A 72,089-nucleotide genomic window follows, 5' to 3' on the forward strand; every position below is an offset into this window, starting at 1 on the left:
GCCTCATTGCATGATCATAAGTTATGTTCTTGCATCATATGTTTGCATTTTGCCCCAGAACTATGCTGGTTTGATTCCTTGCAAAGGGATACGTAGGCAGCCAACGGGCGCAACCATTTATTTTCTATCTTGTTTGTTTGTTTGTCCAAGTCTTGCGGCTTCGTTAAAATGGGTCATCTCTGGGCTTTGACGTTAACTCATGTCATTTCATGACTATGGGCTCTGTCAAAGAGGGGCAACTGTAGACACTCTATTTTTGACAGCCCCCAAGACTTAGGAGCTTGGTTCGATACACTCAATGATGAAAGTTGAATTGTGAATTCGCAGCGATTCAAATTTAATCAAGCCCTTGAAATAACCTCAAATCTTCAACATTTATCTTGTTTAAGCTTGTGAGTTTCATTTTTGGGCCTTTTCCCACCCTGAGCTGAGTTTAAACCAGAAAAACAGGGAAGGCCATCAAGGCCCGGCCGTGGCTATGAATGGTCGGCCGGCCCTCGATAGTGATAAACATTGTTCTGCATGGGAGGCCCCCAGCTGTCCATTTTTGAAGATATTTATCACCTTTTGAGCTCAAATTCTATAAAAACGAAGCTCTGGGATTGTTTTAAAGGTTGAACAAAAATCTAGAAATCATATATACACCTTGAGAGCTCTTGCCTCCTCCTTCTTCCGTTACAAGTCACCTTTGAGCTAACCTAGCTTGTTTATACCATCTCTATACTCCATACACAACCTTGTCTTACCACTCTAGAGCCTTAGTTGATCTTGGAGAAGCATAATTCAAGCTTGAGGGTGAATTGAAACCAAGTTTGGATCATCAACAATAAGCTTACTCCTTAAAAGATATAGGCTTGTTATCTTTTATCTTATTTTCATTTCTATCACTTGCTTCATAGTTCTTGCTGTTTTGAATTGTTTTGAGCTTATTTGAAGTGTTTGGGGTTGGGTTTGAACAGTTACCAAAAGGGTAGAGAGAGCTTGCTCTTTCTATACCTTTACTTATAACTCAAGCCTTCCATTTTCCATTCTTTTCCTTTGATATTTACACTGTTTTTCAAAGTTTTAAAAGGGCTAAAAATCATGTTTTGAAGCTTCAAAAGTGGAGGGGTTAGCCACCTCTCCTTATTCTTGCTTACTATCCTTAATTCTCTTTTTTATTATTTAGCTTTTCAAGCTCTTTTCATGCATGTTCTACCTCTGTTTTCCATGTATTAAGGGCTATTTTGAGGCTTTCCAAGCCTTTTCAATTAGTTCATGTCTTGTTTAGTACATTTGTGATCTCATAAGTTAGAATATGTAACTTGTTGCTTGTCATATAGCTTTCTTTTACTCATTTTCATGTTTGAGAGTCTAAGTTTAATAATCAATCCATCAATCATATCTTTCATGCTTGAGAATGATTTCAGCCAATTGAGGTTGTTTGAAACATATAAGAAAGGTTCCCACTTAATGGCTTAATCTTTTCGAAGATTCATTGCCAACGGTGTGGTCCTTCTCTCATGCTTTAGAAGAACCTCTTGTTTGATAATACTTCTTATTTAGAGGACTTTCACATCACCATGGACAAATGGGCTTAAGAATGGCAAGGCCTAATAAAAATTGCTTTAAAACTCGAATCAACACACATAAAGAAAGTGGCTTAAATTACTTCAACTTGGCCAGACGTTTTGCCAAGTTACTTGTGACAAGAGTCATCACATGCTAATTCATGGCATTTTGATGAGTCTTGAAGCGTTGTAACCTTCCTTTTTGAGTTCATACTATGACAAGAGGAAGGGGTGGTCCTACTCTTTGCATTTTATTAACTTTTGTCCAAAATTGAATCTGAGATCATCAAGTAATCATATTGCTCATTGATGACTTTGGAATCAATTTCAACCTAGTCTCGAGGATTTCCCACGACAAAGAAGGAAAGAAGGACAAACAGAGCTTGGGAATGCTCTATCTACACTGATTTCACCTCAGAAGACAAAAACAGAGCTTTGCACCAAATTGATGCACGGCCGGTCATCTATAGACCCGGCCGGCTGTCAGTGATGCACAGCTGGCCCTTGGTGTGTGGCTAGCAATGCAATTTTACAGAAACAAAAGTAGTGGCTGAAGGTGAAACAAAGACGGCCTGGGCAGACAGAGTAGCTTTCAGGTGCTGCGCATGTAACTTTTCATCCATCTTCCATTATGCTCTTATCAAATGCGATTAATTGTTCAATTGTTTCATTAGTATTTTGTCATAGTTGTGAATAAATTTTGTTGTAATTAGCGATAGCTAGTCGATTTTTATTCAAATGTTGTACTTATTTTAATTAATTAGTTATAGCTAATTGATTAAATCAAGTGTTGTAATAGTTAGTTAAGTAGTTGGCTAATTTTATTTGTGTCGTAATAATTAGCTTAGCTTAGCTAGTTAGCTTAATTCATTTGGACTCTCCTTCGTGAAAGTGTGTTGTAATAATGTGTATGCCTTCTAACCCCACGTCTTTCTCCCTTTTACTTAATTGCTTTTGATGGTTAGTTTAGGAGCATCACGTTTCAATTAGCATACCTTATGCTTACATCCATTTTATTTGTCTTACATGCACCGAGGCTCGGCATAGCATTCTAACTGCATAGTCGTTCAATTACTTCGTTGAATACGTGTTTAATCGCATGTTATCAAAATCGATCCATATGCCATATTAGTAGCTAAGGCTATTAACTGCATATTGCATGTGTTGCATTAGACAATTGGCATAGTTAGGAATCATGCATATTTTTCTAACTCATATCTTCTTAGCTTGGAGTACTAAATGAGTTTTTAGTGCTTTAGCATACTTACATGTAGGGCTATTCACGGGTCAGACCGGATCGGTTTTCCTAGCAATCCGTCAACCGACCCAACCATGGCGGGTTGAAGATATAATCAACCGCTTCCGACAGATGTGCTGTTCGAAATTGACTGTGAGTGACATTTGGTTTGGCGGTCGGTCTCGGTCAAGTTGCATGAGTCACCGAAAATCGTAAACACAAAAATAAACAAAAGAGAAAGGGGTTTCAATGTCAATTGGAGAAGAAGATAACACATAACACTAAAAAATAAGTGAGGTATTAGAGAATGATTCTTGAAGGAGAAAGAAATGACAAAACAACAAAGGGAATAAGAAATTAACACTCACCAAGAATCAATGAGTGTTCATCTATTTTGCTAAGTGCTTTTGAGTGTTCATGGCTGCTGTTTAACATCAATTTACTAGGAATAACGTAGTTTAGGGTTTGGCTCTTCATCATCAAGTCACAGTCACAAATAGGTTCTAGAAATCAGTACAATGGAAGTAGATGAAGGATTTTGGGGGAAGAGGGAGAGAGAAAGAGTGTGAGAAAAACTGAAGAGACGTGAGGCAGATATAGAAAAATAGGGAGAGCGAAGCAAGTGTGAAAGACAAAGGAGAGAAGAGAGAGAGAGAGATGGGTGAAAGCATGTAAGTGAGAGTGAGAGAGCTGAAGAGGCGTGTGAGGGAGGAAGATAAAAATAAAAAATAAAAGAGAGAGAGAGAGAGTCAAAGAACACGTGAAGGGAAAAGACACAAAGAGAAAAAGGGGAGAGAAAAGGACATCAATGTCAGGCCCAACTTCTATGAACCCTATCACTTGTAACCTACTCCCTAGACTTAGTCTATTGCAATCAAGTGTTAAAAGTCATTATTACTTTTTCAGGTTATAATGTTTACAGATAAAACATGATATGAAGAGCTAATAGCACACGTACACAAGTAAAATTATATAATATAATAAATATCGGTCGGATCGATTTTTCGGTTATCACGTGTAGGAAACCGTGGCCCATCCGAGAAAATTGATTTTTTCACTGAAAACACCCGCCACCGACCGTTGGTGATGGAAAAACCGTTCGGGGGTTGATTTTTCGATTCGGATTGGTCAGTTTCGTCGGATGGTTTGGATTTTTGTACAGCCCTACTTACATGAGTGTGAGTGATTTCCATGACTAGCATGCTTGCCATGAGACTAAATGCTTACTTGTTAAACTGCTTAAGTGCCCGTGGATGAATGCTTGTTGTTTGAATCAAAACGATTCAACGAATGTACGTTTAAGCCCACTGTGTCTAGTGGCAAATTCACAGCTTTAAGCCCACTTTGTTGAGTGGCAAAATCAAACCCTTTTCACAAAACAAACATGAAATTTAGTTGTTCCAATTTAAGCAAACTAGTCTATACTTATATGCACACATCACATAGTAATGCTAGCCTAATAATTGGAATAAGAGCCTATAATGTTGATAACAATCAAATCATGATTAGTAGAGGCCGATCTTTGATCAGGCGAGTGGGGGTGCTCAATTCATGACCTTCCCTTCTCGTACCTAAGTTCCCGAGCTGAGGCAACTTTAGTGATGATGGACACGTGGCCTTTGGCAAGAGTCATGGGTTTTCTAAATTTACCAAAAATAAATATTTAGGTAGCGACTCTATATCTGGCAAAGCAGTCCAATTTTGGCATTTTTTATTCAAAATTGATTTTCCAAAAGATTTGCCGGATTTGGACTCTGTGTTTATCAATTTCACATTACACTTCTAAGATTAGATTCAGAACCGCAGGAGTTCAAACTGTAGAGCTTCTTTCAAACTTCCGAAAAGGGGCGTGAAAGGCAAGCTACACACCGACAAAACAGATGGCCAATCTGAACGGACCATTCAAACTTTGAAATATATGTTGAGAATGTGTGTGTTAGATTTCCAAGGAAATTGGTAGACGTACTTGCCTCTAACTGAGTTTGTGTATAATAATAGCTATCATTTGAGTATTGGGATGGCTCCTTACGAAGCTTTCTATGGTAGAAAATGCCAATCTCCAATTTGTTGGACCAAAGTAGGTGATAAACTGTTATTACGACCGGAACTTGTATAAGAGACGTCTGAGAAAGTAAAACTGATTCAGCAACGATTGAAAACCGCACAGAGTCGTCAAAAGAGTTATGCGAATGTTCAAAGAAGAGACAAAGAACATGAATTCAGTGACCATGTGTTTATCAAAGTGCTACTATGAAAGAGCAGACAGGGTTTGGGATTAAAGGCAAACTAGCACCACGATACATTGGCTAGTATGAAATCATTGAGAAAATTAATCTGGTGACGTATCAAGTGGCTTTACCTCCTATCATGGAGAATATGCACAATGTCTTTCATGCGTCAATTCTCCGAGATTATCTTAGAGATCCATTACATGTGATAGAACCAACTCATACGCTTCTGAAAGATGATTATACTTATGAAGAACAGCCAATCCAAATTATGAACCGCCGAATCAAAAGATTAAGAAACAAAGAAATCCCATTGGTGAAAGTAGATTGACAAAATCACGGAGAGATGTATGCAACTTGGGAGACCGAAGAAGACTTGATGAAAAGATATCTGGATTTGTTCCCTCTAGACTCGGCATTCTTCCGAAATGTAGGTAATTCGAGTTTAGAGGACCAAACTCTTTAAGGGGGAAGGCTGTAACAACCCCGATTGTAATTAGCTAATAATCCTTAATTAAGAATGCCTAACAAGTAATTAAGGTGAAATTATGAGTTAATTGTGCATTATGTGCATGTTTTGTGTTTATATCTGTCTGTTGTAGGAACATCTGTTTAGAATTCTGATTTACCCTGTTAATTGAAGGCCTTATTAGCATCTGAACATGAAATTGACTACGTATATGTGTTATTTAGAATTTTAGAATTTTATTGTAAGTTTAATTGAAATTCAATTCGAAATCAAATAATTAGAATAAATAATTAAAATTTGATTAAGCTAAGCTAGATGGATTAGTGAAGCCTATATAAGGTCCTTTATTACTCACCAAACTTATTCTACACTCCTTTTTTTTTAGCAAACATGAGAGAGGGAGAGAGAAATAAGGGGAGATTGTATTCAAGCTTGGGGGAGGAGAATTGGGGAGAAATTGTAGGGAATTGACTTGGAAGCTCAAAGACAAAGTAATCTAGAACTTAATTAAAAGATTAGGGAAGAAAACAAACTCTTAAATTATGAGTTTGAGCTACTTAGTACAAGAAATCAAGAGAATTAGAAGAATAAGCAAGAGAATGGAGCTTAGGAAGTAGAAAAGAGGATCATTCCACGCATGCATGCATAATTCATGGATCATAAGTTTCATTTTCACCCAATTCTTATATGCAACTACATATATTTGCCATCTCTTGGGAGCTCACTATGCTTTTACCTAAAAACACTTCATTTATGTATGTTTTGGAAGTTTTGAATTTAACTCATTACATGTATGTTATATATATACATATATATTTCAAGTTTGGTTTTGGGCAATTCATATGCTTTGGGGCTTTAATTTTACTAAATAGCTTTCAATTCATGAAGTTCTATGAGTTTACAAGTGCTTTCCTAAGTTTTGGCCCACAAGAATATAATTTTGTGCATTGGAAATGGATTTTGAATTTCGAACTGAAATTTGGAAATTCCAGATTCTGCATCTTCGCTCGAGTGACCAAAGTTTCACTCAAGCGACCACCCTTTGTTTTGAACCTTGGCTCAAGCGACCAAAAGTTGGCTCAAGCGTAAAATGCAAGCTCCTAGTACTTTTGCACACATGAGCCTTGGCTCGAGCGATAGAACATGCGCTTGAGTGACCAACCTTTATTCTCAATACTTGGTTCGATACACTGTCGAGCGACCATCGAGCATGAAAATTGAGCATCCAGTACTTTTGCAGACTTTGCAGACCGCTCGAGCAACAGAAGTTGCGCTCGAGCGAACTGCCCTGTTTTTCAAATTTTGGCTAAGTGTTTTAAAGTACAATTTTGCATCCACATTGCATTCTAGACATTTCTAGACCATGTTTAAGTTATAATAATGAGGATAAGAGTTAGAAACACATGCTAAGAAAGAAAAATGATAAGTTAAACACCTTTGAGACGTGTGTCCAATGTGTACCTGTCACATGTTTGTATAGGTCACATGTTACTGCCCGCCTGATCAGTCTGTTCTGTTCAAGTGATCTGCTCTGCTCCTGGTGCTATCTATGAGTAACAATTCTATAAAGATATGTTTGATTATAAATATTTTCTAACTAAAATGATATGATCTGTTTTCTAAAATGCTATTTTAGGAATCATGAATGAATGTCCATTTTTCTGAAATCTATTCGTGGCATCCTTGGTTCACATGGCCCTCTCCTGGGGGAAACAATACCGTGGCTTATGTTCATGTGGCCCTCGCATGAGGGAAACAACACCGTAGCCTATATTCACGTGGCCCTTGCTCGAGGGTAACAATACCGAGGCCTATGTTCACGTAGCCCTTGCTTGGGGGATATAATACCATGGCTATATGTGCACAACGATGTTGACCTTATGGTTGTCGGTACCGACTATGCATGTGGGTCTTATGACCAATCTGATCTGTTAGCTAATGGATGTACCACATATAACTCCTTATGAATTTTATATAAGTATGTAAATCTAAATTTGTTTCTGATATGAACTCTAATTTCTAAATCTATGATAGATATCATTCATAAACCCTTTACTCTGTTGTTATTCACTGGGCTCTAGCTCACTGTATTATATATATATATAGGTGATCAAGCACGTGACCAAGCCTAAGCTATTGCCTGGATTTCTATTTTGGTCAGCCAACCACCGTGCCTCCCGAGGAGGTTCCCGAATTAAGAGGTGGTCAAGTTTGGTGAACCATGTTTAAGACTTCTGTTTTCTTTTGTTTTGTCTGAACAAGTCTGTGTACTATCTGTGTATTGGGCTAAGACCCATTTTGGTTTATCTGTATATAAGTCGACGACATATATGTAAATATAAGTTAGAAATTTTCTATCTCATGTATGTCTACACAGCTCTATAGACAATGTATTTTGATATTTGCTTCCGCTAGCCCCTTTAATTTTGTTAATTTGCTTCAGAGGCCTTCGGTAATTCCAGGATTACTGGCCAGTTATGATGTTAAACCCATAGGGGTGGGTTTGGGTCGTGACATTTTACTAACCTCTCTAGATTTGCACCAGAACTTGTGGTGACGGAAGAACACCACTATATTAAGTTCGAGATGTGGTTGAGGACCGAGTTCCTTTTCAAGGTGGCCGAGTCTATGATTGGGGATTACAGTCGCCTCGTGGAGGAGGCAGCTCACCTAGAGACCGTGATCTAGACGGAGGAGGAGCAGATGAGGGGCTCCAAGCGGAGGAGTCAGGAGGTTTAGAGGGAGACTTGGGACAACAAAAGGCATATGGGTTCCACCCCACAGTAGTCATAGGCAGCACAGTTCAGATCTGCTTTTCCTATACCAAGTTATGGTTTGGGGAGAGGTAGTCAAGATGGGATCGCTTGTTTCAAGTGTAGCCAGCTGGGCCACAAACTTCAATTTGCTAGCAGCGAGGGAGAGGGCAACAGTCTGCACCATTTATGGCTCATCCTCAAAGTCAGAGTTAGGGTAGAGGGTAGCCGCCTATCTATTATCAATGTGGGCAGTCGTGGTACTTGAAGAGGTTTTTCCCTCAGGCAAGTGGCACATCTAGTGTGTCTGGTTCAAGGCAGATATAGAGCCATCAGCCTACCCATTTAGCACAAGCCTCGAGGGCCACTCAAGGAGCCTTTTCGACTCAATTAGTGTTTCAATCCTATGCTCCGAGGGGTGAGAAAGTAGAGCAAAAACCCACAGAACATGTGTATGTTATTAACACACTAGATCAGTTGCCAACACCCTTTATTTTGTGAGGTAACTTTTTGTTGTTCAATTCTATTTCCAATGTGTTGATGGATACTAATGCATCTCATTCCTTCATTTCGTCTGTATTCGCATCAGTTTTAGGGTTAAAAGTGCCTCAATTAGCATCTCCGCTCAGGATAGAGTCACCAGTAGGGGGTAAGGTTGTCTTAGACCAGTGATGTCGCGGTTGTGAGATAGAGATTGCTAGTCGCCGACTTCCTTTTGTTTTCGTATTGTTAAACATGTCGGGTTTCAATGTCATCTTGGGCATGGATTGGTTGTCTTCGTACCGTGCTATTATAGATTGTTACCGTCAAAGAGTTACAATGTGCATCTCGAGTGGTGACTGTTTTCATTTTCTGGAGGACTGAATGGATAGAGTTTTGTCACTAGTATATGACTCTCGTGGTCGGGGTGAGCTTAGTTATCTTCTTGCAACTTTCTTGGGTAGTGAGAATGATGTGGTCCAAGTTAATTTTGCTAAGGGTAGTTTGTGAATACCCGGACGTTTTTTTCCGAAGATCTTACTAGTTTGCTACCCCACCGAGAGATTGAGTTCTCAATTGACTTAGTGCCCAACACGACACCAATTTCTATGGGACCATATAGATTTGCACCACTGAGTTGTGTAAGTTGAAGATTCAGCTCCAAAAGCTATTAGATAAGGGCTTCATTCGCCCTAGTACATTGCCTTAAGGAGTACCAACTCTCTTTACTAAGAAAAAAGATGGCACTTTGCAACTGTGCATCAATTACTGGAAGTTGAACTGGATAACTATTAAGAACAAGTACCTATTACCTCGTATAGATGATCTGCTTGACTAGTTGAAAGAGTCTTGTTACTTTTTAAAGATTGACTTGAGATCAGGTTATCACCAGTTGAAGGTGAAAGATGAGGATATTCAGAAGACGACATTCTATATACGGTATGGTCACCATGAGTTCTTAGTGATGCCTTTTGAGCTAAACAATACACCGGCTTTGTTTATGGATTTGATTTATCAAATCTTCCGTGAATTCTTAAATCATTTCGTGGTTGTCTTTGTTGATAATATCTTAATCTACTCACCCTCCGATGAGGAACACTTGCGGATTGTACTTGAGTTTCTTAGAGCACACTGTCTATATGCTAAGTTCGGGAAGTGCAATTTCTAGTTAAAAGAAGTTAATTTCTTAGGCCATGCGATATCTAGGAAATGAGTGACTGTAGACTCTTCTAAGATAGAGGCAGTGCAAGATTTGGAACAACCTAAGAATACCTTTAAGATTCGGAGTTTCTTGGGCTTAATCGAGTATTACCGACATTTTATGAAAGACTTCTCTAGATTGGCCTTACCTTTGGATAGATTGACGAGGAAGGGGGTTAAATTTGTGTGGAGTGAGACTTGTGAAAAGTCGTTTCAAGAGCTTAAGGTTCGATTCACCATTGTTCCAGTATTGATTATTCCAAAGAGGAGTTTAGGTTACTCAGTTTATTGTGATGTGTCTCAAGAAGGTTTGGGTTGTGTGTTGATGCAAGAGGGGAAAGTGGTAACATACAGTTCACAGTAGTTGAAAACACATGAGAGAAATTATCCTACTCATGACCTAGAGCTAGCAACGGTGATTTGTGCCTTAAAAATCTAGAGGCATTATTTATATAGCAAGAGATTTGAAGTGTTTTTTGATCACAAGAGTTTGAAATATCTATTTTCATAGAAGGATTTGAATTTAAGACAGAGAAGGTGAATGGATTTTATGGAGGATTATAATTTCAAGTTGCACAATCATCCGGGGAAGGCCAATGTAGTGGCCGACCCCTTGAGTAGGAAATCTGTAAGCAGTATAGCTAGTATTGCCATCGGGGAATGGGAAATGTTGGATGTCATTGGCAAGTTTGACTTGCATCTTAATAAGTCCGTTGAGTCGGCTATTTTATTCACTATAGATGCACAACCTACATTAGTGACCTGAGTTATAGAAGCACAATGGGGTGATCACGAAGTAGAGGCTATCCGAGGAAATATATCTAGCGGAAAGGTAGAAAAGGGCTTAAACGTGTATTCTGACTCTAGTGTGAGGTATTTGGATAATTTTTTTGTGCCAAAATCTTGTAGGGAGAAGGTACTCTTAGAGTTTCATCATTCACGCCTTGCGGTACACCCGGGAGGCACAAAGATGTACCATGACCTTAGCCGCCAGTTTTGGTGGAGGGGAATGAAGAGAAACGTAACCTTGTTTGTTTCGAGGTGCCTTACTTGTCAACAAGTGAAGGTTGAGCATCAATGACCAGTGAGTTTGTTGCAACCCTTACCTATAGCTGAGTGAAAATGGGCGTATGTCACGCTAGATTTTGTTGTGGGTCTTCCGAGAACTCAATGAGATAATGATGTTGTGTGGGTGATAGTCGACCGATTAACTAAATCAGCACACTTTGTACTTATGCGCACAAGTAACTCAGTAGACTATCTTGCCGACCTTTATATTAGGGACACAATTCGACTTCATGAGGTCCCTGTGACTATTGTTTTGGATAGAGATCCACGTTTCACAGCTCGGTTGTGGCAGAGCCTACAGAATGCCCAGGGCACTAGATTGATGTTTAGCACTGCTTATCATCCTTAGACTGACGGTCAATCCAAGCGAACTATTCAGATTTTAGAAGACATGCTTCAGGGTTATGTTTTGGATTTTAAGGGGTCGTTGGAAAGGCATTTACCTTTGGTGAAGTTTGCCTATAATAACAATTTTCAGGCAAATATTGGTATGGCGCTGTTTGAGGCCTTGTATGGTCCACCGTGTAGATCTCCAGTGTGTTGGGCCAAAGTGGCTGACGCATCCTATGCTAGGTCCTGAATTAATCTAGGAAATGATGGAAAAGGTTGCGCTTATTCATAAGAGGTTGGTTTCAGCTCAAAGTCACCAGAAAAGCTATGCCGGCCATAAGAGGAGACCTTTATCTTTTAAAGTAGGAAATCATATATTCCTGAAAATATCACCGAGATGGAGTTTAATGAGATTTGGGAAGAGCGAGAAGTTGTCTCCTAGATTTATTAGGCCTTTTGAGATTCTAGAGCAGATCGGGGAAGTAACTTATCGTTTGGCCTTGCCACCCCAACTTTTCAAGATTTGTGACATGTTTCATATTTGTATGCTCTGGAAGTATGAGCCTGATCCTTCATATGTGTTGGATTTGACCGAGTTAGAGGTAGATGAGGATATCTCGTGTGAGGAGAGACCGGTACGGGTTTTAGACTCTCGACCAAGTTTTGCAAGGCCAGACTATTCCATTGGTTAAGGTATTGTGGCGAAACTATGGGGTTAAGAAGGCTACTTGGGAGTGTGAAACGGAAGTCTGTGAGAAGTATCCGAACCTATTTGTTGATATTTGAGAATTGTGTTGGAAATCTTATTTATGTTGTAATATATATACATTGTATATGTTTTAGAGAATTGAACTATAATAGTTGATATTAAGAAACTCTATTTATCCTCTTTACAGGTCTGGATGATATATGAATTGATTTACTTTTCAGTGATTGTTGGTTGGTTTTAAATTTCGAAGACAAAATTCCTTAAGGGGGAAGATTATAACGTTTCTAGTTTAGACTTGATCCATTTCTTACTTTTGAATCCGAGAATCCATATCCTTAATTGTTGTTCATCTCATTTTCATCTTGGTACTAGTTGAGTTTGGCTGTTTGGGAGTTGTGATTGCGTTTGAAACTAGTTGGGAAGTTAATTTTTCAAAGAATTGTTGCCCAGATTTTTGCATGTTCACTCGAGCGGTCTTTCTTGTGCTCAAGCTGTCTTTTACAGTCTGCAAAACTACTAAAAGTGTGGTATCTTAGCTCAAGCGGTCTTTTTTGCGCTCGAGTAATCTTTTTCAAGTCTAAACTTCTAGGAGGGGGTTGTGCGCTCGAGTGGTGATTTTGGTCGCTCAAGCGATTTGCGCGTATATTAGTCTGAAGAAAAACCATTTTGAGTCACTTTTTCACTTCTCTCTCTCTCTCTCTCTAAAAACCCTAAATCTTCACTCCCTCTCTCTAGTTCTTACATTCCAGCTCTAAATATTCTCAATTCTTTGATTTCTTCACTCTAGCCCTTTTGAGAAAAGGGTAGAGCACATCGAGGGTTTCGTTTTAATCGGAAGAGTTGTTGTTTTTGGCTCCGCCAAGCTTTTACCTTTGCTCTCTCTTGTCTTTTACTTTGAGGTAGGGATTTCTTCAACCCTTAATATGGTTCTTAGGTTAGTTATTTGCTCCTTCAAAAGAGTTAGTGATTTGGGGGTTTTTGGTTAAAACTAGGTTTTGATTTTGAAAAGTAAATGAGAGGTTTTCAAATAAATGCTTCAGAAAGGTTGTGGGAGCATATATATTCTTGGGTTGTGTTGGAATTTTGAAAACTTACTCCGTAAATGAGATTTTGTTTGAGAATCATTGTTATTTGGTTTATGGAAGTAAAGGAAAAGATGTTGGGTTTTGTAAGATTGGAACAATGTTATGTTGATGACGATGGTGGAGTTGGTTATGTAATATCACTCTTATTTTAAAATAATGGAATTATATCTTTTGATTGGAAATTATCTGTCAAGTAGAAATATCTATTTGAGCTATCGATAGAGGATATTTTTTATTGTTGTAGAAATTGCATGAGAATTAGGTTAAATTGAAACTAATTTCTCAGACATCTTGCATCAAGCATCGTTTAATATTGAACATTGAAAATGTATTGATTTTGAGAAAAATTAGGTGAATAACTTGGTTAATCTGATTATGGGGTGTAATTGTGGTTATTATGTTGGCATGTGTGTCCTTTGTAAAAGTCGAGAAACCAATGCGATTAGGTGTCAATTGTATTCATTACCATGTTTTTTATTATAAAAGGGTTATTTTCACGAATTGATTTATAATCTAATATTGCATAGTTTTGAGATGGAAAATGTAAAAAGTTTGACAAATACATGTGCATTCACCTTATGACTTCATCAAGATTCATATATTGTATTAAAATATCTCTACTGAGTTTTGGCTCACCCCATATGGAAAACAACTTTCAGATGCTGATGATATGCCTCCACTAGGGACATAACTTGGGAGGACTTAGAGCCAAGGGCTTCATTTTGTTATTTTAATGTAATTATTTTTGTATAAGCCTTGAGTTTTAGTTGTATTGAGTTGCATTCATTTTGCTGTACCCAAGCATCGACTTGAAAAGATATATCTATGAGAGCATATAATTACTTGACTTTATTCTTATTATTAACTTCATGTATCCATCTCATATGCTATAAATTCAGAATTTAGGATTTATGAATGTATATCACATATGTCATCTTTTGTATTGATCAAAGTTATAAATGAAATAGAAGATATGATGTTATTGATCACTTGTAAAGAATAAAATGAAATGGGTTATTGTTATATTTTCGGGGCGTTACAATTTCATACTTTTTTAGTTATAAGTTCATAATTAAAAAAATATATGTCATACGTAATTAAATTTAAATTCCACCACACATGAAACATAACCAATCATTTCATTAATCTTAACTAAAATACTCTAGTATAATTTTTCTTTTATTTATCACTCATAAATAATGTATATACATAATGTATTTATTGTTCATTTTTCACTAAAAAAGAAAAAGAAAGGTCGCGGCCCTAGGCCTTATTTAGAGTGGTCTTGAGCCCCACTTTTCAACTCGCGGGTTGGCCCCGGCTTGCCAAAAAGTGAGACCCTGCGAGGCTCATCACAGGCTGGGCTGAGTCCGGGTGAATTGGGTCGGACTATTATTACATCCCTAACCACACACAATCTCAACTTTGTCAATCAATAATTAAGGAGGATTGTGTTTTCATTCTTATCATTTTTCGCTGAACATAAAACTGTAAACAACAAATACATTGGGTCTGTTTGGTAACGTTTACGTTTTCAGTTTATATTTACAAAAATTTTATAAACTAGTTTTTGTTTATTTTTAAAAAAACATAAACTACAAACGCGTTTGGTAATTGACAAAATGTTTAAAAAAATTTAAAAATATAAAAAAAGTGAGAAATGACAAGTGGCGGCAAGTGACGGCGGAAGACGGTGGTGGAAAGTGGTGATGGTGGGTGGTGGATGGCGGGTGGTGGTGGGTGGTGGCGGGTGGTGATGGTGGGTGGGTGGGTGACGGTGGCGGGTGGTGGGTGGTAGCGAGTGGGTGGTGGTTGCAAGTGGGTGGCGGATGGTGGGTGGTGGGTGGTGGCGGGTAGTGGTGGTAGTGGGTGGATGGGTGACGGTGGCGGGTGGCGGGTGGTAGCAAGTGGGTGGTGGGTGGTGGGTAGTGGTGACAGGTGGGCGGCGGGTGGGTGATGATGGTGGTGGTGGTGGGTAGTGGGTGGTGGCGGCGGGTGGGTGACAGGTGGCTGGTGGTGGCGGGTGGTGGATGGTGGTGGCAGGTGGGTAGTGAGTGGTGGTGGCAAGTAGGTGGCGAGTGGTGGTGGCGGGCGGTGGATGGTAGTAGCGGATAGTGGGTGGTAGCGGGTGGATGACAGGTGGGTGGTGGTAGCGAAAAGTGGGTGGTGGTAGCAAGTGGGTGGCGAGTGGGTGGTGGCTGGTGGGTGGCTGGCGAGTCGTGGTGGCAGGTGGTGGTGGGTGGTGGTGGAGGAAGACAGTGGTGGAAAATGGTAGCGGGTGGTGGCTAGTGTTGGGTGGTAAAAAAAAAACTGAAAACTCAAAACGGAAACACCTTTTTTGAGTTTATTTTTTTTGGCTAAATTTATAAACTGAGACTACTGATTTATAAATCAAAAATTTTACCAAACAAGTTTTTATTTTAATTTTTTTATTTTTTATAAATATAAATTAAAAATTAAAAACGTAAGTGTTAACGAACGGCACCAATAAAATTTATGTCAGGTGGAGGGTGGATTGTAAGTGGTCCAAGTGATATATCTGTACCACTGGCGATAATTATCACGTTGTAACACATCCATGTGCGAGCTATGATTGATGCAAGAGATGCATGGGATCGAATTTTACTGACATTTTTTGGAATTAAAGTCCAATTAGTTTAAAAATAAAATAGCAAACAAATTGAAGTAAAAAGGGGCACCCACCGAAAGGTCCTATTTTAATACTATAGTTAAAAATCTATATGGTCTGAAAATAAAATATTTTAACTAATTAGTTTTACATACTTTTAATTATTATCATAGAATATGTATTTTAAATTTAAAGATATTGTTAAGTCTCGTTTGTTAACTACATATTTTCGTCAAAAAGTCAAAAAATTACTATAATTACGTTACTCCTCTCTCTCTTCTTTTCTGCACATCTTTTCCTAAAAAACTAAAAAGTTATTAAAATAACATATTTCCAAATGAGGCCTTACATGCTATCACCACTGGACCCTCGCCAGACTCTCGTCTGATAGTCACTGGAGACTCACCGAAATATTCAACAATGCCGGAAAGTCACCAGAGCATCGTTCGAAATTCGCTGAAGTGTTATGGACGTCACCAAAAGCCATCAGAACGTGAAGAACATCATTGGACATAAAGAATATCGCCGAAAACTTATCAGAATGTCCATAACATCACCCCCTCCCCCCAAAAAAATAAATAAATAAAAGAGAAAAAAGAAAAATAAAGAGAGAAATTAGAGGGAAAACATAACAAAATTTAACCACATCCTTGTAAAAATTTAGAATTTGAATTTATTGATCATTAAACTGTATGAATTTTGTAATTTCAAAATTTCAAAAATTATCAATTTGCTCATTTGTAATTTATCAAAGCACAATTTCACATCATCGCAATGGTAGAGATCTCATATCAATAGTTTTCAAGGGTTTGTAACTTTTCAATTTATTAATATTTATTTTTTTTAATACAGAGAAAAAAAAAAGAAAAAAAAAAGAAGCTTGAGTCATAGAGAAAAGCATAAATGTATCTTTATAACTGTAAAATTTTACAATTTTCACCACTGTAATTAAAACTTAAAAAAAATTGTTAGAATTTAAAATTTTTCTCTACTAAAACAGGAAAAAAGTAGTGTCCACTAGAGAAAAAGAAGAAAAGGTGAGAGATTAAAGAAAAAACGGACATAGAGAAAATTATATTGTGGCAATAAGTTTTTTTATTTAAATTTGGCTCAAATCTATTATAAATATGAATATTCAAGTAATTAGTTTTGTGATTTTGGTCAAATTTGAATAGATTTGAGTCAAAAATATCGTTAAAACTTTATCTATTTCACTATCGGTGATAGTAAAACAAAAACTCAATAATTAATAATTGTCGATAAAACCTAATCGATGATAATTGATTGTTGCTAGTTGCCTATCACAAATAAATAAATAATTGACGCACCTCAAGAGTTTTAGGTCTACACAAAAGGTTAAAGTAGTGATCTTTCAAAGAGGATACGTGCTAGGATACGTGCTAATTCGTCGAAGTAAAAGGATACGTGCTAATTCGTCGAAGTAAAAAAATATCTGGATTCTAATTGTGACAATTTTTTCAAATTAAAGTCAATCATTTGAAAAATAAAATAAATAAATTTGTGGAAAAAGAAAAATCTGCAAAATTGTCAAAATATGATTGGTCGGTAGCAGCACAAGCACGCAACTACTAACTGGTCCGTTTGTCAACTTCTGCCCACTACTTTTGTCCTCGTATCGTATCAATCCTTTCTTCTTATATTCTCCTTCTTTTATTTCTTTTGGTAAATATTCTTCTTATATTCTTCTTCTTTTATTTCTTTTGGTAAATATATTCTTTGGAACCAAACAAAAAATAGTAAACAAAGACAAAACACATACAAATTTTCCAGGAATTCCGACCGAGAAAAAAAGCCAGACAGCTTGGCCTTGCTTTTTTTTTTTTTTTCTCGCCTGCCAAACAAGCTTTCCTTTTCTCTGCTGTTAGGCTTGAGCTTAGAATTCCCTATTCTCTCTCTTCGATTCTGAGGAGACAAACACGAATTTGCTTACTTCTTCCGAGAGAGAGAGAGAGAGAGAGAGATGGTGGTGAGAAAGGTTGGGAAGTACGAAGTGGGGAGGACGATCGGCGAAGGTAACTTCGCAAAGGTGAAGTTCGCTCAGAACACGGAGAGTGGTGAGAGTGTCGCCATGAAAGTCCTCGATCGCAGCACCATCCTCAAGCACAAGATGGTTGATCAGGTCTCTCTCTCTCTCTCTCTCTCTCTCTCTCTCTCTACATTCATATATATTTAACATTGAATTTCATAAATTTGTTTGGGAGGAATCAATTTCAGAATCGAAGATAGTGAAAGTTTGTTTTGAGTTAATCAATTTGCTAATCTGGACATATTAATTGTCTTTGTGTTTTGAATTATGTGTTCTGTTTCCAATCAATCTGATTATTTCCAAGTATCTTCGTTTTGGAATGTGCAAATTGGGCTAAAGCCCTATTAATACTCTGCTTCAGCACAACTTATTTCTTCAAATGCATCGTGAAATTAACACATATATGTACACACATGAACGAATACTCTCATTATTGATATTTTGCTGGACTTGTAGGACTTGACTAGTTCAAGGTGTAATTGTAGGCTTACTTCTAATCAAAGCACTGCTGTATTTCTTGCCACAACGAAGGCGACTACAACAATTTCCTAAGTGTGTGTGAGAATTGAAATGAAAAGGAAACATTGGGCCTGAAATTAAAGGTGAAATACTGCATTAAGAACAAAACTAACAAGCTTATCGTTGATGAAATGGAAATGCAATGATTGAATAAAACTAAAGAAAACAGATTGAACAATACTGATACTACACTGAATGGAACTCTGTCCAAGTAAGATTGAGAATTGAATTTGACAGCATGATGATTTTTTAATTTGTGTAGAACCTCTTTTCCATCTTCAAATGCCCTATTTATAGATGCTTGAAATGGCAGTTATCTCCTGATTCTGCCACTAACCCATGATTGCTAATTGTTGGATAATGGCTGATCCCTTGAATGACGCGCTGCCATGTGTCCCACTACTTGTAACCTCCCTAAAACCCAGTTAAAAACTCGACTAGCCATATGTGTCAATTGATATACAAATAAATAAACTAACGGATGATATGACATAATTTTAGAGGTTTTGGGTCATTGTAAATTGTATAATGGGTGAGGTCCATAGTTTTGAAGTGGTAATGTCATAGCATATATTAGTATACTAATTAGTATATCAATTGGTGCGTGTAGCACCATTATAAAAACTCACCCTTTGTTCCACCCTATGCCATGTGGAAGCAATCCATTGGCTTGTCATTTTTTAGTGTAAATAGCAAGTAACGAGGGATAAGAAAGCTATAGAATTTGTAGATAAAAATATGTTTCTTTTGTTGTTAATAATTTTTCAACAAATTAATTGAACTTCAATTAGACGCAATCTAGGAAGCATGGACACGGACACGGACACGGACACACAAATATGCTCACATGACAATTTTGAAAAATTGCTGAACATGACACATGAGACATAGAAATTATATAGTTTTATATGTCGTATGTATGAATATTACATTCATTCAAGTATAATAAAAAAATACATCATAAGATTCATTCATAAAGTTTGAAGGGGGAGGGATTAATAAGCGTAAATATACATTATTTTCTTTTCATTGGATCCTAAATTATTTTTTCATACTTGTAAGTTATAATGTGTTTTATGCGTGTTTAAGTGTATCCCAAGTGTTCAAAGAGTGTCTGGTATTAAAAATAAAAAAATAATAGGACTTGTGTTTGAGACTTGTTGTAATGTGTCTGACAATCGTTCAATACAAACATGCTACCTTTTTAAAAGTGTTTGTGTTTGGTACAATCCTCAAAGTTTACTTTTTAGTAGGCATAAATTCTTATCAAGTCTTAGAAGACCAAAGAGCTAGCTTGGCTGTTTAGGTTTGATGTTGTACCAGAGTTTGGCACTAAATATGTACTGGAGTTTGAAACAAAAACTACATGGTACCATTGGTGCCTCCTTAAGCAATTAAATGTAGATTTTCATTGTATATTTACATTACAGCCTTTTCAATTCTGATAAATAAAGATGCTGGCTCTTATGTCCAGGTCTTGTCAATCGCTAGACTTGGCTCAACTTTATATGGTACCAGCAGTGAATTCCCGGAAATAATAGAGGGTTGATTTTATTTGTAGAGCAGTGGGCACACTTACTGAAATAGAAGCAGGTGTAGCAAATATGTACCACAGTATACCACTCCTGGTTTATCAAACTCATCTTTTTCTTTTTTTCCCTCTTGAATAGAAGCATGTTTTAAGGATGTGGTTTCAAAGCTTTTTACAAACTTTAGTACTTGATTTAAGATCACCCTTAACACAACAACACAAGCATAATCTATCATCACCAACTTTATGCTTCTGCATTTATCTAAAAAGAACTTATTAAGAGTAATTGAAATCCAAGCAATTTGTTCTCTTCCAATACGAATGTCCGTGGAGTGGAGAATTTCTCCTTAAGATTTGCCTCTCTCATGCATATTTGTGGGTGTGTATGTGAATTTTCAACTTGCGGTCCCAGAGATGTTCAACTCTTCAACAAGTGTTTTTTCCCTATCTTGCAGATCAAAAGGGAGATATCTATAATGAAGCTTGTCAGACATCCAAATGTTGTTCGTCTGTACGAGGCATGGGCTTAAAATTTTGAGTATAAGCTTTTTATTTTAGTATTAATTTCCTAGTCACTTTCAGGCCCCAAAAGTCTGGGTAGGATCTATTCTAGTTGACTTGTGTTCCTACTAATGTAGAATATTGTTTTGTTAGGTTTTGGCAAGTCGCACAAAGATCTATATAATCTTGGAATTTATTACAGGTGGCGAATTATTTGATAAAATAGTAAGTCTCTAATTTGTGGCCTGGCTGCAAGGTGGACAAGATATATGCATTTTCTATTCTTTGGCATACAATAAATTGGTGATGTTTCGCATTTTTGTTCAGGTTCACCATGGACGACTCAGTGAAAATGAATCCAGGAGATACTTCCAGCAGCTCATTGATGGTGTGGATTATTGCCACAGTAAGGGAGTCTACCATAGAGATCTAAAGGTGTTCCTCGTCTACCATTTGTAATGTTGTTGTGTGATTACTGTTTTGTGAAATACTTACCATTGTTTTTATTCTATTTACAGCCTGAAAATCTTTTACTAGATTCTGAAGGAAATCTAAAAATTTCAGATTTTGGACTTAGTGCCTTGCCAGGAGAAGTAAGATACTTGATAATATTTATTCTCTTCTCAATTTTAACACCATCACAATCAAGGGACATAATCTGAAAATCTTTCTACTTGGTGGTGATTGTGCTTAGGGAGTCAGCCTCCTTCGAACGACTTGTGGGACTCCTAACTATGTTGCTCCTGAGGTGATTACAAGTATTTCTTTTTCCAAATTAATATGATTTAATGTGCATGGTAGATGTTTTATGCATATTTATGTATTTTTTGTATGCTATTTTTTCTCATTATCTGCTTTAGGTACTCAGTCACAAGGGTTATGATGGTGCTGTTGCTGATGTTTGGTCCTGTGGGGTCATTCTGTATGTTCTGATGGCAGGATATCTCCCATTTGATGAAATTGATCTCACCACATTGTATAGTAAGGCATGGACTATTTTCTTTTTGATTGTAATATCATGTGCAAGAAAAAGAGCTTTCTAATTTATTTTTAACTTGTTCTATTTATTTACGTATTTTCCCTAACGAACGTGAAGCTTCAAACTAATGTTATTCTTATGCCTCGTATTATTGGTATGATAGTAGGTTTTTGAAATGCTGTTTAGTTTTGTCATCGAGCTGTAATTTGACATTATGTATAACTATTACATTTATTGTCAACTCAACTCTACTCAACTTAGGAAGCCTTTGTCCCAATTATTTGGTGCGGTCTATATCAATCCCTTTCCCCCAGTTGATTCTATTAGAGTCCGTACCCTTAGTTAATTCTAAGGCAATCATCATGTCCTTTCTTATTACCTCACACATGTCCTCCTTGGTCTTCCTCTATTCTTTATAGCACCCTCAATGTAAATCAAAGCACTCCTTATTTGCACGTTAGTCAGTCTACAGTGCACATGTCCTACCATCTCAGTTGATTTTCCCTCATTTTATCTTCAATTGGTGCTACTTCTAACTTCTCCCGAATGCATTAATTTCTTATTTATTTTCTTGTAACTCCACTCATCTATTTCAACGTTCTCATTTTAACTACCCCCATTTTCTTTAAATGTTTTTCCAATGTTTTGGACCATATTGTAGAGGCAAAGTGAAGTTGTTTGCACCAGAAAGAAAAAACAACAATTTGATGTCCTTGTTCACTCTGTATTCTGTTAATTACACATATTCTCTGTATGCTGCTTTTAATCACTAGCTGACAAGTATTAATCTGCATAGGCAAGATTCTTCTACTTATGTATTTTGTTAGCCTGCTGCTCATATTAATGTATTATTTCTTGTGACTATTTTCTGCAGATAGATAAAGCAGAGTTTTCGTGTCCTTCATTTTTTCCAGTAGGAGCAAAATCTTTAATCCATCGAATTTTAGATCCTAATCCTGAAACTGTAAGTATTAGCTGTTTCATAAAATTAGTCATTGGATGATTTTGCACACTATCCTGGCTGCTTGAGTAAAAATCATATGAAGCATGATCGCAAAAAGAAATGTGTGGTTATTAGTATCTGATTTTAGCACGAGTCATTTGCCTTTCAAATACCATTGAAGTTAGATTTATCAAAAAGAAGAGAGGAAGAGCCGGTATATGCTGAAGGAAGAGAGAATGATTTAGTGTTCTCTCCCTCTAGGGGTGTAAATTCAGCCCGGCCCATGTCAGGCCCTGCGGCTCCCTCCAAAATTCGGGCCAGCCTACAGGCCATAAAACTAGGCCCAAACCCATGTGGTATTCGAACCTTGGGCGGGTTGGTGGGCCGGGCCGCAGACTTAGGCCTGAGCTCGGGCTTGGAGCAGGCTTGGGCTAGGCATAACCATTTTTTTATTTATTTATATTTTTTTTACCAAAATTTTATGTTTTTTCACCTAAAATGACACTAAGCCTCAGGCCAGGCCTTGAGTGGCCCTAGAGAGGGCCGATGGGCCGGGCTCTAGAACACATGGCCTAAGCCCAAGGTCTTGGGTTGGGCCTGGGCCCTCCTAGGCCGCAGGCTCACGGGCCAGATTTACACCCCCATCTCCCTCGTATTTATATAACTTGGTTCAAACTACAAAACTACCCTTCTACGAAATGAAGGAAAACTCTACTAGTCACAACTATGATTTTCCAGAAAACAAACCCCTTCGTAACCATAGACTTACGTAACACTCTCCCTCAGTTGGTGCATAGATATCTCTTATGTCCATGTTTGCACCATAAATTAATGGGCTGGAAAACCTTACTGCTAAGCCCTTTAATGAATAAATCAATCAACTAACCATCAAATCTGACAAAGGGCATGCCATCAAACCCTTGCTCAACTTTTCCTTGATGAAATGCATGTCAACCTCAATATGTTTATCTATCATACTGAACTATATTATGAGCGATGTTGATAACAAGCCTACTGTCACAATATAATTTCATAGGTCCGATAGATGCTTCAGCATTATGCTTCTGAGTTTTGCTGTTTTATTTCACCATTAATGAGTTTTCTATAGTACTGTTTGAATGCTCCATGTAATTGCTACTGTGAATGAGTAGGAATATGCTTAATTGTCATAAAATTTAATTCTCTAGTATTACCTATAAAAGTGAAAAGAGTTGATTCTCTATTATTGCCTATAAAATTTAATTCTGGCATTATACCTATCAATATTGCTATTAATGTCTCTTGGAAGATGTGGACCTAAGTTCTCTATGACATGGGTAGTCTGATATATGCTGACCAAGTATGAACCGGCCAGCGAAGGAAGAATATAGGGCTTTTATTTTTTCCAATAATAAAGATGTGTTTGAATCTTGGAAGCATTGAACTCTTCCTTGTTTGTGGTGCCTCCTTTTTTCCATGATCATTCTTCATTATTGAAAATATAGTTCATTTTCTTTGGCTGTTGTTGTAAATGAGAACTCTCTCTATGCAGCGTATTCGAATTGAGGAGATTCGGAATGATGAGTGGTTTAATAGGGATTATGTTCCCGTCAAACTTATTGAATATGAAGATGTTAACCTGGACGATGTGAATGCTGTTTTTGATGATACCGAGGTTTGTATCACTTTCAATTTCTGTTTCATTTCATATCATTTGGAATTATTCTAAAATGTTCCATAATTTATGCTTTTGGGTAAGATTTGCGGTAGCAGCTCCAGCAGTAATTTTCTCTTAGTAAATGAATCTTTCTACTCTGGGTTGCTTCTACTATTCGTCCACAAATTGGCAGATTAGGCATTAACTGTTCTCATAGATATATGCTCATATGAGATGTCAAAAACATACAAACATGAACATTATATGTAACACCAAAATGTAAAATATTACCTTCTTGGCTGCTTGCATGCATACATAGATGGGTTTTAGAACTCTTATGAGTGTTCTAGAGAATGATGGTTTCATGTTCTCTTCACCATGCTCTTCACACTGGTCATTTTGTTTTACATATTCTACATTTCATATTCTTTGGGTCTGGTGATTTTATGCCCTCTCGAATTAGATAGAGAGGATATCTGCTCTACAGTAGGTGTATTTAAAAATGAGAAAGTACATCATTTTTTAAAACCATATTTTCTATGCAATATAGGGTAATTTGGTCTTGCCTAGCTGATATTAAAGTAGGCTCTCTTTTATTCAAAACTAATCGTGTCTGTCAGGTTTTGTTGTTGAAAGTCACTGAGTTTTTATTATTGCCTCACATTTGTCACACGCTTGTGGTGTTTTTAGGAGAAACAGGCTGATGAGCAATATGGGACTGAGCATGCAGGTCCTCTGACTCTTAATGCATTCGACCTAATTATTCTTTCTCAAGGCTTAAACCTTTCAGCACTGTTTGATCGTCGGAAGGTATGAGTAATGAGTTAGTATTTGATTACCAAAGAATCTTCATCTCAAACATGGTCATGCTTGTGATATGTTATTTTCCACATCTCGTGTATCACTTGCTGTCGATATTTTTCAAATTTTCCCACTATTGGTATTGCCATTAGGAGCATGTTGCCTTGTCACCTTTGTCACCCTGCACAGTGATGAACCCAAGTTTTTCAATGTCATGTCATGTATTCATTTCAGAATTTTAGTTGATCAAGCTTCATAATTTGTTTCATATATTTGAATCTTGTCATTCTTGACAGGATTCCATGAACCATCAAACACGCTTTGTTTCCCATAAACCAGCAAAGGTGGTTTTATCGAGCATGGAAGTTGTTGCACAATCAATGGGTTTTAAGACACACATTCGTAATTATAAGGTAGACCAGTTGGTAATCTTATTCGAAACCTTGGTATATTTTGACATCTCTAATAATTGGAGTCCATGCTTTATTTTTTTTTTCAGTGTCTTTCCTGTTGATTCCATGGAAAGCAATCTCACCAATAGTCCTCAAAAAATAAAACTGAATTTTTTTTTTTTAAATATTAATTTTCAGATGAGGGTGGAAGGACTTTCAGCCAATAAGATGTCACATTTTTCTGTCATTCTGGAAGTATGCTGTCAGCCTGAACCTCTAAAATCACTTTAGGCTTCTTGTAAAATTTTTATAGTTTAACTAATTCATTTTTTAAGTAGGTATTTCAAGTTGCTCCTACATTTGTCATGGTTGACATTCAGAAAGTTGCCGGAGATGCTAGTGAATACCTCAAGGTCAGTTGCTTTGTTCACTGCCAACAACTGAATATATTTGCATATAAAGCTCCATTTGTTTGGGAAATGTTTTCCACATTTCTGGCATTTGATATAACAGAAAACATTTTCTATGGCCAACAAAAAACAAGCCTAGTTGGGTGGAAAATATTTTCCATCTTTAAAAGGCGGAAAACGTTTTCTAAACCAAAGTTTTATTACTGCCACCACATTACCACCAATGCCATCACCTCCGCACCACCGCCACCACCACTGCCACCTCAACAACATTACTGCAGCCGCTGCCACCACCTCCACCTCCACCTCCACCCCACTGCCACTGCTATCACCACCACTAACACAATCAAAAAGCTTTCTATAAAAATGTTTTCCATTGAAAAATATTTTTTGTTGAAACAACCAGAGCGTAAATGTTAGTAAATTTACATACACACAAACACCATGGAAAAGTAACAAGAATGTACATGTCGGCACAATGGGCCCACTAGAGGTATTCTCATTATTTTCATTATTTTCACATTATTTTCACTAATATTCTCATTATTCACTAATATTGTCATTATTTTCACTTAAGGTGGGCGTGCCTCATCATGCTAACACGTACCATTTTTTATTCTTTTGTGTGGTTTAATCTTTAGCTTGTCCCTCTTGCTCAGCATGTTTAATCTTTGAAAAAAGAAAGAATAGGCTACTTTGGTTTCTGGGATTCTTTTTTTTTCTTTTTTCTTTGAACCAGTTGGTTTCTGGGATTCTGATAACCGAGTTTTACACTTTTCCGTGTACCAGTTTTACAAGAATTTTTGTGACAATCTTGAGGATATCATCTGGAAACCGCCTAATGAAATGTGCAAATCAAGGATTACCAAGAATAAGAACAAAAAGCATTGAGTTATTTTCCTGCAACATTATCAACTAAATTACATGTGTTCTTAAATGGGGCGATCTCTTGACACCAGCAGGTGGTAACAACAATTAGGGTCCCACTATTTGCAATCTCCATCATATATATATATATATATAGAGAGAGAGAGAGATAATTAGTTTCCATCATTTTGCATACTAGTGTTGTAAATCTCTAATTAGGTGGGTTTTAAAATTCTTATTTTTTTACCAATGTAATGCCATTTTGTAGTTAGAAATGTATGAGCAGACAACCAAGGCTATTTTTCCAAATGACTACGATCATATTCTATTTTGTATTCTGAAATGTTTGAGCTGACAATCCTGACAAGGGTTATAGTGAAATGAATATTTTATTTTAATTCTTCTTCTTCTCGAGGTTGCAACCTGTGCGCATTCAAAATAATGGAGTTTTTTCTTTGATAAAAGAGTGGGGTACGATATCATATGCAAAATTCAAATCCATACAAATTTGTAATCACCGAAGAGTTCATTTTAAGCTTTTAAGAGGAAAACAATTTTTCCCAATAGCAAAATTCATTTGAAAGTTATTACCAATGTTTTAAAAAATGGATCGGTTAGCGAATCAGAAAATAAATTGGATGGGTGGGTTATTGGTTCAGCTGCTAGGTCAAATTGTGATGTCATATATCTATTATTTGTAAAATATATTAATTGTACATGATGTTTAAAAAAAAATGTAATAAAGATATAAATAATTAATACAATAAATAAAATATATGATACGTTTATCAACAAGGAGCATTGTATTTTAGTGGAAATTATTTAAACATCTTGCTTGAGGTCTGAAACTTGGAGCTTCTTTTTTTTTTAGAAGCAAGCACTTTTTTTTTTGCTGGGTCATCTGGTTTTGATCGGTTCAATTAAAGGAGGCAAGTTTCGAAGTAAAATGGTTTGGTTTGGTTTGTTTGGATTGTCTCCTTAGGTGGTTTTTATTGAAAAGAGGTTGCTCTAGGAGAAGCATGCCTTGTTTCTCAAGTGGCTTTAAGAAAGTCTGATGATTGTGTAACCTATATAAAGTAGCAAGAGCATTCTTCTGATAGAGTTCATCAATAGTAGAGCATTGAGAAGTGGAAGATTTTTGTATTGAAGTAGTCTCTCATAGTCTCATTCTCGAGAAGGATTCAAGGAAGAGAATTAAGAAGCTTGTTTAGCTATGAAGTTATGAAAGCAGATTATGTTGCACCTAAACCACCTTTCTACAACTAGAGTGTGTTTTGAGTCTCTCGTGTTGACGTGAGGGAAGTTTAACCTGTGACTTTTGTGGGGGATGGTTTTGGAATACTCCTTTATTCCAAACAAGCCCTTGAAAGGTCCTTGAGTTTTCACCTAAAATAAAAGAACAACTCAAGTTAGTTTTTTTTTTATGAAGAAGTCTTTTATTTCTTTAAGTGCAAGCTTTGTGGAACATACCTCTCTCTCTAACCTCTTCTTCTTTTTATAGAGTCCTCTCCATTGATATTTCCACCTATAGCGTATGCCCTCATCATCCCTTTGTTAGGGCCCATTTTCGTACCATATTTGTTAGAAAGGGACAGCCCGGGTTCACCTAATAACATGGTCGTGCCGACTTACCCGATGTACTCGCTCAGATGTGCAGCCCAGGTACCCTTAACTCGGCATGCCCTTCATCTTATTTTTTGTATCTACTCAGCGATGACTTTTGAGTCCAGTGGGCTTTGGTCGAATTTGGCCCATCAAAGATGGGCTTGGATATACTCTATTTGTCAATTTTAGGTTTATTTCTACTTGACTCCCACAATTATCCCCCAAGCACCTGGTTAATTACCCCAAGTAGCATGCGTGCTTGGCTTTTATGGGACCGACTACATTCAACTTAATTGTCACATGGGTTACACCTAGTATGCCTTGAAATTTGGGCAAGTGATGGACACACTATTAATACTTCTGACACGATAGGTGTGACCCGATGGAGAATGTGTAAGGCTTCTCGCCTCTTCGAACTCTCTTCACTCATTAAATGCGATTTCAAAGTCACTTCTGTTGCCGCTTCATTTTCAAAAAGACTTCGTTCCTATAGCTCTACATTTCTACCCCTTTAATTACAGTCATTCCACAATCCTCAACGCTCGATCAGCCTTCATTCTCCTCCATAAGTCTTCTTTTCTCTCTTGCTTTGTTTTTGTTAATTCACCATCGTTAACCTCCCCTTCTGTAGTTCATATATCTACCACGCCACTGCCTTCTTTTCACCCATTGCGAGCCACTTGAAAGCCCTACTTTCTGAGAGTAAAGTCGTCTTGTTTCGTTGTCATTTCGTAATTCTAGACGACATCCAACTAGAACTAGTTAGGGATGCGGTGGTGGCCTTAGAAATGGCTGATACTAGCAGCATCATTTTTCCATTGTTGGTGATCGCCGAGGGTGGAGTTCACTTTCCTCTCCATCCCTTCCTTATATCCGTCATTCGCTATTGGGGTTTAATTCCATCTCAGCCAAATGCCAATTTATATCGGAATATTATGGAAATTGTGGAACTCAGCCGCCGATTGGATGTAAACCTAGGCATCCCAATTATTTGGCATTGTTATGCCCTTGCCAAGTCATCTAGTCAGCTGGGACGATTTTTCTTGAAGGCCAGAGATGTTGACCATTAACTGGTGACCATGCTTGCCAGTTCAGGAAAAAGGGTAGACGATGTCATGTTCCTCGTTTGTGGTAACTAGGAGTTCGGCGCTAGAGAGGATTGCTCGGACCCCATTCCTAGACAGAAGAGTGAACCAGGTAGCCGAGTAGATATCAACTTCTGTATTGTTTAGTTTTGTATTTATGAATGCTAACCATTTACTTTTGCTCTGTTTTTGCAAGTAGCGATCTTAAAAAGGCAATTACTTCAGTGGACAAGACTATTCTCACCCAAGTTAAAACCGTCCTCGAATACACAGGCTGAAAGAACCTTCAAGAACAAGGTTGTGCTGCCCATATTCTCCTCAAATACGATCCGTCCTATGCTTCCTTCGTTGCTACCGACCATATTCCGATTCCTCAAAGAGAGCAGCTCACTGCTTTGGTTTTTGAAAGCTATGTCAACTTGAGGGACATAAGAGTAGTTGAAGTAGCGGATAGTGGGAGTAGCGAAGAGAACGCCGAAGAAGCGAATCAGGGCACCAAGCAAGTACAGCAGGGCGACGATTCGGCTATTGAGATTGCCAGAAGTGAAGAATCCAACCCTCAAGATCTGGAACTAGTGTCGTCTTCTACTCAAGTTGATTATGAAGGCGCTCAGGAAGAGGTCGATATCTTTTTTGACTTAGACGATCTGCCGGGATCCAGAGCCGATACATGGTAGGTGAGTCCCTTTCATTCGCCCAATTTGCTAAGAAAAGAAACGTCAAAAGAGTGGCGGCGACGAAGAAAACGGGTGCTGCTAGTGGTAGTCAGGTCTCCCTGCTGGTGTTGACCTAGTCGAAAGAGATCAACGCTCACTTCGTCCCTACTGAAATGACACAACCAACTCGCGTGCCTGTGATTAAAGAAACGATGGCCGAGTAGAGGGATGAGAAGCGCCCCGTCGAGTCTACTTAGCCGGTCGAGCTGTCGATTGAAAAAAGACCACGAGTTTCACTTGTCTTGGATCTAGTAGCGCCGTTTTCCATCCAGCCAAAGATAAAGGATTCGCTCATCCCAACGGGCGCGTCGGCAGTGAAAGAGCCTGAGGTTGCTCTGAGTATGGCTACCGTCATTACTCTTCCTTTGGATAAGGCAATGTCCCGTGCCGAGCCAGACGTTGTTTCAATTACTATGGTCGTGCAATTGGCTATTCTGGTGAGTTGATTTCAACGAATGTGTAATTCAGTAAAACCTCAAATTGTTTGCTCAATCTTTCATTTCTACAGGCTGTTAAGCGAATTGTTGAGATCGGCCGCCGCCATCATGATACTGTGGAGTTGATCAATCAGTTCAAAGTACAAATGGAGGCTGAACAAGGTAAGGCCAAGTCGGCAACTGCCGAATGGGCCATAGCAATGCAAAGAACTGAAGACGAAGCGAAGAGGGGCAACGAGGAATATTAAAGGGCCGCCGTCAAAGAAAAAAAGACAAAACACATTGACCTGCTTCGTTGCGCTACTGAAGAAAGGGCAAATCTGTCCAATGCAGCTTTAAAAACGGCAAAAGAAGACCTGGAGAAGCTTAGAGCCAAGCTTCTAAAGGCAAAGAAGGCGACGGAAGAGATGTAGTCGGCAGCATCTAAGGCCTTTGATGAGGGGGAGAGATCGGCAATGGGAAACTATGTCGACGAGGCCTAGAAGTTTGAGAACCGAGGCTTCAAACAAGACTGGACCAAGGCACTGGCAACCGCACAAGTGGCGCTTAATGTGCCGATTCCATTTGAGTAGGAAGACATGGAGCCATTGGCGTCAGATCTAGAGTAATTTGACCAACTAGTTAGATTTAGTACTCTAGTTGTAATGCAACCTAGTTGTTTTTGGTTGTTTGTTTGTTTGTTTGTTTCTTTTTATTTTTTATTTTTTTTGGTGTGTGTTTTGTTTAAAATCGATGTGCTTGGGCCATTTTCATATGTAAAGTAACCAACTCATGTAACAAGTCAGTTTATAAATGGAAATATTCTATTGAGCATTAAAATTGTCTTAATGAATGAATGTGAGTGAAGTGCAACTAACATGCTGGCCCAACTTGATGTTTGCATAGTCGGCAAAATGCAAATATTGAACGTTAACAAACATATGTAATACTAACTCGACACCTCACTGGGGTTTCGTGAACAGGGTATATTTAGCCGAATACAGTCAAATATTTGCCCCTGCCCTGAGTAGGAAACCAAGCGTGAAAACATGGGCTGACTTAACTGTGCGTCAACAATGAATCAATCCAAAGGCAAACTAGAAGTCGATGAATTGTGTTACTGTCTCAAACAGGGTGTATCACATGCCAGATATATTCATATATCTGCTCCTTTCCCGGTTGGGAACGAATGCACTAAGATCAACAATATGAATGATGTTGAGTTCCAAGCGAGGCAATGTGTGCGCCGAGTAAATTCATATATCTGCCCTTACCTCGGTTGGAATGAAGGCATGGAGATGTGGCAAACATGAATCGAGTACGGAGGATGCGATTAGTGGCATGTTTTCTGCATTGATGGGACAACGGACACGTGGAATCATTAGGTGGCATCGAAAGTGATGTCTTCGTGATACTTAAATTTGCTCGCACGGTCCACCTATAAATAGTGCAATTGCTCTAAGTAGATTGCCACTGCAAAGAGACGTCTGGTTTGCCAACAGTCCATCGCGCCTCAAATCCCGTCATCGCGAAGCTTAGAAAATCGTGTATATTAGGTAGACTATTCTTCAACAGCAGAGGGAGGAGGAAGAGTTTAGCAGAACTAGACGTAGAAATGAGTCAATAAGCACCCAGCAATTCTGTTCGCAAAAACATCGTGGAACCAGAGAAGCAAAACAGGCATCGCTCGCCCAAGTAACATGGGACAAAAATGAGGGACAAGCAAAGCGGATCCCCTAGAAGTGGGATTCAAAAGAAATGAAGCACTAGAGCTGCTAGTGCCCAGGCCCCAGTTTGAGGCAAGCCAAGTAAATCGCTACGTCCGTTAAGCTTCTCCGTATTTATTGGGAACAAACCTATGACTGAAGCCGATTCAATTGTCCACGACCCGAATGTGGCAGTTGAGTTTACATGGAAAGTCTTCCTCCTTGAAGTGCACCAATCTCTGACCAATTGGGGCAACTATAAGGTTTTCAGAGAAGAAGTTCACGGGGCTATCAAAGGTCTGTACAGTTCATATGAAGTTGGCATGCACCTTCGCGCCGCCCAAAAGGAAATCGATCACCAAGATGGGTGGATTCAAAATTTGGAACGCCAACTTGAAAAGGCCAACGAGAGGGCGGAGATCGAGGCTCGGAAAACCAGAGTGGTTGAGTTCAAGGCAGCAGAGGTGGTAGATTTGGCGACATCAAAAGACAAAATAACGCAACGCCTGATGGACCAAGCGATAGTTGATCAAGACACTGCCATCATTTTTGCGAGAGAAGCCCTAGAGAGCTGAGCCTACAACAAAGGCTTCTTCGAAGGAAAAAAGATTAGTATAAACAACACAAGGGAGAAGTTGGCGGATGACGTATGCCGATGTGAAAATCGTGGCTTCAAGCACGGATGGACAAAGGCACTTTAAGTGACGGGTGTTGATTCGGCTTCACCGTTATACCAGAGCTACGTAATGTCGTTTGAAGCCTACGATGCCGATAAAATGGATAATGAGACGGAGGCCACAAACCCTTAGAAAAGTTAATCGGCCGAGTAAACTCCGGTTTGATTCTTGGGTTCAACTCCTGCAACTAGGAAGCCGATCGGCCTTAGGATCAATGTACCCGTAATGTAATTTGAATTTGTCATGATGTTATCTCAATAAAAATTCAGTTACGTTGTGTGCATTCATCAAACTAATTATGCTTGTACATTACATAATTGTCATTAAAAATGATGCATTGTAGAGTGCTCCGAATTTGGAGGCTTTTATTAATGGCGCTTCGTGTCGAGCATGAAGAGTACTCCAAATTCGGAGGCTTTAATTGATCTAAATTGACGCAAAACATTCAATATATAACGAACAACTTCTCGTATCATTGATTGTACATATGTAAAATAATATATTCATTAGAAATCAAAAAAGAAAAGAATTGACACTTTACGAAGATAGGTCGAATTCCAGGACTGGGGTAACCATTTGTTGTTCATATCTAACAGGCGATATGCCCCTGCCTCGACGATGGAATCAATCTAATAAGGGTCATCCCAGTTAGGACCGAGCTTGCCGTCGACAGGATTTTTACTTGCAAAAAGTACCTTTTTAAGGACCAACTTGTTGGGAGTGTATTGGCGGAGTTGCACTTGTTGGTTGTAGGACTTGGCCAGCTGCTGCTTGTATCGTGCCATCTTTACCGGGGCTTGATCTCGGCGTTCCTCGATTAAATCCGTATCAAGAGCAAACATCATGTTATTTCGGCCAGTATCGAACGCCCTTGATCAAAAAGTCGGCAAACTAATTTCTAGCGGTATGATTACCTCGTTACCAAAGCATAAGGCGAACAGAGTTTCTCTGGTGGATTGTCTCGGCATACTTCAATGTGCCCATAGGGTGAGCATCATTTGCCCTTTTCTTTCTCGAGCCATTTCTTAATGTCATCCAGGACCACTTTATTAGAAGCCTCTATCTGTCCATTGCTCTGTGGATAAGTCGGGGAGGAAAAGTATGGCTGAATTCCATACATGTCGCACAATTCCCGATAAAGATCACAATCAAACTGAGTGCCATTGTTCGAAATGAGAGCTCTGGGAATGCCAAATCGAGTTATGATGTTTCGCCAGACAAAGCGTTTGATATCAGCGTCCCGTATATAAGCCAAAGGTTCTGCCTCAACCCACTTGGTGAAATAATCTGTAGCAACAATTAAAAAACGCGTATTGCCTGCGACTCTCAACAATGGTCCAAAAATATCCAGACCCTACTGAGCAAAAGGCCAGGAGCTAGTCAAGAAGTTCAGTTCTTTGGCTGGCAAATGTGTTAATGGTGAGAATCTCTAGCATCACTCACATTTCTTAACATAGTCTTCTACATCTATATGCATAGTCGACCACCAGTAGCCTTGAGTGACGGCTCGATGAGCCAGTGATTGTCCTCCCGAATGAGCGCCACAACTTCCCTCATCTATTTTGGCTAGGAAGTCTTCAACCTTGTTAGGATGGACACACTCTAAATATGGCCCAGATAGAGACTTTTTGTAAAGTTTCCCCTCAGGGGCCAAATAATACCTCAGGGCTTTGTTTCGAAGCTTATAGGCTTCCTTCTTATCCTCCGGTAATTGTTCAGAACTCAAGAATGCAACGATGGGGTCCATTCAACTCGGTTCTCTATGAATAATATGCACAATGGGGGCAACTTCAGAGATACTGATACTCGGCTTAGAGATGAAACCTATTTCGATGGTTCATTTGAATTCCAAATTAATGGTTGAGGCTAAACAAGCTAGGTGTTAGCGTGAGTGTTTTAATCGCGAGCGATTTGATTAAGGTCATGGCTGTGAAATTTGTCCAATAGAGACTTGGTTACTCTCACATAAGCAATAATACGATTGTCCTTAGCTGTGTATTCCCCTTTCAACTAGTTAATCACCAACTTTGAGTTGCAAAAGACATGCAGTCGTTTGGCTCCCATCTGAAGCGAGCTGCGTAGTCCAACAAGAATGGATTCATATTCAGCCTTATTGTTAGATGCGTCGAAGCTAAGTTTGACAGATTGTTCGACTATGGCCCCCTAGGGAGTCATGATGACAACTCCTGCCCCAGTACCTCGTTAGTTGGGCGATCCATCACAATATAGTTTCCAGATGTCTCCTACATACATTCGCTACTCCGGGTGAGGTTAGAGGGCTAATTGGTCAAGCGAGATGATCTTTGCGTTGCCTACTAGCTTTGCGAATTCGGCAATGAAATCAACCAGAACTTGTCCTCTAATGACCATTCGTGGTAAGAATTGGATATCATATTGTCTAAGTTCCAGTGCCCACTTGGAGACCCTACCAATAGATTCTGCTCAGCGCAGTACTGCCCGAAGGGGGTAATCTGTTAATACCTTAATGGTGTAGGCTTGAAAATAGTGCATTAGCTTTCTGGCGGCCACCACAAGCGCCAAAATCAATTTCTCCAAGGATAAATACCAGGTCTTTGTATTGACCATGGATTTGTTTACATAAAAAATGGGCTTCTGCTTGTTAAGTTCATCATGAAGAATCACGGCGCATACAGCATGGTCAGATTCTGCCAGATTCAAGATGAGAATGTCGCCCGGCATAAGAGTCGACAGAAGAGGGAAAGTGCCGAGGTATGTTTTCAGACCTTCTAAGGCCAGCTAACATTCCGGAGTCCATTTGAATGACTTTCCATGCCGAAACGTCTGTAAAAATGGTCTACATCGATCAAAAGATTAGCTGATGAATTTGTTAAGTACCGTAGCCATACCCATTAACTTTTGAACCTCTTTGATGGATCTGGGAGAGTCGAGTTTTGTATTAGCTTTGATCTGTTTGGGATTTAACTTCTATCCCACGATGACTGACAATGTAACCGAGGAATTTTCCCGATCCAATGTCGAAGGCACGCTTTGACGCGTTGAGCTTCATTTTGTACTTCCAAAGGACATCGAAGGTTGTGGCGAGGTCGGCCAAATGGGTTTGTTTTTCTTTGGATTTTACCACCATGTCGTCAATGTAGACTTCCATGGTCTTGCCGATCTAATTTTTAAACATGATTGTGACCAACCTCTGATAAGTTACTCAAGCATTCTTTAGTCCAAAGGGCATAACCTTGTAGCAAAAGGTTTCTCTTGGAGTGAGAAATGTTGTTTTGTCCTGATCAGTAGGATCCATGGCAATTTGATGGTAGCCCTAATATGCATCCAGGAAACTTATGCGTTGATGATGAGCTGTGGCATCTACTAGTTGATCAATTCGAGGTAAGGGGAAGCAATCTTTAGGACAGGCCTTGCTCAAATCTGTGAAGTCAACGCATACACACCATGTTCCCGTCTTCTTCTTTACCACAATAGTATTGGACAACCAACTGGGGTAGGTAACTTTCTGAATTGCCCCAGCCTCCAATAGTTTGTCTACCTCTTCAATTACGGTCGATGCATATTCGACAGCCGAACGGCAACTCCTCTACACAACTGGTTTGGGCTTGGGATCTACATTTAGGCGGTGCACAACTACTTCTGGATCTACCCCAAGCATATCATACAGCGTCCATGCAAAGACATCGATGTTGCCCAGTAAGAATGTCACCAGCTCCTGTCGTTCGGCTACATTGAGGCTAACGTCAATCATGAAAAACTTCTCAGGATCGCTGGGTACGACAACTCAATCCAGATCTTCCATCGCCTTTTCGGTTGGAATTTTCCCCACGTTATCCAATCCTTGTTGGTCCAGAACTTCGATTGAATTGACCTTGAGATCTTTTGGTCTTTTTCCTAAGGCCATCATATAACAACTCTTCGCCGACGTTTGGGATCCTCGAATTTGTTCAATGCCATACTAAGTCGAAAAGCGAAGAAGTTGATGGTACGTACTTAGGATGGCTTTCATGGCATAGAGCCATGTTCGGTCCATAATCAGGTTATAGGGGGAGGGAAACTTGACTACTGGGAATTCTACCTCTAGTGTTCGAGTGCCAGCTTGCACTAGTAGTACAATCTTCTCCAAGAAGTACTTCGGGTTGGCGTTAAAGCCAAAAATAGGGTATTCGACTGCCGTAAAATCTTCATCTTTAAGGTCGAGCTTAAGAAAGTCTTGAAGTACATAATTTCAGATGTACTACCCTGTTCGATATTCAACGGCAAACTTATTCACCTACAGCTCAATTACCAGAGCATCGTCATTGAGTAGGATCAAACCCTCTAGATCGGCATTAGAAAAACTGATCACATTGATCTTTGCTAACTGTTGCCGCTTCGGCTGCCCAATAGATTGTAAGGTGGACTGGGATGATTCCGGAGTCGATTGCAGTTGAACCATATTTCCCTTATTCAGATGTGGGAGGTTGTAAATCATGTGGATCAATCCGAGTAAAGGAGACCTAGGCCATATGGTTTTAGTTAAGGCAGCCTTTTTTGGGAGGTAGTTGTTCAGGTGTTCTCGCACCAATTCTTCCAAATGATCCTTTAATACGCAGCACTTGTTGATTGTATGGCCATGGTCTTTGTGGTATTTGCATCTCTGGTCTCTTCTCCTCATGTCCAGTGATCCAAACATCTTATTCGGCCATTTGAAGAATGTTCTGTGCTGAACTTTTGACAAGATCTGGCCAATCGACTCAATTAGCTCTGTATATTTCTTGTCTGACCTCCGTGGACATTTGTTGTCCACTTGGTATTGCTAGCAACGTTGGTGTGAATCTTGACGACTATCTCTCCTGGGCCTTCTCCGCAGCTCCGGGCTTCTTCTCGGCGGTGTTGTTCCATTCGGAGGCACAGTAGCCAGCGGCTATGCTGAAACCAACGTTGCCGAGGCAGTGATTTGAAGCCCTCCTTGAACTTAGAGTACATCATCTGCCACCTTGCAATATTCTTTCCCTTTCTTCATCAAAATCTAAACCTTTTTGGTGGTTTGCGAGTCCAAATGCTTTGAAGTGAGCTGTCCAGCTTCAATTCCATTTTGAAGGCCGTGATTGCCATGGAATCGTTACAATCATCATATACAACCGAGTACTTATACAAAGTCTCATTGCGTCCAATCTTCATTGACCATAAAAAATTGGCCTGTTGGGGTTATATCTCATTGGTGATGAATCTAGCACAGAAAGACTTTTGGAGTTGATGGAAACTTGACGACTCGAGCTTATAATACCACCTAACGGCCAAAGGTCCCAAGTTACTGAGAAAGATTTGGCACATGCGAGCCTCATTATCTGCATGCAAAGTCATAGCTTGCTTGTGTAGACGTCCCCGAACGTCCCGGGAGGGAATCCCGTTTTGTTCGTTGGGCTCACTACAGTTCAGGACTCAAATGTCACAGTCCTGTATCTAATCTCGCAGAGTGCAGTGCAAGACCGATGAATCATCAAAGAGTCCAAATCCGACAAATCATTTTTTTGAAAACAAATTTTTTTGAAAGAAGTGCCAAGCATGGACTGCTTTGCCAGATACAGAGTCGCCACCTAAATATTTTATTTTGGAAAATTTAAGAAATCCTGACTCGTTTGCCTAAAGCCACGTGTCCGTCATCACCAAAGTTGTCTCGGCTCGGGAACTTGGGTACGATTGGGGAAGGTCACTTCGTGAGCACTCCCGCTCGCCCGATCAAAGATCGGCCTCTACTAACCATGATATCGAGCTTTGAAAACATTATGTGCTCTTATTCCGGTTATTAGCCTAAATTTTACTATGTGATGCACACAGCATACAAGTACAGACTGGATTGCCTAAGTTGGAACAAAGCATCGCACATCCGTTTATTTTGAAAATGGATTGAAGTTTACTACTCGCAAGTAGGCTAAAACACAGATTTCGAAGAATTATTCCAACTCAAGCAATCCAACCTTCACCCACAAGCATTCAGGCAGGTATATCACATAAGCACATAGCCTCATGGTAAGCATGCTATCATGGCAGTTACTTACACACATGCAAGGATGCTAAAGCATAAACACTTACCGAGTACTCCAAGCCAAAACAGAAGCTATGTTAGAAATCCATGAATGATCCTAACTATGCTGAAATGCCTAATGCAACACATGCAGGAATGCAACTACAATAGGCTCGGCTATTCTAAAGATGACATGCGAAATACTACAACTAACAAATATTCAACTCGGAATTGAAATACAATGTAGTTAGTATGATGCGCCAAGCCCGGTGCATGCAATACAGATGAATGATGCAAACATGCGAGCATAAATATGCTAATTGAAACATGTCCTAATCTAACCATCATAAGCTGATAAATAAAAGGGAGAAAGACGTGGGGTTGGAAGACATACATCACACGCACGCACACTTATTACACCATTGCCCCCCCTCGAGAGGTCCGAATAAATAATACAGTCCGAAAAAATAACAGCTACAGCTAATTATTACACAATGTTAACTAATTAACAAACTAGCTAAGTAAGCATGTAAACTACATGAATGTGACTGCCTCGGCTCTGTTTTAGGTGACGATGGATGCATGCATGCTCGAGTCGCCTCTTCGGGAAATTCCATCGCGATGCCTCGTCTCGCCGTTGTTTGCAACTGATTTTAGAAATTTGCACAAGGCTCCAAGAGGCTGAAACTCCACCCTGGGAAGGCTGCCGACCAGATATTGGCTTGGGAGACACCTGCCGACCACCCTTTGTGGTGGGAACCAAAAAAGGTGGTCGGCCTGCCAGAAAACCTGGTCGGCCGACCACTTTCTGCCCTTGTATTCTGATTTTTTTGCAACAAAAGCAAGAGAGAGAGAAGGTAATGTATTTTCAACAAATGTGTGCACGACCACTCTCCCCATCATTGCATGAGCTCTAGGGAGTGTAGCCCTCGATCCTCGGGCCACCAATCACGCATCCCGATGCATGATGGCCGAGAAGTCGAATTGCACTACTTAGTATGGAATGAATGCACATATAAGCAAGTAAAGCCAGCAACTCTATCATGGACAGTCAAGAGTGTCGGTGACCAAGAATCGAGGCACGTTTCGTCACTTGGAGTACGAAACGTCCTTCGTTTCCCACGTTTGGACTAAACCCTACTCCAAACACAATGCAACAAATAAGGATGGCATGATATGCCCAAATGCAACTAGCATGCAATCCTAATGCAATGCGACCTAATCATGCAAACATGCAAGGATGAGATGCAAACATGCTACTAACATACACAATGCTATGAACCATATGGTATACACAATGCGACTAATAACCTAGCATACGCAATGCAAGGAAATGAGATGGCATACACAATGCCTAAAACAACAAAACATGCACAACATATTGTAACATGGCATACACAATGCACGATGGACTTATACAAAAATGGAGAGGCCTTAGCCGCGCCCAAATCAGTGGCCATATCTTGAAAATGAAACAACTGAAATACATGCAAACATGCACGAATGCAAAGGATCGATCATAAGGCACAACACGCAATTCTAACTAAGCATGGCAAATGATGAAATATGGTATGAGATAGCACATGATACAGCTCTGAAATGGCATAAAATATGGTCCCGAAACATGCAAGTATGTCACACAATGCAAGCTAGATGGCCCGAATACCGAAACTAGTGAAGTGCGTTACACTAGAGGTACACAAAGCAATGCACCAGTGGAAAAACCAACCCCAAATAGACCCTAGGAAGGTCTGAAACAATGGGAAAATAGTCTAAAATGATGGCTCAACATGCAAAGAAATGAAACTCATTCAATGGTCTGAAAACAAGGCATTCATGGATAACTCTCAAGCACACTTAAGGAGTAGAAAACATGGCAATATGGCATTCATGCAAGCTTTGAAATATGATGTATAATGGGCCCAAAACATGAACACACCTCAGTATATGCATGGAATGGACCTCAAAACTCAAAGTTAAGCGTGGGTATTGAACTACAAGCATGCAAAACAAACATCATTCAATCATGAGACCCAAAAATAGAGCTAGGGCAGTCCAAAATACGCACAATATCAGTTTAAGGCATGGCCAAAAGGTGCTAAAATCAAGGGTCAACAAAGCATGCAAAGAAAGCTAGTGAACCATGAGTTGTACTACAACTATATGAAGCATATGAGAGCTCACCAAACCAGCCAAAGACAGAAGTATGCCATGCCAAAATATGCCCAAAAACCCATTGAAACTTAGTCAACACATGTTAGAATGAGGTGCTCCTTTGGAAGATCATGCAAGGGGTTATTCTACACATGTATGATGGACACACAAAATGAAAAAATCACCTCTGGACAGGAGTTATGAGGGTCCTAAAACTCACCAAAAAGGTCCTGAAATTAGTATAGGAAACATGCAAATAAAAGTCCCTTTGAAAGGCCTTGAATAGGATTGCTCTACACATGCATAATAGACACTTTAAATGGCAAAAGGGGCTCTGGACAGAGCCTATGCAGACCTGAAAACTCACCAAATAGGGCCTGAAATATGGCTTTGAAACATGCAAGTAGGAGCCCCTTTGGAAGACCAACAAAGCTAGTAAACAAATCAAGGGATGAGAGGGTCACCCCTCTCTGATTTTAAGACAGAAAAATGACCTTGAACAAACTTGAAGAGAAGCTCAAAACAAGTCTTTTTTCAGTTTATGTCGAAGTCCAAAAATGCTTGCAAATAGAGCTAAACTATGGAGCAAAACAATGTCAAAATGGGAGAAATAGAGACTTACCCTTGTAGCACAGCAATGCAGCAAGCACTGGACCAAGAAAGTGAGCCTTCAACCTCTGAAAAACAGCTCCAAGTTACTTAGGATGGTAGTGGAGGTGTTGTGCTATGAGTGGTAGTGTAATGGGGCAAGAACAATGGAGTTTTTGGAGGCAAAAGAGAGAGATATAGAGAGAGAAGTGTATAAGCTTGAGGCCAAAAATTCTGACCCTTGAAAAAGGAGAGGAGACCCTCTCTTATAGAAGACAAAGGGCCAAGGCTTCTCTAAGAAGCTTCAACAAAGGGTCAAAGCTTCTAAAAGAAGCTTAACCAAAAGGGTCAAGCTTCTCCTAGAAGCTAAGCAAAAGGACCAAAGCTTCCTTAAGAAGACAAGCAAAGGGGCTAAATCCCGGAGGATGGGTCAAATGCTTCCTAGCTGGCACAACTGTGTTGCACTCAGGAAGGGCAATGTAACAACTCTCATCACTGATCACTGATTGACCATTGATTACTGATACTGTCACTGATTACTGCTAAACTGAGACTGACTGAATTCTGAAACTGATCGATCGACGGTATCTGTTTAATTGCATGTCTATCTGTTTGACTGTTGAACTATCTGTTCATGTTTTAATGTTTAAAGTGCGAATTGAAGGCCTTATCGGCGGCCGAACCAGAAACCGATTAGTGTTTCATGATCATCATAATTTATGTGATCTTATAGTGTAATTATCTGAAAACTGATTAAGTATGATTAAATTAGATTAAAATGAGTTAAATTACAATAGTTGCCTTATTTACCTTATTGCCATTGTTAGTGGGCCTTTTATTTATGACATGTTAGAGCCTTTGTATGCTTGAAACAAACATTTTGCTCAGCTCATTCCTTGCTCTTGCCGACTAGAGAGAGAGATAAGGGAGAGAGTTGGATTTCATCTCATTTTGCTTGGTCTTGCTTGGAAATTAAGGGGATTGAAGTATAGATTTCATATTTAAGCTTCTACACTTAATGTACAAGACTTAGGTAAGAATTTCATCTTTTCATTCTTGTATTCAAACTAGTTCTTGCATGCTCCATGTTAATTGAAGAGTTGAGTCAAGAATTGGCCTCTTAATGTTGAATTGAAGCTTAAGGCTTGCATGCATGTATGTATTTTGAAGTTTAGAGGTTGTAGTTCATAATTCCTCACATGCATGTTCATGTCTTGAGAGTAGATCATGAATTCATCATGTTTTTGGAAGTTTAGACTCATTTGAACTTACTTTGGAGCTTTGAAGTTGATTAAAGCCATGCATGTCACATTTGAGTTGTTGTTCTTGAACCTTGGTTTGAAATCATGTTTAATTGAACTACCTTTGGGCTTTGATTTCTCAAATTGATCTTTGAAACATGTTGTATTATGAGTTTTGAAGTGTTTTCCAGAAAATTAGCCCAAAAGGATCGAATTTGATGCATTGGAACTTGATTTGAGCATTGGAGTTCAAATCTGGATTTTCCAGATTTTGGTCTCCCGCTCGAGCGGGGAAAGTGGCGCTCGAGCGGGGAATTCGAGCTCCCAGCATCTTGCACTGTTTTACAGTCCGCTCGAGCGGAGTAATGTACGCTCGAGCGTAGACCTTTGTCAGCATTTCCGCTCGAGCGGAGAAACCCACGCTCGAGCGGGACTCTGATTTTCTGAAAATGTTTTCTGAGTACATCTTTGCATCCTCATCCCATTCTAGGCATTCTTAGGCCTAGTTTAAGACATCTTAATGAGGATATAGATGTAGAACACACCGAGGCATTAGGGGTTAAGTTATTATCTTTCCCAACTGTGTAGCTTAGTGTGTGTTCGATCTGTTGACTGTGTAGGGTTGACTTCCGAGGAGACGCTCTAGCTTACTATAGCCCAGAACTCTGTGAGTAACATTTGTGTAAAGATATGTTCAAAATGATTATCTTCTGAACAATTAAACTGAACTGTTTCTGAACTGTTATTGTTAACTGAATGAATGAATGTATGACCTATATTCTGAACTGTATTGTGGCATCCTTAGCAACTACTGCTTACTGTTACTGTTACAGAGATCTCTGTCGGTTCCCATGTTGGAACCACTACTGTTTACTGATATGATGGCCATCATTCACTGTTTGGTCTATTAAGACCTGGTCTATTAAGACCTACTGTACTGTTTAGCTACTGGATGTACCACATATGACTGTTATAATCTGTGAAACTTGGAGCAAAGTGCTGTACAGAACTAAGTGCTACAGAGTGAGTCACCTCTAGAGTCTGTGCGAGACACCTCTTGAATCCATAAGAACTGTACTGTTTTCTGAAATGCTACTGTACTGTTACTGTTACTGTACCGCTACTGTACTGTTACTGTTACTGTACCGCTACTGTACTGTTACTGTTACTGTTACTGTACTGCTACTGCACTGTTACTGTTACTGTACCGCTACTGTACTGTTACTGTTACTGTACTGCTACTGCACTGTTACTGTTACTGTACCGCTACTGTACTGTTACTGTTACTGTACCGCTACTGTACTGTTACTGTTACTGTTACTGTACTGCTACTGCACTGTTACTGTTACTGTACCGCTACTGTACTGTTACTGTTACTGTACTGCTACTGTACTGTTACTGTTACTGTACTGCTACTGCACTGTTACTGTTACTGTACCGCTACTGTACTGTTACTGTTACTGTACTGCTACTGTACTGTTACTGTTACTGTACTGCTTGTACTGTTATTGTTACTGTTACTGCTACTGTACTGACACTGCTACTAGTACTGGTAACGGATGTGCCACGTACGATTACTATGATTTCTAAATGACTGTTACGGCATCAATATGAGCCACAAACCGACTGACCGATATACTGAATCAATGAACTGTTTAAATATTGAAAAGACATTCATCCTAAACCTCTTTACGTATTATGTTATTCACTGGGCTTTAGCTCACTGCTCATATATATATATGTAGGTGTTCAGGCACTGGACCGCTGCTAGGAGCGTCAGGCAAGCTTTTGTTTTATCAGCCAACCACTGTGCCTCACTGTGAGCTTCTAAGCCGTTCAAGCTTCGGCTTTGGGGTGTTCTAATATTCCCCGTCTGTCCCTGTAACTGTTTTGTTTACTGTATAGACTGTATAGACTATTACTGTACCGTTTATTAGGGATTAGATCCCTGTTCTGAATGATTGTACTTGTATGTGTAGACTGTCACAGCTCATTGGACATTGTTTATTTACTGTATTGGCTTCCGCCAGGCCCTGTACTCTGTTTTACTGTGTTACTGTTCTGCAGGCCTTTGGTAATCTCGGATTACTGGCCGGTTACGGTGCTAAACCCATAGGGCCGGGTTTGGGTCGTGACAGGCAAAAAGCAAATGGCTGGCCGACCAGTTCAAATGGTCGGCCGACCACTTGTCCTGGTCGGCCGACCAGGGTTTAAAAAGGTCAAGAAGAAAAGCTAGTCGGCCTACCTAGAAAGGTGGCCTCCCAGGTGAATGCAACACAGTGGTATGGTGGGAGACTAGAAATTGTGGCCCAGGAGAGAGGAAAACCAGCTTTCTAGCAAGGTTCAAAAGAGTCAGGAAGAAAAGATGGTCGGCCTACCCATATTGGTGGTCTCCCAGATGAATACAACTCAGTGGTGATATGGGAGACCAGAAATTATGGCCCAAAAGTGAGGGAGACTAGTTTCCCGACAAGAAAATTGGCTGGAGGAGAGAGAAAAGTGGTCTCCGAGGAGAAAGCTGGTTTCCAAGGAGAAAAGGTGGTCTCCCACCCTTCTACCACCTTCCTAACAATGAAAATAGGGTCCATGCCAAAAATGAACCCTAACCGATGCAAAACGAGGGTTCGGGGGTCAAAACGCACGATCGGGGGCCCCGAAAACTGACTGTTAAGCGTTGGAAGTGGCGTGCGACCCCGAAGGTGGTCTCCCGGGCCACAGTGTCCCTCTAAGGAGAGGAAACAAGGTGTGTGCCAAAAATTGGAGCAAACGGAGATAGTTAAACGGTCCCGAACTGAGGCACACGGCCGACGGCTCCGAAAATCGGAAACTGGTCTCCGAACGGAAAAAATGGCCTACGACCACGAAACGTAGCCTACGGCTGCTGAGAGATGGTCTACGAGACCTCTCCCTCCCTTCGGGAAGAGAAAACAGAGAAAACATGACCTGGTTCGCAAACCGAGGCAAAGCACAAAAGAGTCCCAAAGTCCGGAGACAAGGCTCTCAGCCGAGACTTTGCAACCTCAGAACGAGCACAATATGCAACATCACCGAGCGCTCAGTTGGTGACGTCTGAGTCTTAAGGTCAGTAAAAAATGAGGTGTCTACAGCTTGTAATGACAAACATGATCAGTGGGCTCCGATTTGCGTCATAAAGGGTAAATGATGGTGCTTTAAACTTCTTAGGAAAATGGACATTGGCTATGCGTCGTATGAAAGGATTATGCTTGTCTTCCGAATCTGAATCATCATCTCCTTTTTTATGTGAATGCCATGTTTATGGAGAACTTTCTCCATCTAATGAACTAGATTGATCAACTCAACCTCTCTTTTTAGGCTCCTCCCATGATGAGTCTAACGTACTGCTACTATCATTATGCCGTTGAGGTTGACGTTGTTGCTTTGCTTTCCTCCTTGGTGATCAGCATTGTTCTTGCGGCATTGCTGGGATTTTGCCAGTTCTTAGCGCAAGCACTCATTATCAGCCGCCATATACTCCAAACGCTGTCCGTTCCGCTTTACTTGGTCTATCAAGGTTTGCATGGCGTCTTCCGCTAATGTTGAAAGCAAAGAAGGAGTGATGGGATCAAAGTTTAAAGACCTTCGTGCGGGAGGATTTTTTGAACCGAAAACTGCTCCAAGTAGAACATTTTCGTTGCCAACGGTTAAAGGATCTTGAACTAGGTCTGCCATGGATGAGTTTGAGTATTCTCATAGACGACGCCAATTGTGGGGTATGATTTTGTGATACTCCTTTAATCCAAACAAGTCCTTGAGTTGTCACCTGAAACAAAAATAAATAAATAAATAAATCTGATCAGTGGTGCTGGAATTTGCACTCTGATGAGTAAGTTAGCTTTATGAAGAAGAGTCTTTTGTTTCTTTAAGTGCAAGTTTTGTGGAACATACCTCTCTCTCCAACCTCTTTCTCTTTTTATAGAGTCCTCTCCCCTGATATTTTCACTTATAACTAAGGGTGTGCATGGGTCGAGTTGGCTTAGTTTTGCCAATAATCCGTCACTCGACCTGATCAGATCAGATGGAAAAAAACTCACCTGCTTCCAACAGTTATCAACTTGGTGGTCGAATCAGACAAAATCAAACAACAACTGGCGAGCAATAGATAACAAAAAAACTAGTGTTCACCACCATCATTATCAAATTGCAGATCACCATCATCATCATCAAATTGCAAATTTGACATTGGTTATTGTATTATTCCATGAAATCATCTCATCAAAAATCTTGAATAGATTTAAAGAAAATTAGATCTAAAAAAATTGAAAACAAAATCGTCTCACTTTAGTACCTATGTGTGGTATAGTCATCTTATCAACCATAGAATTGGAAAAAAAAATGCAAAGAAGGAATGTTTATGTGAAAAGATAGAGATAATAACAAATACAAATCTGAAAAAAAAAAAAAAAAAAAAAAAAAAAAAAAAAAAAAAAGAATAATAATAATAATTAAACGAGAGGAAAGGTTCAGAGATGGAAATGAGAGGGTGAGGGGGTGGGTATAGGTGTATGTATGTGAATGAGGAAGAGGGGGAAAAAAGAAAAAAAAATAAAAAATAGAGAGAGAGAGAGAGAGAGAGAGAGAGAGAGAGAGAGGGAACTGCATTCTCTATGATAGAGAACAAAATAGAGGTAGATGATGAAGATAATGAGAGATGGGTTTGTCTCCAAAACAGAGAGAGAGAGAGAGAGAAGGAGGGAGGGAGCCGAAAAGGTTGAGGAAGAAAGAGATGAAACATGAGGAGACAAAAGGGTGGTTGGGATGTCAGATACATGGCTTCAACTTGGAAGATGAGAAATATTGTATTGGGAAGAAAAATAAAATAAAACAGTAGAGATGAGGAAGATAGTGTGAGAGATGGGTTTGTTTTCAAGAAGAGAGATGAAAGGTTTGAGAGAAATGAGAGATGAAATGTTAGAGGATTGATGTGGGAAAGACAAAAGGGTAGGTGGGAAGTCAATCAAATGCCTTGGGAAGATAAGAAATATTGAGAAGATATAAACTTTTTCAAAAGGACAAATATAATAATGGTCTCTGCTTTCTCATATGGAAAATGTTTGATAGTCCAAAATTTTGTAACTAAAATGGTTCAAATCTATCAAAACGACGTCGTTTTACGTAGCATTGTTGTTCTCATATTTAAATCTCTCTCTCTCACACACACACATTTATATATATGTGTATATATATATGTGTGTGTGTTTCGGTCCGGTCGGGTTGAGTGAATATTTTTTTATTAAAGCTGATCTCCGATCGAAAATCAAATAAAAGTGTAGATTTCTAATTGCAACCGACCGTGAAGTTGTTCAAAACTGCCCGTAGCATGAACAGGTCAAACAGGTCAGGTCCAATGTGCGGGTTATTCGGATTTGTGCACACCCCTACCTGTAGTTTAGGCCCTCATCATCCCTTTGTCAGGGCCCTTGTCCCTACCATATTCATTACAAAGAGCCAGCTTGGGTTCACCAAACAGGGTTGTGCCAACTTACTCAATGTACTCGACTCAGGTGTTCAGCCTAGGTACCCTCAGCTCGGCACGCTCTCCATCCTGTTTTTTGTATCTACTCGGCAATAACTTTGAGTCTAATGGGCTTTGGCTGAATTTGGCCCATCAAAGATGGGGTTGTATATACTCTGTTTGCCGATATTGGGTTTATTTCTACTCGGCTCCCACAACTTTACATGTGGGGCCTATTGAACCAATGGTTGCAAGATCACATGGTATGACCCGGTGGTGATCATTGTAGCATTATTGTGTTCTCTATTTTATGTATATCATCTTCTCAATTGGAAGAAGAAATGTGGAGCTAATAGAACATCATAAATCCTGAGTGGCCTTGAAAACTTCATACAGATTCGGTATCATGCCTTGTAACAGTCTAAACTGAGTCAATCTGAGCTTTGATCTCATAGAAATTAATGGTTTTCAAACAATGATTCCTGAATTCACCATGTACATGCCAAGAATTCCCCGCCATGCACTTCTGCTGTCATCTTGAACTCTTCAAAATTCTACCAAGCCATTCATCACTTCTCTTTGCACATTGTGCTCAGCAGCATAACTGCAAAACTGCACTAATTTTTTTTTGCAGTTTTGCTTACCTAGGCCCTAAATGCAATCTCTCCATATCGGTTGTCATTTCCATAGTCCTTGCTATGCCAGCAATAGGGAATCATTAGAAAACATGTACTCCATAATTCAATACGTAAAACGAAGAATGCAAGTTGCGTGATTGTTTGATCCCCACAAATGAGACTTAAATGGGTTTTAATGGCTTCAGTAAAAGTAACTTCAAAAAGTTATTACATTGCGTGACATCAAGTAAAATTCAAAAATTTACATGTGGAGTGAATAAAATAGCCCGAGTTTCCTCTTTCCAATGAGCGGAAGTAAGATGTAAATCCAAATTTTTGCAGCATGCTGCTGCTACAGATGTATGGTCAACATGCTTTCCTCATGATGAGCATATATAAATCTTCATACTACAATTCTCCCATGCCTGTATTGATGTAAAAAGAAGCCAATTTTTATATGAATCTGTTTAACGACAAACATGGATACAAAAACGAAAGGGTGTGAGACGGATCCATGACATGGAAATAATGTTGTACAGCATAAATGTAGTACAAAAGCCATTGTTTCTGATTAATGTTCAGCATATGGAAAAATAAATGCATTTATTCTTTTTCTTGTGTCATTGAAATGGATTGAAGAAGATGATGCACGCCATTTTCCAAAACAAGATTTTAAATGTTAATAAATACATAAATTATCAAATATCAAACTCTACACAATATAATTACATTGGTAAATACATATCCACATAAGTTGATGTCGAGGAAAAACTGTAATGTATATGCAAAAATGTTTTATGGAACTTGGAACATGTGAAGAGTATGAAAACACGACTAAAAGGAAGGTTGGAATTTGTCGTAATTATTAGGATATTATATGTGCTTCAATTTCAATACCTTAATTTCAACAAAAAAGACATAAAGCAGCTAAGTGCTGCTTCTAAAGATAAAAAAGTGACACAGGTTAAACATAAAAGAACCCAACAGAGACTCAAAATTTTAACTGACACTAGCACTAACATACAAGTTGGTTCTAATGTTCAACATCAAGACAGCAAAAATCGACCAGGATTTTCAAAGACTATAGCAAACTGCATAGCAAACTAAAAACAAATAGAAAACATATGGCGTATGCTATTAAATATCAACAAGACTACAAACCCAGACTTAGAACCCAAAATTTACCCAGAAAAAGGAATCAATGGTTGAAATTTATTTTCTCATGGACCCCACACTTCATCAATTTAATCTCCACCATACAAACACATTCTTGACAAATTATGGGTTGATTAGTCCTGGTTCATAGCATTTTTCATTAAATATGTATCTAGAGTCTAGATCAATCAATAGCCATATTGCCTACATTGTAAATATAAAATAATATTGATAAATTATCTCAATGTATTGCATCGCATTTTGATATTTGAGATATTAGTTACACCATCAATTTATACTCCTACATAATAGATATATACTGACCAACCTTCCAATAAAAGTTTAAAAATTAAGGACAAGTAACCAGATGATTTCTCATGACCTATAGAGCACGGACACCTCTCCGGAGGTCGCGTACAGGTGTCCGACACGTTTCAGATATGGACACAAGCCGGACACATGTCGGACACACTGGAAGGAGTTGGACACTTGCGGACACGTTGGGACACGTTGAGAACAAGCTAGGAACACGCTGAGGACATGCAGGGAACACTCTAGGGACATGCTGACTCGCTGAGTACTATTTTTTTCAAAAAAATTATAATTTTTTATTTTTTTTACCAAAATAGCATTCCTAAGGTTGATAAATTTGTTAAAATTAAATATTTAAAAATATACGTATAATAAAATATGAAAATATATGTTTGAATGTGTCCCCAACGTGTCGAGTTCTGCATTTTTTGAAAATTTACGTGTCCGCTTATCCGTGTCGTGTCACGTGTCCGTGCTTCTTAGCTCATGACTCAATTATAATATGACAACAAATCTAAAATATCTGTTCAAATAGTCCACTGGGTGAAACATACCTAGCACCATAAAGATAATTTGTTTCAGTCCTTATATTTCATCGTCTCTTTCTCAAAACCAATTGTGGGAAATTGTTTGGCATACTCCTCAACCTCATGACGGAGCTTTGCAATCACAGACATGTGAGCATCTGACTTCATAGTTGACACAAAGTCCTTCAACTTTGGTCCTGATTTCAGAATCCAACCAGTGTGCAGTCAGCAAACAACATTGCGACATAAAAATTTCTGACTATGAATAATCACTTCTGAAGATGACGATGTATGTCTACAAGATGGTTGATAGAAATACAAACCTTCGGTATCAGCCTTTATCTTCAAGGCCAATTTCACAGCAGCATCAAAGAACTCAGCTACTTTAACAAAATCCTCCTCGGCAAATCCCCTAGATGTGAGAGCAGGAGTTCCTGAATCACCAGTTAAACAAGAGTTATTCATGATGGAGTAATTAGAAATAATTAGTACATGCAAAATGATCAAAGTAGAAGGGCTTTACCCATACGAATACCACCAGGGACCATGGCGGACACGTCCCCAGGAACAGTGTTTTTATTGGCTGCAATGTGCGCCAATTCCAAAACTTTCTCAACTCGAGAACCATCAATACCCTGTACAAAGCAATTTCCAAAAGAAATGAGTATTCAAGTTACCCTTGCTAAAACCCTTCAGGACCCACATGAACCAACATCTAATTCAATTTCTCTCGGATGTAGATTTCATAGAAACTTGAGATGACCCTAATTTTCCCAATTATGCATATGTATGTGTCTATACTATTATATAAAGCGTACAATCTATCAGTAAAGCTAGGTCACAACTTTTTTTATTCTTAAATTACCCCTATAACTGCCAATTTCACATTTTATAACTTCACACCTATCAGGTGTGCACATTTTCTTGTGCATATATATATGTACAACTCGTGTGCCATATGATGCAATGAAAGGGATATCCTTGTGGAAAAATTCCCTCACAGAATGTTTATATAACAATAAATAAATAAATAAATTGTTGGTGAAATCAGTAATAATATGCAAATTGCCCATCTTCTTACTGGAAACTTTTTACAAGCAAATGGTACAGAGTTTCTACATGATGCTCGTCTAATATATGGCACGTTTGGTTGGAATCAACCTCATTGCTAATAACTCTCTTCTTCATAGTGTCAGAAGTAAAGTGATTCTTGGGGAGAAAAACTGCATCAGCAGTTGGAAAACAAAGAAAATATATTACCGTCTCACCTTGTTTCTTAAATTCACCAAGACCAGATGATTGTCAGTACCACCAGACACGAGTTCATAGCCCCTCTCTAGCAAACTCTGCAAAAGCAGTGGACTTTTAGAATGCGTAAATTACCACAACAAACTCAGTCAGACCCATAAAACGTCACAGTGACAGCAAGTAATAGTGGAACATTGCAATGCAAATAAAACTGGTCTTCCAGCTAAAATCAAACTTGTATAGTACCTCAGCAAACTTTGAGCAATTACTAAGAACTTGCTCTTGGTAGGCCTTGTACTCTGGTGTCATGGCCTACAGTCACATAATGATCAGAGAAATGAAAAAATGTCAGCTTGGCTTCGACAAGATAAAATAAAACTATAAATTAGGCCTCCTATAATACAACCAAAAGTGTGAAAGAATTTTAACCTGCTTCAGTGCAACTGCCAGACCAGAAATAGTATGATTATGGGGACCACCTTGAAGTCCAGGAAAGACAGCTTGATTGATTTTGTCTTCATAGTCATACATCACCTGTAGATAGCGCGCACACACAAAAAGAGCATTGTTCCTGATTAGTCACATTGGAACTTAAAAGGCAACAACAAAAGCAACCAAATAACTGAAAAAATGGCACCCTATGAGCCTGTTTGGTAACGTTTATGTTTACAGTTCTCTATTTATATTTACAAAAAATTTGAAAACTATAAATAAAAAACTCGTTTGATTTCTATTTTGTTTTTTACCAAAAACAAACATAGGCATATTTAATGTTTTCTATAAACAAAAAACAGTAAATTGTAAATGTTACCAAACGGCAACCAAGTAACCAATGATCAAGATCAAGTGATTTTTTTTCCCTTTATTCACTAATTTCAAAATTACAGCTTACTTCTTGTCCTTGTTTGTTAATCTCTTTCACCCCCTTCCTGAAGAAGATCATTGCACCACGTGGACCACGAAGTGACTTGTGTGTTGTGGTGGTCACAATATCTGCATATTCAAAAGGGGATGGGATAACACCAGCAGCAACCAACCCACTAATGTGGGCCATGTCTGCCAACAAGACAGCTTTCTGCTTGTCACAAACCTGAAAAATCAATTGGAAATAATATCTCATGATTTCTATATACATGAACAGGGAAAAAAAATTAAAAAAATTAAAAAAAATAAAAATAAGAGAAGAAAAATAAATCTGTTGTTGACTAAGGTTATAATAATGTCAGTCAAAGGAGTTTACCTTGCGAATACGTGCATAATCGTAAAGGCGTGCATAAGCACTCGCACCAGCAACAATTAATTTTGGCCTAAAGAGTGTGGCACTTTTCTCCAACTGAAATGAAAAAGTGAACTCGTTTTACAAACCAAAGCTGACAAAATCCAGGGAAACAAAAGTGTATAACTGAACTACCCCCAAACATATGGATAAAGATGGATGTAAGGATACAAAATAAGGGGAAAGCTTGCACAACAGGTAGTTTTAGAATCCTATCTAGATATGGTATATTAACTTTTACAAATTACATCGCAACCATGGGACCAGTTTTATGGCAGATTTTTTATGAAATTCATTATTTTCTTTGACTTCTTCAATATCTGATGTAGGATCAAATGTAATCAATTTTAACTAACAACATAGAAGAAAGCAATTTGCTTCAATTGGAAACAAAATCTTCCCACAAAGAGAATAAAAAATTACCTGGTCATAGTCAATATAACCGGTGCTCTCATCCAATCTGTATGGCATCGTTTCAAAAAATATTGAGACAGCCGATATCTTCTTGGTGTCAGTCTGCAAAATGGCATAAGAATGACAAAAATTAACCTATCAAATAAGCTGTTATGAATTTTCCTTCACCAAAAATTATGTCCCACGTGCGATCAACACATTGCATTGCAGACCACAAGAAGGATTTCAATTTCAATCCATTGAAACAATTTCAAGGTTTTGACCTACTAATGCATAGACCCTCATAATCAACAAGAATCGTCGTTTGTGTATCCAGAAAATGTAAGGACATTTACTACATCTTCAAGTCTGTGACTATTGAGTGGTAATTGGGGAGTTCCAGAGGATCATAAAAAGGAAGATTTATTACATACGCTGAGCTATAAAAACTGGATACAATTAGGCTGAGCGCATATTATATTAGCATATGTGGTTACATGTGTGTCACGTGCTTTTCTTTTGGGCCATGAGCCTGAATCACAGGGTCGAGAGCAAGAGAGAGTTGTTCGTGTCTCTCTCTCTTGACTGAATACCCAAGTTTGACAGTGCTACATATCTACATGGATAGGTTGATACAAAGTATGTGTAATAGCAGAAAAACTATTTGCCATGTTAATTCTCAACTTTTAAATAATGCTTTCGTTATTCTTCATGAGATGTCCTGATAAATTCATAAACACAGTTGTAGTTCCATGTGGAAGGTAGAACCAAATCATAAGACAGGTGGGAAAAAAGAAATTTGAATTATGACTCCAGTATTCATTCACAGTGATCCGTAATTCATTGGATTGTGCTCTCAAAAGGGTTTCATGATTCCTTGACAGTAACTTACCCAAAAAGGTTCCTCTACAGAGCAAGAACTGATGACAATGGCTGAAATTTCAACAATGGATAAAGATAATTAATTGCTATAATTTACGAAACACCAAGGCAGCACTGTTTGTTGGGCTGGGCAGTTAGAAGAAAATCAGGGGAATTTTTCTCCCTGGACAAGATTAAGATCATATGCGTGCTACATCTGACACTTCATGATATCTAAAGCGTTACTTATGAAGATCTAGCTGCTGTGGTGTATAAATTCGATCTCTTTATCACTATCAATGGAAATTTTCACGCAAAAAACGTAGAAGATGAGCATAAGCCAACAGTTATTCTTTCAACTTAATAATATTTCAAGGGTAATGAAAGGCATTCTCAACATATCCTGTTCCTGATATTTCTATTTTTCAAGTAAATTTAAAATATATATATATATATATATATATATGCACCAAAAATAGAGCAATATGCAGTTTTCTTCACTGCAATCACTAGGATTGGCACATAACCACTAAATCCAGCTCAAAGAAGTTAAACAGAAAAGACCATGCACCTGATATCCATGTGAAAGATGTCCACCGTGAGGAAGATCAAGCGCCATAATTCTCTCATGAGGTTTCAATAGCGCAGTGTAAGCTTGAAAATTAGCAGGGGATCCAGATAATGACTGGACGTTGACTGCAAGAAATAAGGGGTGTTGTACATTAAAAAAATCCATTGCTCAAAATACAATTCACTTAGAGAGAGAGAGAGAGAGAGAGAGAGAGAGAGAGAGATGATTTAAAAAATAAAATAATAATGAGGGGAGACAAAGGCAAAACCGAGAAATTTAACAACTTCAGACCAATGATTAACAGGATCATCTCACTGTCCTTGCAGCACCTCCTAATTTGACATTACTAGATTGTCATACAGAATCAGAAGATATGATACTAGAGATATATGTTTTGCATCACTTAAAATATTAGGCATGAAAAACTAACAAGGTTTTAGTAATGCCTTTCCCAGACCAACTTAACTTCTAGAAAACCAGCAATCAGTGATGCGAAACAACTGTTTTCCTGAATTTTGGCGGAGAACTAGTGGCAAAAAAAGCCTCAACTTTCAGTTCTGATTTCCCACTTGTTTCCCCTCTTCTTACCTCCTTTGCCTGCTTTTCAGCAGAAGTACCACAATGTGCATTCTAATTGTCCAATACAGACATTATTCCTAATGGATTTAAAATATCCACTGCTGAGAAATATAAATAAAAAATGTTGAGTCCATCCAAGAACATTCTCTAGAAATCTTAAAAAATGACTCAAATAAGAAGGGTTTCTTGACAGACCTTCCCTGCTTCTTCACAACACAAAGTATTCAGTAAACCCTTCAATTCTCTCTTCGTATTTTAATTTTTATGCTTCAATGCTTCTTCAAATATCCACTCCAATGTTAACCAAAAAAAGCTAATATCCTAACAATTTATGTTTTGGAATGCACGTTCTGAAACATGGTGTGCACTTTCATTCTAAATCGGTAAATTTTATATTCAAAGTGATCCCAAAATCTTTTGATGTTTATTTTCTTAAAAGTTTTCCTTAGGGTGAATAAAAATCAAATATAATGCTAAAATCTATAGACAGTGGAGTTTTGGAAAGACAAAATGATAAAAAAAGATGAGTTGTCATATTCCTAGAGTTGTGTTTTGACATTATTAATTTGAAGCAGTAATTACTCAATACTTTGATGTTAGAAGGGTTTCTTGACAGACCTTATATGCTTCTTCACAACACAAAAGTATTCACGAAACGCTTCAATATTATTTTCTCCTCATATTTTAATTTTTATGCTTCTCTGCTTCTTCAAATATCCACTCTAATATTTTCCTTCTCTTCATGAAAATTTTATCCTTTATTAAAAGTAGAGAGAGATCAGATCATGGTGTGACCATTAACTTCTGTTTATTGTTTCTCCAATGAGGCTATCGCTCCGTTATATCTCCAAACATTTAAAATGCACTAGCACTGGAAAGGCCCCAGCTAACCAAAGGAAATAAAAAGATGCAAAGGTTTTCATTGCCACAAACAAGCACAAATCATGCGTGTAATGCATTTACCTCCCCATTTTGCAGGATCCAACTGGAAAGCTTCCAGAGCACGCTTTTGACATAGGGACTCTGCCATGTCGATGTACCTTAAATTATGTAAAACCTACGTTAATCATCAAAATTAATAATAAAAATCAGGTTAGAAGCGAAAGGTAAATACAAAAATGACCGGTTCAATATATGAATTTGAAATGGAAATGAAAGTGGAATCGCATACTCATTCCCTCCATAGTATCTAGCACCAGGATACCCTTCACTGTATTTGTTAGTCATGACCGACCCAACTGCTTGCATTACCGACACTGATGTGAAATTCTCAGATGGAATGAGTTCAAGTCCCTGCCCACCCACAATTTATCAAATTTCCAATTATAATTAATGTCAAAGGAGACCAAATTGCAAATTCATAAACTACACATCAATATCACATTATCAAGGTGTTAGGTCTAGGAATATATATCAAATCAATGAAAACAGATTTAGTCTGATATGCAAAAATTGAGTGAATATTGACCTTCCATTGCCTAGCTTTCTCAAGTTCAATGATGTCGGCGATTTCTGGATCTACCTCTTGGAGTGGAGCATTCAATTGACTTGTCCACTGTCAATTCATTCATTCAACAACCAATACAAGATCCAATATTAAGAAATCATAGATCTTGAATAAATGTATGTAGCAAACAAATCTTAAATTATGAATAATTGGCATGAAAATGAAAAAGAAAAGAGATTGAATGAGAAATCGAATACAGTGATACGAAGCTTCTCTTTATCGCTGACTGCTTCTCTGGGCAAAGAAGACTGTATAAAATAGATCAAACATAAACGATTAGGAAGAAAATGAAGAGACAAAGTGAAAAATGAAATGAATATATGTGTGTGTATGTACAGATATAGAGACCATGTAATAGAGGGGAGCTCCATTAGGTAGACGGTGAAGAAGAGGGTTATTATTGAGGGAAGAGCAGAGTCTGCGAAGTGCCATCGCCATTGCCATCCTCTCTCTCTCTCTCTCTCTCTCTCTCTGTCTAACGCATCACGCACTAGTTAGATTTGTCTTCTGGTTTTGGGTTGGGGTGTGTGGTCAGCGAGTGGGGTTGGTGGTGACAACGACTGAATGCCTGATGGGGGTTGTTATAACCAATTTGATGAAATTAAGGGGTATTTTGGGAAGTGTATTTTTTGGTTTTTTTTTTTTTTAACCTATTTTCGTCTTTGTGAATTTTTTTTTTTTAAATTTTTCAAAAAACTTTAAGTTTTTAGATTCAGCTTAATAACACGAACCAAAAAATTATAATTCCTTTAAAAAATCAAAAAAGACAAAAATAAGTCAAAATAAGTAGTTTTTTTTATTTATTTTTGTCTTTAGTTATTTTTTTAAAAAAAATTCAAAAAATTTATATTTTTTAAATTCATCTTGACAAGATAGGCCATAAAAATAAAAAATAAAAATTGACATAATTTTGAAAAAAAATCAAAAAAAAAAAATTAGGAAAAGGTAAGGCTTATTTTTGTTGCCAAAATGCGCATGCTTGTTTTGAGAAGCGCAAAAAAGAGTTATTTTTTTATTATTATTATGAAAAGACATGAAAAAAAGTAAATAAATAATGTTATTTGAATAAGTCAATAAGTTAGTAAGCATCATTTCCTTTCACTTCTCAAAAGATGCCTAAAATTTTGTAGTAAGACTAATGTTGTGTTTTAAGGATTGATTAAAGAAATGTAAAAATGACGGGAAATAGAAAGCAAAGGAGGAAAAATTGATAGAGCTCGAATTTCAAGTTATGTTTAGTTAAATTAGGAATTGGAGAAAGAAAAAAAAATCTAATGTTGTATTTGGTTCAATGATTTGGTACAAGATTTAGAAATAGAAAGGAAAAAGGTAGGAATGTAAATTGGGCTTGGCCTGAGCCCTGTTGGATCGCCTAGGCTCCAAAATTCGGACCAGGCCAAAAAATTAGGCTCATGCCCAGAGGGTATTCGAGCCTTGGGCTGGCCTAGACATTTTTTTTTTCCTATCGAAATTCTATTCTTTTCTACTAAAAATGACACTAGGCTTTGGCACGAGCCGAGCCTCAAGCCGAGCTTTGACTGGGCCTTGAGCGGGCCGATGGCCCGGGCTAGGCGAATCAGGTCAGGCTTTAAAATGACAGCTTAGGCCCAAGCATTTCGGCCGAGCTCGGGCCTGGGCCTAACCGGGCCGCAGGCGAACTTCAGGTCGCAAATCATTTTCACACCCCTAGAAAATGGTAGTGCTAATAGCCCCACTTTTTTTTTTTGGAGATCATTGGGTACTCCCGAAGTATGGCCATGGGGTACTCCATAATATTACGATTGATAGAGAAAGTAGGATATTATAATTTTGTGTTGGATGATAAATGAACATGAGTGGGTATAATGAATAATAATTGATAAAAGAGTATCAACACGATATATTTTTTATTTTTATTTTATCACGAGATCGAAGAAAATAGTGTTCGCCCAAGATGAAGCAGCAGCTTGGGTAGGTGTGTAATATTTTGGATAGGGAAAGTTTTAGTATTATGTGGGGATCCTTATAAATTTTTATTAATGTTTAAATTTTAGGGTAAATTACAAATACACTTCCTGAGATTTGCTTAAAATACGAATTGTCCTCTATGGTTTGAAAAATTACAAATATCTCCATGTCAAAATTTTTTATTTAACAGAATTAATTGAAAAAGTGAAATTTCTAACTGTTCACCTATACAATAATAAAATTATCTGAATTATTAATTGAAATAAAATTTTAACATTATTAAAAACTGTTAATTAACTTGATGATTCATTAATAAAATGACCTATTGTTATGAAATTAGAAACCTTATAGGGCATAATGTAATTTCTAAAACCATAAGGGCTAATTTGTAATTTAAGTAAACCTCCAGGGGTGTTTGTAATTTACCCTAAATTTTATAAGTGGGGTTTAAAGAAATTGGGGGGGCCTTAGAAAAATGTGGAAAATATTGGCACTATCCAAAGAAAAAATGTAGGTAAAATATAAATCAAATATAACTATATTTCACATACTTTTTTCATTTCTTTTTTCAAATCTATATCTAAATCTATAAACCAAACATGCGAACCCAAAAGATAAAAAGTGAGATTGTATGTTCCTCTCACTTTCTCTTCCTGGTGCTTTCCATTATAACCAAACAAAAAGTAGGATTGTATTTCATTTTCTTTTTCTATTTATCTCATCAAATCCTTTAACCAAATACAGCCTAAGAGGAAAAAAAATAAAATTAAAATGGTTAGGAAGATAATTTGATAAAAAAAATTGAAGTAATTTATATTAAATTATTTTTTTTATTTGCATTTAGAGTTAAATTAAATATAAAAAAAAATGATGAATGATTGAAGATACTATGAGAACATCTATTTATTATTATTATTATTATTATTATTATTATTATTTAGAGTGTTTGGAGTAGTTTCTATTTACAATTAAGGGTGTTTTTTTAGTAAATCCATTATCTAAGAGTGTTGTTCCATAAAACCCATAGTGTTTTATAATATTCCATTAGGTCCATTTTATACAAAAAGACCAAAAAAGCCCTCAAAAAAACACGCGCCTCTCTCTCTCTCTCTCTCTCTCTCTCTCTCTCTCTCTCTCTCTTTGAATCTAATAACTGTCTCTCTTCCCCTCTCTATTCTTGCGCAGGAAATCACGCACAGTACCTCTACAGTCCAGAAATCCAAAACCATATTCCACATCGCCTCAATGCCCAGAAGACTGTATTCCTTCCATCGTTGCATCGTCGCATCGTCTCATCATCTTCTCCGTCGTCCCTACGCCGAGAAGACTGTCTTCGTTCCATCGTCACATCGTCTCATTATCTTCTTCGTCATTCGTACGCCCAGAAAACTGTATACGTTCCTTCGTCGCATCGTCCCTTTGTCTCAACATCTTTGTCGTCGAAATGGGCAAAAAACGTAAGCATTCTACTCATTCGTGTATTTAAACCCTAAACCTCTTTATCAACAACCAACATTGAGAACTTTTACAAATATCCCATTTTCCTATGCATACAATATATAGGAGTCCATATTGTTCATACCCTAACATTTATTCTGAACCCCTCAATCGTAATCCCTAATTTTATTGATTTTTGCAGTAAAAAACATTACAGTTGCCATTACAATGTATTCACAACTGTGAACATTCGAAAATGTTTTGGTTGTAGTTGTTATTGAAAGCTGTGAACATTCACATTGATTGAAAATAGTTTGATAATCAAATTATTCCAAATGTTATTCGGTTGTTGTTCAATGCTGTGAACATTCACATGGTTTCAAAAATGTTTTGGCCAATTCTGTTTTGTTGCTGTTGATAAAAGATGTGAACATTCACATTGAGTTAAAATGTTTGGGTAATCAGGTATTAATGGTGTTGTTGTTGTATGCTGTGAAAATTCACATACATTGACACTCTTTGGCCAATTCTGTTGTTGTTCTTGTTGTTGAAAGATGTGAACATTCACATTGCCTGAAAATTTTAGGACAATCAGATATTATTGGTTTATTTTGTTCTAGGCTGTGAACATTCGCATTGCCTGAAAATTTTAGGAGATTCAGATATTATTGGTGCTGTTGTTCTATGCTGTCAACATTCACATTGCCTGAAAATTTTAGGTGAGTCAGATATTATTGGTGCTGTTGTTCTATGCTGTCAACATTCACATTGCCTGGAAATTTTGGGATAGTCAGATATTGTTGGTGCTGTAGTTCTAGGTTGTGAACATTTACATTGCCTGAAAATTTTAAGAGAGTCAGATATTATTGGTGCTGTTGTTCTATGCTGTGAACATTCACATTGCTCGGAAATTTTAGGACAATCAGATATTATTGGTGCTGTTCTTCTATGCTGTGAACATTCACACTGCCTGAAAATTTTAGGACAATCAGATATTATTGGTGCTGTTGTTCTATGTTGTGAACATTCACATGGATTAAAAAATATTGGGCCAATGAATAGGGATATTTAGATTCTTTTCCCCCTATTGTGAATGTTTTCCTTGTTGGTATTGTTGATTGTTAATGGTGATCTAATAAGTTGATCCATCATTTTATATGTTTGTGTTAACATCCACATGTTCTTCAATGGTGTTCATGGTTGTATAAAAATACATTGTTTTCCACACACTGACACAATATGTACATTGTGTTTGTGCTGACACAGTCAACATACACATTCATGTACAGATGTGAATGTTCACAACCACACACAAACTCTGGTGATTCACACCCACGCACACAACTGTGAACATGCACATCAGTGAAAATGCTGTGAATGTTCACATCTGTTCCACTATGCTAATCACATGAGCCTTCACTTAATTTTTTTTAAATGCTCCATTTTGCAGATGTCGCACAAAAGAAAACCGCAAAGAGAAAAAGAGATGAGTACCATGTGAAGGAAGAAACCCCACAAACAAATACTTGCGCCATGTGAACTACAGATCTAATATGACCGGACTGGTCAAATTAATGAAAACCACCAAGTTCACACAAGCACAGCTTCGGTGCCTTCAACAAACACCTTTTTCATATTTGTTTGATGCATTAAGAAACAATCATATCGACCTTGACAAATGCATGAAGTATGATGATGTTGTTGTGCATGTACTACAAATGTACAAAGCTTCAAAAGATGCCTTCTACATTGGGGAGAAGAAGATGAATATACACAACAACGACATCAAGCTGATTTTTGGTGTGGACTGTGGCAGCAAGCCGATGGACATATCATATGGTGCGAAACCAAAGACTGGCATTGTAAACAAAAGATGCAAAAACGTCAGCCGCTTGACTTCAAAATGGATACGCACCCTTTTGACCGAGGCATTGAAAGGCAAAAAGAAAGATGACAACGAAGAAGTTGCCCGACTAATGTGCATGTATGCTTGCCAAAAGCTTTTTTTCTCAACAAGCAGAGAGACAATAGGATGGGGCTACTACGCACATATGGTCCCATTGGAAAGCATGCAAGAATATGATTGGGCCAAACAAATTAGGACAACGTTGACATCATTATTTCCCAAAATGACAAAATTCCAGCAAAAGTCACTGGTTATGTCATGTTATTGATGGTAAGTATCCATGTTGTCAAATAATAACATTCACATGTCCTCCAGTGTTGTTCATCTAAGCCAACTGTGAACATTGACATTTGTACCACTGATGTGAATGTCCATAGGCAATTATATTTCACAGATGTGAATGTTCACATCTGAATCACTGATGCGAATGTTCACATTCACTCATAATATACTACTGTGAATGTTCACAACAGTGCCACTGATGTGAATGTTCACATCTGAATCACTGATGCGAATGTCCACATTCACTCATAATATACTACTGTGAATGTTCACAACACTGCTCCATAGGCAATTATGTTTCACAAATGTGAATGTTCACATCTGAAACACTGATGTGAATGATCACATTCACTCATAACATACTACTGTGCATGTTCACAATAGTGCCACATCACTTATGTTTCACAGATGTGAATGTTCACATCTGAACCACTGATGTGAATGATGACATTCACTCATAACATACTACTGTGAATGTTTACAACAGTGCCACATCACTTACGTTTCATAGATGTGAATGTTCACATCTGAACCACTGATGTGAATGTTCACATTCAATGATAATGTACTACTGGGATGTTCACAACAGTGCCACTGTGATTAATATTCACATATGTTGCCATTACTATGCAAATGCTAAATAACAATATGCGTTTCTTGTTTTATTGAAGTACTGGTTATGTGAGCACACAACCATCCTACAACCTCACAAACCCAATGCTTTTCCTTGCTGTGTGAAGTGGGATCTGACTGCTTTACAGAAGAAGGTGAAAACCACCTCTTTAGCTGATTTGGGTTTTAATGAGGTAGGGCCTTCAACTACTGATCAAAACATTCACATTATAACACCACCTAAATATATACGTTAAGTAACATATTTTTTTCATTTTTAGGTTAATGCCAGTGAACTCTTTGCAATCCCAACAGAATTACAAAAGTTCAAGCGTAAAACATTGAAGGTGAAGCCTGAAATTTATGAACCAGCCACAACATCTCCCAACCTTTCTGACATCAAGGGAGAACAACACAATGGCTGCAACTCCCACTTTTTCTGGGGATGGGGTGGAGCTAAAGGACAGTAATGAGGACATTCACATTCCATTTAGCAGCCAACATTATGACAGAGCTATTGTAATACCAAACACAAACTAACCTGATATCATTGATGTGCTTATCGAAGAAAATTGGAAGGCTTGGGGCGTCACAAGGCAATGGGAAGCAAAGTACAAACACCTTCAATTTTCATGGGAGTTAAAGGCAAGAGTCATAGCTAATCTTGAACACAAATTGTTCAACCAGTCCAGCCCGCCCAACGTGAATATCGAAATAAAGAAGTGCATGGAGCAGAAGGATAAAGAAATCAAACGCTTAACGCAGCTGGTCATCGACTTAGAATACGATAAAACAATTCTTCAGGATCTTTACGATGACCAGTCAGTCCACATTGTCACACAGGCTGTGGCAGAAAAGCAACCCCCTAGCCCAATGCAACACAATATTAGCCCACCTTCTAGGGTCAAGCGTATAAAGGAAAACGATCGCAAAGAACATCGCTTGCCTGACTTCCAGTACCCAGACTTACCTGGCCAAAAGCAGCCCCATCCAGTTGAAATGGTTGAAGATGTGGAGAAACACCCACCAGCGAAGCAGCCAAAAAAATTATCCTTGACCAACAAGTTCAAAGTCTGGAGCAAGATGTCCAAACAAGACAAACAAAAGGTCCAAGCTTTACAAAAAAGTGGAGGCGATGAGTAAGTGACTATACAAACATCTAATGTTAACATTCACATTCCGTAATAGTCTATATTCATCACTGTGTTTAATTTTTTTGGTTTGTTCAGATCTGTGCAATGCAAATATTCACATTGGTTTGTTCATAATGCACAGGCTGCTGTTGTGGAAAGGAGATTCAAAGGCTACACATGTGTATTTTGATGACATTATCAACCTTATCAAGGAGGAATTAATACACAGCAATGTATGCCATTACAAACATAATTCACTCTTCATGCATATGCACACACAGACACACACACACTCACAGCCACAAAATCTATATAATATGACCCCATGTTTGTGTAGCTCATAGATGCATATGCTGAACTGTTGCATGAACAACAAGAGGTGGTCAACCCAACTTCGGATGAAGCCTCATTCATCTTCACGAGCATATGTTTGGTAAAATCTATCATTCCATTATTTGTAATGTGAATGTGAAACTTCACAGTCCATTAATTATTTGTCAAATGTGTACAGAAAGTGATACGAGAGTACCATCCTCGCAAAAGGAGTAAACACATTGATGCACATGTCAAAAACTACCAAGGAGAGAGATACCTACTATTCCCATTGCATCATGAGTACCACTGGACGATAGTTGTGTATGATGCTAAAGACAATTTGTGGAGGCATTACAACTCATTGCGCCCAAGAACAAACATACATAACCCGCATATCGACCAAGCACAGGAAGTTGTAAATGGCTATTTTTGAACACAAACATGACTTGTTCTCATGCATTAAATGACTATACACACACATATGTTTGTTGGTGCCTAATTTGAAATTCCATACACAGAGGAAGTACATTGAGCATGTTGTGAGCGTTATTGGCGAGTCATCACCGCTATACACTAAGTTAGCAGGCCAAAATCCAGCACAACCAATCAAAAGTGTTGATGTTTGTCCTCAGCAAGGCGACGACTCGTAAGCCTCACTACTTTTTTTTTCAAATCCTCCATAACCATTATGCAAATATTTATGTCAACTGCTAATCAAAACCATTTCGCATTTACAGAGTGGACTGCGGACCTGCAGTATGTTACATCATGAGGGCGCACATATACCATGAAGAAATTGTGGGCAGCCTCAGTAGTTCAGAATGGTGTGGACTACGAGATTTGTTAGTGCATAGTTTTTTGAATCATAAGAAATCAGAGCTTCATTAAAACCTATAGGTGGGGGGTGTCCACCTACAAACTAACCAACAGTCGATTTGAATGTTAATATGGAATGCGTTGATATTTTGACACAACAACTGATTGTAAAACAGTGATACAACATCTGTTAATGGGAAAAAGCCAGCTGCGAATTTTGAACTACTTTTGGTGTTGTTATGTTTTACAGATGTGAATGTTCACAGTTGCATCACTAATGTGAATGTTCACATTCACTTACGATATCCATACTGCTGTGTTGTTATGAATGTAATTTCTGCGAATGTTTGAACCTGACTGTTCTATAATACACATACTTTGTGCAGAAGTGTACACTTGGTCTACATGACATAATTACGGATCACATACACATGTGTGAATATTCACATTTGTTCTTGCTCATAATAGTTGTAAATGTCATTCTTCTCTGCCAAATGTGAACATTCACTTATGATATTCATATGCATTAATGTTTACAGATGTGAATGTTCACAGTTACAACACTGATGTGAATGTTCATACTCACTTATGATATTCATACTACCGTGTTGTGATGAGCATAATTTATGCGATGGTTTGAACCCGATTGTTCTATAGTACACATATTTTCCGCAAGAATATCTATGTCACATCATTACGGATCACATACACAAGCGTGAATATTCACATTTGTTCTTGTTCATAACAGTTGTGAATGTTTTATGATTTTCTGCCAAATGTGAACATTCACTTATGATATTCATATGCACTAATGTTTGACAGATGTGAATGTTCACAGTTGTAACATTGATGTGAATGTTCATACTCACTTATGATATTCATAATGCCGTGTTGTGATGAGCATAATTGATGCGATTTTTGGAACCCGATTTTTATGTAATACACATACTTTGTGCAGGAATATACACATTGTTTGCATGACATCATTACGGGTAATATACACAGGTGTGAATATTCACATTTCTTTTCATTCATAACAGTTGTGCATGTTCACACCATCTCAATCTTTATGCATGTGAAAGTTCACATCACAGCTTATATTCATGTCAACATTAACAACAATAAGGTAAAAAAGTTCAACCCATGTGCAAGTTTTCACATAATATGATTCTTTTACGTAAGTGTAAATGTCCACATCATGTATTTATCATTACGACTTTAACAAAATATCAGTTTCATACACAAAAAGAAAATGAAAAAGCACAAATGAAATACTAAGTTTGCTAAACCATTATTTTGCTTGCCAACACAACACAATCTTATTTTAAAAATGAATATAAGAATCTAATGTAAAATACAACGTTGGAATGAAAAATGTACATCCTATATCAGCTCCTTGCATGACTTCCGATTATGGCTCCCCAGCTTATCACATCTCCCGCACCTTATTTGCTTCAGTTTCTCACCCTTTGATGGGATCCTATTCTTTTTCGGCCTTCCGGGTGGTCTTTTCACAGTTGGTGGGTATATAGTGAAGTCCATGGGATCAAAAGGCGGCTTCTCCACCGATGGTATAGGGAATATGACGCCCGAATACGCTGCACGATATGTCTGTACATGAAAGTAATGTTCCACATAATCATTGAGATTGTAGCGGCTCTTCTGAATGGAAACAACAGCATGGTCACATGGGAATCCGTTGATTTGCCATTTGAAGCACGAACATGTACGCCTCGCAACATCAACAGTAACAGATGGTATCGAATGAACTTCAAACACATTCTCATTGGCTTTGCTAACTTGCCAAGACCTGCTGTCATTGAACGAATCCATAAGCCTTGTTTCGAATGTAGGACAAATAAGCTCTTTCCATTTGTTTACTTGGTCACGCCGTGCAGACATTTGCCGCATCAACTGAGTACGAATTGTGTCCACCATTTGAGTGATAGGAAGATTACGTGCTTCTTTAATCCAGTTATTAAATGACTCCGCTGCATTGGAAGTCATCTCCCCATAACGCATGCCCCTGCACAATATCACAAACATTTTACAATACGAAATTTAACAGGTCTGAACATTCACGTTGACTGATGTGAACATTAACATCATTCGCAGTGAACATTAACATCAACTTACACAATAGACAGATGTGAACATTAACATCAACTTAAATGACAAAATGATATGAATGTTAACAACAGCAAAATATGACAATAGATGTGAACATTCACATCATTCAAATCAGTCATCATTATCAGATGTGAACATTCACATCATTGACATTGAACATGAAACACAATTGGAAGATTTTTACAATTCTTAACTGAAAATTCACATCGCTACCATTCTGAACTTGACAAATTGAACACTTTATGAAACTATTATTACCTGAAGTATGAATTTGCCCAGTGCTCAGGTGCCAAGTCCTTGAAAAAATCATGTGCTCGTTGTTTACCCTCCTCTTTTAATTTTGCAAGCTTTTCATGGAACCCTACCACAGTTGGCTCAAAAGCACAATCACCCAAACTATTTACTAGGTGATCCCTGAATCCATTATCAATTCCTTTCATCTAGTCTCTTAAATTGCTCTTCAAGTGTTGTAAGCAATAACCGTGATGAACCGATGGGAACACCTTCGGCATAGCTTCTAACAGGCCAAGATTACGATCCGAAATAAAAGTAATCTGGCGTTTACCATCAACAACCTTCCCAAGTTCATACAAGAACCACGACCAATTCGCCGTGGTCTCCGAATCAACAATCGCAAATGCAACAGGAAACAGACCTATAACACAACACCAATACGCAACTGTTCACAATATTCCAAAGTGAATAGAAAACAATATAAACGAAACAGGTCATGTGAATGTTTATATCTACATTACCCTATTACTATTGTTATTTCTGGATTCAAGTTCATAAACATCAATGATGTAAACATTCACATTAACGACCATTAATAATTCATTTTTGATTGTTCAGTAATTGATAATGTTAACATTCACAGTACTATTCATTAATGGATCAACTGACAGTAGTATACACTGATGTGAATGCGAATGTTCACATTACTGTCATTAGCAGACACAGATGTATAATAATGTGAATGGATCAGTGTATAATAATGTGAATGTTCACATTACTGTCATTAGCAGACACAGATGTGAACATTCACATCAGTGCATACTAATGTCAATGTTCACATTACTTATAATTTTTTAATCACTCATTTGTCCATACTATGCATGTCAATGTGAATATTGACATGAATATACAGGTAAAAAAAATACTAACCATTGTTTCCGTCTTTCGCCGTTGCCGCAAGTAGCTGACCTTTGTACTTTCCTTTGAGGAATGTTCCATCCAAGAATAATAAAGGCCGACAAGAATTGAACCCAGAAATACACGCAGCGAATGACACAAAGAAACGACAAAACTGTTTACTACTCGCATCATAGTCAATATTGACATAACTCCCCGGATTGTACCGCATCACAGTATCCGAATACCACCGCAGCTGGTCAAACGATAATGAGTGATCTCCATGAATACCAGCCTTTGCTTTCTCCACAGCCAACCATACGACATGGTAACTCACATCTAGCCCATAATCCCTCTTCAAAATAGTCACAACATCACACGGCCGAGTCAACGGTTTGTCCCTCACAATTTCAGATATGGTACTCGACACCAAATCCAAACTAACTCGCAGATTTTTTGATGTTCGGACATCCGTACCACAAGTATGCACATCACTAAAACTCTTGATGTAGAAAAAATCATTTGCTCGTTGTGCTCTACAATGTATAGCCCACAAGCAGCCCCACTCCTCCCGCATCGCACACACAACAGTAACTTTTGTTGTCTCGTTCTTCACGTATGTAAACTAAAACCCACATTGGATGGCATACTTACATAAAACGTCACGAAATTCTTGTGCACCTCCAACAAACCATTGTCCCACATGCGTAATACCATTTGCCCAAGGGGCTGACAACAACACCTTCTCCTTATGGTGGCAAAATCTCCGTAATACATCAATTTCTTCCTCAACCCCCACCCGCACCAATCCCCAACTACTTGACTGACCAATATCACTTTTCAACTCAACCACAACTTTTACATGTTGTACCCCCATTGATTTAGCAAGCAGTAACATGTTTTGAAATTCTTCCTCATTGTCCAAATCACACTTACTAATCCCAGGTAGTTTACAGAACAATGAAATAGAACCAGCAGATAACTCATCCCATTTCTCACACAAACACACCACCAAACGAGAATAACACATTGCACGGGCAACATTTATTACAGTTGTACTGCAACCATATGTACACACCAACAGCATAAAGGTATCCATCTCCTGTAAAAACACAAAAACACAACAATGAACAGTAATAAAATTCGATATGAAAATTCACATTGTGCAAAAAATAGATGACTACGCGTACAGTTCAAGTGCTAAATCCATAATTCACAATACGAAGATGTGAACATTCACATTGATATTAACAACATGTCAACATTAAGCAAACATCAAAGTAAAATGAGAACATCAACAATCTTCACATAATATTAACAAGATGTGAACTTTACATTGACACATACACTCTGAATTATATGACACACACAGAGCCTCATTCAGCAAACATCAATTTAAAATGAGAACATCCACATTCTTCACATATTCCACATTAACAAAATGTGAACATTCACATTGACATATATACTGATAATCAAATCATCCACAGAGATCCTCATTACTCATACATCCAAGTAAAATGAGAACTAACACTGTTCTTCACATAATATGAATGAACTCCCCTCCACAGGACCACGTAAAAAGCATATAATTGAAAAACCAAAGCATCCAATTCATATCAATCCAAAAACAGAGCATCTGATCCATCATACGAATGAAACCATAAACTGAACATGTATTCATAACCAAATTGATACTAACCTTAATCATGCAATCCTACAATCGTCCAGAAAGTCGAAAACAACTGATTTGAACTACTTATTGTCGGGAAAATGTGACAGCCGAACACCTTCCTCTTCGTCGTCTTCACTCGCAAACCACAGAAACAGACTACAACAGCAAGAATGAAACCCTAGCACAACGAATCCTTGGAACGAGCGCAAAACATAAACGTATCTCTTGGAATTGGATTGATGATGAAAAGCATAAAATAGAAACTGTCAAACTGAATCAGCGAGGAAACAGGCACGTAATACGTAAATACGTATTAACACTGTACATACATATATATATATATATATATATATGGGGGCAAAATAGTCCAGGTAAATATATTAAATTAGAAAAATGGACCTTATGGAATAAAAAGAAAAGTTTATGGGACTAATCAGGTTATAATATTCCTTTGTGGACCTAATGGGTTATAACAACTCTAGAATGGATTTATCAATAAAAAAATCCTACAATTAACGAAATTAAAAAAATATATATATTAAAAAAATAGAGAAAAATGAAATTGGGGCAACCTGTAATTTTTTTATTTATTTTTAAATATGTATTAATTGTGTTCGCACAACTTCTATTTAGTGTTTATGAAATCAAACAATTTTAAAAAGATTATCAAAAAGTTAGAAAATATATATATTTTAATTTCTATTTTTTGATATAAACTTTTAGCTTTTAAATAATTTCACCAAATTGACCTCTTTTTTTTTCATCAAAGGGGGTCTAAATATTGGGTAAATTACAGCAACAGTCCCTATAGTTTATCTATGGTTTCATTTTGGTCCATGTATTTCTAATTGCATCAATTTTGTCCCTACAATTTGATTTTTGACTCTATGTGGTCCAATAATCAACAATCATTGGCTTTTTTAGACGAAAACTCACACGTGCCTTGCACGCACGAGATGAAACCAGTCAATTCGTAAATGAACCACTAGAGCAAGGTCTTTTTTCTCTTTCTTCTTCCTTTCTCTGATTTATTTCTTTTTAGTTATTCTCTCTTTCTCTCTTAATCAAACCCTTCTCTCTCCAAAGCCATCAATGGCAGTAACAACCACAATTTTCGGCATTGTCGACTACCAGTTACCCAACGACATCCACGACGTAACCTTCTTCACTGATCACATCCATACCCTTGTCACTCGCTCTCTCTTCCTCGTTGACTCCTAGATCTCCGAAATCACAACCATTCATCATCCTCTTCTCCACCGCCTCATCGTCGGCCTCGATATCGAGTGGCGACTGAACAACCGTTTCCACGATAACCCCGCCGCCACCACTCTCTAACTCTGCGTCGGCTGCCAATGCCTCATCTTCCAACTCATCTACTCTCCCAAAATCTCCTAATCCCTCTTTAACTTCCTCAACAACCCTATCTACACTTTTGGGGGTGTGGGTATTCGCATCGATGTGTTCTCTACTTCTATCTTGTTGGGAAAATATACAAATTTCCCTTTGTTTCAGTCATTCAACAAATTTCGTGACGAATCTAAATCTGGAAGCGAATTCAGTTTCACCGGAAATGGAGTCTCTGTTTCTGAAAGATGATGGCGGAGGATAGTAGAGCTGTGAAGAGGCCGAGAGAAGACAAAGAAAA

The 72,089-nt window shown here is 38.2% G+C and overlaps 3 protein-coding genes and 1 long non-coding RNA gene across 13 annotated transcripts; 2 read left to right on the plus strand and 2 right to left on the minus strand.

Moving 5' to 3' along the window:
* The first annotated feature begins 17,345 nt into the window (after positions 1-17,345).
* Positions 17,346-26,762, plus strand: LOC114282527 (CBL-interacting serine/threonine-protein kinase 8). Of its 9 annotated transcripts, XM_082874123.1 has the most exons (16): positions 17,664-17,878; positions 18,271-18,387; positions 19,779-19,897; positions 20,291-20,353; positions 20,490-20,561; positions 20,664-20,771; positions 20,855-20,929; positions 21,031-21,084; positions 21,197-21,322; positions 22,190-22,279; positions 23,790-23,912; positions 24,585-24,704; positions 24,992-25,108; positions 25,286-25,342; positions 25,426-25,500; positions 26,287-26,762. In XM_082874123.1, the coding sequence occupies exons 4-16, from the start codon at positions 20,312-20,314 to the stop codon at positions 26,386-26,388; spliced, it is 1,161 nt and encodes a 386-aa protein (XP_082730249.1). In that variant the 5' UTR covers positions 17,664-17,878; positions 18,271-18,387; positions 19,779-19,897; positions 20,291-20,311; the 3' UTR covers positions 26,389-26,762. The 9 variants fall into 9 exon arrangements, with proteins under 9 accessions (XP_028081025.1, XP_028081026.1, XP_028081027.1 ...); XM_028225227.2 differs by lacking the exon at positions 19,779-19,897 and having other exon boundaries at positions 17,424-17,878; XM_082874124.1 differs by lacking the exon at positions 19,779-19,897 and having other exon boundaries at positions 17,424-17,878; positions 24,594-24,704.
* A 305-nt stretch (positions 26,763-27,067) lies between these two features.
* On the plus strand, positions 27,068-31,026 carry LOC145792754 (uncharacterized). Its single transcript, XR_014332557.1, has 2 exons — positions 27,068-30,207; positions 30,279-31,026. It is a non-coding gene; the product is annotated as an uncharacterized LOC145792754 (long non-coding RNA).
* A 2,537-nt stretch (positions 31,027-33,563) lies between these two features.
* On the minus strand, positions 33,564-34,316 carry LOC145793399 (uncharacterized). The gene is made up of 2 exons (XM_082876220.1): positions 34,013-34,316; positions 33,564-33,856 (listed from the first exon to the last, which is right to left on the minus strand). Exons 1-2 carry the CDS (start codon positions 34,314-34,316, stop codon positions 33,564-33,566), a joined length of 597 nt encoding a protein of 198 aa, XP_082732346.1.
* Positions 34,317-48,786: 14,470 nt separating this feature from the next.
* Positions 48,787-57,627, minus strand: LOC114282526 (serine hydroxymethyltransferase, mitochondrial). Of its 2 annotated transcripts, none has more exons than XM_082874126.1 (16): positions 57,406-57,627; positions 57,255-57,305; positions 57,019-57,105; positions 56,722-56,843; positions 56,514-56,590; positions 54,972-55,096; positions 53,570-53,662; positions 53,111-53,203; positions 52,763-52,960; positions 52,300-52,404; positions 52,117-52,182; positions 51,891-51,968; positions 51,146-51,257; positions 50,946-51,056; positions 50,650-50,819; positions 48,787-49,091 (listed from the first exon to the last, which is right to left on the minus strand). In XM_082874126.1, exons 1-15 carry the CDS (start codon positions 57,499-57,501, stop codon positions 50,674-50,676), a joined length of 1,560 nt encoding a protein of 519 aa, XP_082730252.1. In that variant the 5' UTR covers positions 57,502-57,627; the 3' UTR covers positions 48,787-49,091; positions 50,650-50,673. The 2 variants fall into 2 exon arrangements, with proteins under 2 accessions (XP_082730252.1, XP_082730253.1); XM_082874127.1 differs by having other exon boundaries at positions 48,787-49,053; positions 57,406-57,623.
* Positions 57,628-72,089: the final 14,462 nt, after the last annotated feature.

Source organism: Camellia sinensis, chromosome 6, assembly GCF_055761805.1.
Source record: "Camellia sinensis isolate YWXY chromosome 6, ASM5576180v1, whole genome shotgun sequence".
In the NCBI taxonomy this organism is placed as follows: domain Eukaryota; kingdom Viridiplantae; phylum Streptophyta; class Magnoliopsida; order Ericales; family Theaceae; genus Camellia; species Camellia sinensis.

Excerpts from the sequence above, each read along its gene's own strand:
- LOC114282527 (XM_028225224.2), top strand. The coding sequence starts at position 17,720 with ATGGTGGTGAGAAAGGTTGGGAAGTACGAAGTGGGGAGGACGATCGGC. Across the intron at positions 20,772-20,854 it reads TCTACCATAGAGATCTAAAG|CCTGAAAATCTTTTACTAGA; the intron begins GTGTTCCTCGTC and ends TTCTATTTACAG. Across the intron at positions 23,913-24,584 it reads CTGTTTTTGATGATACCGAG|GAGAAACAGGCTGATGAGCA; the intron begins GTTTGTATCACT and ends TGGTGTTTTTAG.
- LOC145793399 (XM_082876220.1), bottom strand. The coding sequence starts at position 34,316 with ATGGACCCCATCGTTGCATTCTTGAGTTCTGAACAATTACCGGAGGAT. Across the intron at positions 33,857-34,012 it reads AGAAGACTATGTTAAGAAAT|ATTATTTCACCAAGTGGGTT; the intron begins GTGAGTGATGCT and ends TTGTTGCTACAG.
- LOC114282526 (XM_082874126.1), bottom strand. The coding sequence starts at position 57,501 with ATGGCAATGGCGATGGCACTTCGCAGACTCTGCTCTTCCCTCAATAAT. Across the intron at positions 52,183-52,299 it reads TGGCAGTTGCACTGAAGCAG|GCCATGACACCAGAGTACAA; the intron begins GTTAAAATTCTT and ends ATGTGACTGTAG. Across the intron at positions 51,057-51,145 it reads CCCTGGTGGTATTCGTATGG|GAACTCCTGCTCTCACATCT; the intron begins GTAAAGCCCTTC and ends CTGGTGATTCAG.